The sequence below is a fragment of the Hemiscyllium ocellatum genome, chromosome 21, assembly GCF_020745735.1.
Source record: "Hemiscyllium ocellatum isolate sHemOce1 chromosome 21, sHemOce1.pat.X.cur, whole genome shotgun sequence".
NCBI lineage: Eukaryota > Metazoa > Chordata > Chondrichthyes > Orectolobiformes > Hemiscylliidae > Hemiscyllium > Hemiscyllium ocellatum.
The window spans coordinates 8,740,539-8,812,627 of NC_083421.1; positions in this window are offsets into that span (position 1 = coordinate 8,740,539).

Genomic DNA, 72,089 nt, shown 5'->3' on the forward strand with positions numbered 1-72,089 from the left:
AATTCATCAGGTTCACTTACCTGCTTTAGGGAAGGACAACAAACATTCTCAGCTGGTCTGGCCAACATGTGACTCCTGACCCACAGCAAGAGGGTTGACTCTGAGCTGTCCTCTGGGTAAGTAAGAGTGGGGTCAAAGAATGCTAGTCCAGGCACTGACATCCACATCCCATAAATGAATAAATAAAATACATATGTCCCTCCCTACCTCTGCAAACCCCTCCAGCTGCAACAACCCGTACTTAGTTTGAAACACTCTTCAGGCCCTGACCATCTCTGTAACACTCTCACCACCTCCAGCACCTTCACCTCTCCCTGTTCCTATTGTGACATTATACCCTCACAGAGATTCCTCTTCCAACTGCCCTCCTCCTGCTAACAGACCCTTTGCAACCTCTTTAAAACATACTCCTAAAACACTCTCGCACTTCAGGATTTTAAGTACTTGTTGTGATTCTGTTCGCCGAGCTGCAAGTTTTTGCTGCAAACGTTTCGTTCCCTGGCTAGGGAACATCATCAGTGCTATTGGAGCCTCCTGTGAAGCGCTGCTTTGATGTTTCTTCCGGTATTTATAGTGGTTTGTTCTTGCCGCTTCCGGTTGTCAGTTTCAGCTGTAGTAGCTACTACAGCTGAAACTGACACCCGGAAGCGGCAAGAACAAACCACTATAAATACCGGAAGAAACATCAAAGCAGCGCTTCACAGGAGGCTCCAATAGCACTGATGATGTTCCCTAGCCAGGGAACGAAACGTTTGCAGCAAAAACTTGCAGCTCGGCGAACAGAACCACAACAACGGACACCCGAGCTACAAATCTTCAACCAGACTTTAAATTTTAAGTACTTTTTGATGATCTTCTCAGCCTCATAATCTAATATGATCCATTTTGTACTGAGTGAGGGACGGGTGTGAGTGTCTTATTGAGGTTTTGTCTGTTTCAATGGAATATCCTTTTGTTGAGTGATTTACACTGTTCCTTCAAATGTTTACCACTGTCCATTTACACACACACATGTTTCAATCTGTTTAGCTTGTTTAACTTGGTCAGTTCACCTCTCAGACTCATGTAATTGGCAATTTTTGATTTTAGTTGTAGCTTGTCCTTTCTGTGAATCACTTTAAAATTTTATATTTCTTTAAACTGCACTTTATCACAATTTCCCAGAGGATCTCTCCAGGTGACATGACTCATTCACGAAGTTTTATCACACAACAGTCGCTCTGAGACAGTTACGTCCCTCACCAGTTTCACAATGTAGTATTTAAAGATACACTGAAAAAAAATATCCGAACATCCCTTCCAATATCACTGTTGTCAGTGTGATTGTCAAGATTATAAGAATTTTGAATTTTCACTGAAAAATTCCAAAAAGTTCCTGTTTAATGCAGTGATGAGCAATGAAATGCTGTTCGGTGGCTAAAACTGTTCTGCTGCTTGTGTCCTTGGCAAGCAGTAGCCAGAATTTACATTCAGACTGACTCTACTTCATGATCTGCGGCCAAATGCTTTCTCTGTAATGCCTTTGTTATCAATTATTGTTAGCATTGTCCACTATGCCTGAGTTTGCACAAGGTTGTGAACTATTGAATATTTATGTCCACCATTTTTCACCCTGTACCACGTCACCCTGGTGTCTAATTCTCTTTTATCTCTGTGTCACAAATCCATCTACCTTATGGCAGAGACTTTGTCCATTCCACAAAAAAAATATAATTTACTGTTTCCTACAATTTCCTGTCACAAATTGATTCGCTGACGTACAGTTTTAGTTAGACTTGTTCCCATCCTGTTCCTTTCTTCGTGTCTTCAGCCACATTCCCATGCTGTTCCAAAGCTTCACCTTTTCTATTCGGATTTGGAAAGCTCCTTTCACCTGAACCCTGCCTCTGCATCCTCTCTGTCAGTTTAAAGCCCTGTCCCTAAACCTACCGACGTGATTGGCCAAGACACTGGTCCCAGCACACTTCCAGTGGGACCATCCGAATGGTTTATTTTTAAACTCGGGTATGGGATGTTGGTGTCTCTGGCTGACCAGCCTTTCTTGCCCAGCCCTAGCTGCTCTTAAGCTGAGTAACTTGCTCAGCCATTTCAGAGGCAAACACTTTGCTGTGGGGATGTCGTACAGACCACGTGACGATAGCAGATGTCCCCGAGTGTATTTTTGACGAACAACATTGTTTTGGACATCAGCAATGATTTCATACCTATTCATGGATTGTTAATTGCAATTTTTTAAAAAAATGATGTTTGCAAATTCCACCATTTCTGATGGTGAGATTCAAACCTGCCTCCAATGAACATTGGGTGAGGTTTCGGATACATGCTCTCGCAATAATACCACGAGGCCATCACTTCACCTGCTCAAAGGTTGCTCATACCTGAGCACTGATACCAGGTCATCAGGAACCTAAACCTGTTCTTCCTACATGATTGTTTCATTATGAAATCTTCCTGCCCTCTGGTGATATCACTCAGTCTCACTCCATGTGCTATCCCTCACTGTGTGGGTCGAATTGCTGCCTCTGTCAGCGTCTCTCACTCTTGCAGCTACTCCAGATCCTGAGCCAATTGAAGTCCTCATTCCAGAGAGACGCAGCAGCACAGGCCAGGGTTTTTCAGATCTCTGTTGGACTTAGTGCCATTCTCCATGTGTATCCCTCACGGGATCAGTCTAATTTCCCATGCTGTCTATTCCTCAGACTCCTGTAGCTATTAGGAAGGGCCTGACTCAATAGACAACAAAACTGCTGGGTATATCGTCCATCGCCACATTGAAGATGGTTGATCAGCCAGGGAGACAAAAGGAAGGGAGATTTGGAGTCTTCAATAAATCCTGCTGTGAGGTAAGATCACACACAGTGAGTAGAGCAGTGAGCAAAGAGAGAACTCCAAACATCGGCTAACAAAACACGACATAGATACAGTGATGGAGGGGGAGCACCGTACAGCTCAATCAACACACCTATAGTAAGTTCTGTTGTGATAAGACTCACTACTCTGCAACACACTATCTATGGCATGTCTTGGTGACTAGTAGCTTCAATAAATTGTAACTATTATAACAGTTCCTGTCCCAGTAACCTCCTCCCCTCCCTATACTCCCTCTACATACTTGAATTGTACTGCATTCCAGACTACTTTCCCTATCGCTGTAACTTGCTTCAGTGTCTATAACATGCCTTATCTCAATAGTATCCTCCTCCAATAATAGGAGACAGGGTCATGCAGCACGGAAACGGTTCCGTCGATCCAACTAGTCCATGCTGACCAGACTCCCTGATCGAGTCGCATTTCCCTGCATTTGACCCATATCTCTTTAAACCTTCTCCTCTCCATGTACCTACCCAAGTGTTTTTTAGATGTTGTTATTGTACTTTTCTCTACCACTTCCCCTGGAAATCCATTCCATACCTGCACCATACTCTGTGTGGAAAATCTTCTCCTCTTAACCTTTGTGGGCGGCACGGTGGCACAGTGGTTAGCACTGCTGCCTCACAGCGCCTGAAGACCCGGGTTCAATTCCCGACTCAGGCGACTGACTGTGTGGAGTTTGCACGTTCTCCCCGTGTCTGCGTGGGTTTCCTCCGGGTGCTCCGGTTTCCTCCCACAGTCCAAAGATGTGCGGGTCAGGTGAATTGGCCATGCTAAATTGCCCGTAGTGTTAGGTTAGGGGTATGGGTGGGTTTCGCTTCGGCGGGTCGGTGTGGACTTGTTGGGCCGAAGGGCCTGTTTCCACACTGTAAGTCTAATCTAATCTAAAAAACCCTTTTCAGTTTTTTCCTCTCCCATCTCCTACTTATGCCCTCCAGAACACAGAACATAGAACATGACAGTACAGTTCGGCCCAGAATGTGTGCCAACCTGTGGAGCCAATCTGAAGCCCATCTAAGCTTCCCTATTCCATTCTGACCCATATGCCTGTCCAATGACCGTTTAAATGCCCACAAAGTTGTCGAGTCTGCCACTGTTTCAGGCCATGCATTCCATGCTCTGACTATTCTGAGTAAAGAATCTACCTCTGGCATTTGTCCCTGGTTTATTAATTATTATTCATATTATTACTACCTCAATTTAAAGCTATTTGCCCTCGTGCTAGGCATCGCCATCCGAGGGAAAAGGCTCTCACTGTCCAACCCATGTCACCCTCTGATTATCTTATATGTCTCAATAAATTGGCCTTAAACTCTTCTCTCAAACACAAACAGATTCAAGTCCCTCAGCCTTCCTCATAATACCTTCCCTCCGTACCAGGTAACATCGTATTAAAACTCCTCGGAACCTATTCCAAATATTTTAACATGCTTCTTCCAATGCAGTGACCTGGACTATAGGCAACACTCCAAATGCGGCCACACTAGAGTTTTGTACAGCTGCAGCATTATCTCATGGTTCCGAAATTCAATCCCTGTACCAATAAAAGCTCACATGGTGAATGCCTTCTTAACAACCCCGTCAAACTGGGTGGCAACTTTCAATGATCCATGTATATGGACACAGTGATCTCTCTGCTCATCTGCACTACCAAGTTCTGCTTTACCCACATCCACCTGTTTGGTCACCTCAAAGAATTCAACAAGGTTTGTGAGGCATGACTTACCCTTCACTAAACCGTGCTGACTATCCCTCATCAACGTATTCATCTCCAGATTATAAATGCAAGCTATTACAAGCCTTTCCAACACTTTACCAAGAGTCGAAGTGAGACTCACAGCTCTTTAATTACCCAGGGTTGTCTCTATTCCCCTTCTTGGTCAAGGGGACAACATTTGCTGTCGTCTGGCCTTCTGAAACTATTCCTGAAGGCAATGACGACATAAATATCAAAGCCAAAGGCTCAGCAATCTTCTTACTGGCCTCCCAGAGAAGCCAAGAATACATCCCATCTGGCCCAGGGGCCCACTTTTTAAACTCCTGCTGCAGTTCCATCCCATCTAGTTATGGACTCCACTACCCTTGGGAAAAGACATTGGCTACCTGTACCCCTCATGGGTTTATAAAGCGTTATGAGGTCACCCCTCAGCCACCTACACCCAGTGGATATGTGAAGGACAATGAAAGAAATATTTCTGTTCGCATCCCTGCTGCTACTTTGCCACAATGTTCTGGTATACACTTTTTCAGGAGCTAGGCTTTCTCTACCTTTGTGTTCTAAGATCTCCAGCACCACCTCTTCTGTAATGGGCACTCTTTACAAGCCATCACTGCTTCTTTCCCTTTGTTTCCTAGTCTTTGTCCACAGTACGTTCTGACATGAAACGCTCATTTAGGCTCTCGCCCATCTCCTGTGGTTCGACACTTGGATGGCCTCACTGATCATTGAGGAGCCCTAGTGTCTCTCCAGTTGCTTTTTTGTACTTGTGTGCTGTAGAAAATTCTTCACATTCTACATAAACTTCTCTGCCAAATCTATCTCATTCCCCCATGTATTTTCCAGCTTATCCAGCCTCTCCGATTCTGTCAAACCATCCAGTATCAGGAACATCTTCGTCAATCTTTGCTCAATTTGCAATTTCAGGAAATGCTTCCCAGATCAGGATGATCAGAATTCTATGCAGCGTTCTAAAGCTGTGCTGATTATCCCTAATCAATCCTTGTCGTTGCAAATGCATGTAACTCCTGTCCCGCAGAATCGCTTCCAACAACGTCTGCATCGCTGACATCAAACGAATTGGCGTTGATGTCCCTGACTTTCCCTTGCAGCCTTTCCTAAGTACTGGCACAACCTTAGCCCCCCTCCAGGCTTCCAGCTCATCACCCATGGCTATCAGTGATAGAAATATCTCTTTTATGGGACCCGACAATTTCATCCTGAGCTTCCCGCAATATCCTGGGATATACTTGATTAATTCCCAAGGATTTGTCCATCTTATATGCATTTCAGAAGTTTCAGTACCTCCTGTTCTGTTAAGTGGAGTCTTTTGAAGACGTTACTGATCCTTGTTCCCTGACTTTCCCAGTATTTCTCCAAGTTAAGTTCAAATGTGAAATTCTTGTTCAGGATCTCACCCATCTCCTGTGTTTCCACACTTGGATGGCCCCATTCGTCGTCAAGGAGCTATACTCTGCCACTCGTTAATCTCCTGATGAATATGCTTGAAGAATCTCTTTGGATTTTCCTCAGCCTGATCTGCCAATGCTTTTTGTGGTCCCCTTTGTGCCCTCCTGATATCCCTCTTAAGTGAATTACTCCACCCGCTATGTTCTTCAATGGATTCCCTTAATCCAGCTGCCTATATGTGACATGTTCCCACTTTTGTTGACCAGATCCTCAATACCCCCATTTATCCAGTGTATCTCACTTGTGTTAGCATTGTCCTTCACACTCACAGAACTATGGTGTCCCTGAACTCTCATGTTATTGCTCTTTTGAAAGTTTCCCACTTGCCTGACGTCCCTTTACCTGCAAATAGCCTCCACAATCAATTGCCAAAACCTCTTCACTAAGACCTTCTGGATTGCGGCAAGACGAATTTTGATCTTTAACTTGTGGACCAAGCTTGTGCTTTTCCATCGCTATTTTCAAACTAATACAATTCTGCTCACTTTGCAAAAGTGTTGCCCCACTAATGCCTCAGTCCCTTTCCCTACCTTGTTCCCCAAGGAGAGGGCGGGTTTTACCCCTTCCTGCATTCCAACCATTTACATTTTGACTGAGACATTTTTCTTGTACATGCCTAACAAATCCCATCCATTCAAGCTCTGAGCACTCTGGCAGTCCCAGACTAGGTTTGGAAAGTTAAAATCCCTGACCATTCCAACCCCAAAATCTCGCTGACTGTTGTGGGCCTGTAGTACAGTCATATCAAACTGATGATGATGCATTCCCATTTCTCAATTGCACTATTATAGCTTCAATGGGCTTTCCCCAGGAATATCCTCCCTCGGTGCGACCGTGGTATTCCACTGATCAAAAGCCCCACCCTCTCATCTCTCACTTCCTGTTTTATCCTCCCTATGGAATCTGTATCCTGGAACATTTAGCTCCCAGTCCTGTCCCGCTCTCAGCTGTGTTTCTGCCATATCTATGGTATTCCAGTCCCAAATTCTCATCCATACGTCGATTTCATTTGCCTTCATTGTTCGCCCTTTTAGTTTGAAATAAATGCACTTGAATCAATCAGTTTTCCATCACTCTCTGCTGTGCTCTTTCCTGATGTTTCTACTTAAGTTCCTAACTTGATGTTCTCTCCCAGCTTCTACCTTCAGACTACAACCTGGCACCATCTACCTCACTATGGACAACATCCTCACCTTTCATGTCACTTGCAAACCTACTAATGATATCTTCTGCTTTCACATCAGAGTTATTAATGTATATAATAAACAGCAATGGCTCCCGCACAGATCCCTGTGGTACAACGTTGGTGAAAGAATTTCAATCGTAAAACAGCCCTCCACCAGTTGTGGATCCTGTCTGTTGGACCAACCTTCAATGTGGGACCTCGTCAAACGATGTAATGAGCTCCATCACCTGCACAGCCCTCATCAAAATCCTCAATCGTAATTTCAAATAAAAATCTCAGCTGAATTTGGGAAAGGATCTTACTCTATCAAATCTATTATGTGTATCCCTAATTGATCTCTGCCTTTCCAAATTTTGATTCATTCTGCTCCTCAGAATTGTTCCCAATAATTTCCCTCCCCCTGCTGTCAGACTATCGGCTCTGTAATTATCTGGCCTATCCCTGCTGCCCTTCTTGAACATAGGAACCACATTAGCTATCCTCCAATCAACCAGCAAAGTATGAAATATATCCACCAGGGCCCCAGCAGTCTCCTCCCTTACCTCACATAGCAGCGTGGGATACATTTCTTTGGGTTTTGAGGATTCCTCTACGTTTATGCCTGTGAAAACATTTAATACCTCCTCCTTATTGATCTTAATATGTTTGAGAATCTCACCATGCCTACTGAAATCCCCGGCTACAATGCATTGCTCCTGTGTGAATACAGATGGGAAGTATTCATTGAAGACCTCACCTAATTCCTCTGGCTCCATGTGCCGATTGTCCCTTTGGTTTCTAACAGGCCCCACACTTTCCCTAGTAACTCTCTTGTTCTAACTATACTGTTAAAATACCTTGTGACTTTTACTTAACACCATCTCCCAAGGATGTTTAATGGCCATTGTTTGTACTTCATTTTTAAGGAGCCTCCTTGCACACTCTATACTTTTGAATGCCTTCACCTGAGTTTATTGCACTGTATTTTCTTTACCAAACTCACGATTTCGCTTTACCAGTATTCGCTGGTCTTGCTGCCTTTACTATTCCCTTGCAAGGACCACACTGGCCATGAATTCTCAGTGTATCACTTTAACATACTCTCAATTTCCAAATATAGAACCAACTGCAGATTGCCCTCCCAGTCTCGGTTTGCCAGATCCTCTCTAATGATAGTGATACTGATAGGAGCCTCACTTGTCAGGGGGACAGACAAGAGACCCCAAGATGGTGTGCTGCCTCCCGGGTACCAGGGTCAAGGGTGTCTCTGAGCGGTGACTGAACATTCTGAAGTGACAGGGTAAGTACCCAGAGGTCATTGTGCACACCGGTCCACATGACATCGTTAGTCAAGGGGAAGGGATCCTGTGAAATATGTACAGGGAGTGAGGAAAGAAGTTAAAAAGCAGGACTTCAAGGGTTGTGATCACCGGATTACTCCCAGTGCCACGTGCCAGTGAGGATAGAAATAGAAAGATAGACCATATGGGGTGTGGTTGAGGGGCTGTTGGAGGCGAAGAATTTTCAGTTCTTGGATCATTGGGATCTCTTCTGGGGTAGAGGTAACCTGAACAAGGGGGAACCAGAAGGGCATCAGTATCCCTGGGTGGAGATTTGTATGTCTTACCCTGGACGGTTTAAACTAGTTTGGCAGGGGTTTGGACTCTGAGTAAGAGAGATTACATCAACCAGTCAGGGGAAAATACATCATCCATCGAGAGCAAGTTTCCTATCCAGGATATCCGGGGCACAGAATAGGGAAGGAAAAAACTTCTGGTTTAAAGGACATTTATTTCAACACACGAGGCCTGACTGGCAAGGCTGGTGAGCTCAGAGCATAGATTGGCTCTGGGGACTGCGATATTATAGCCATAACAGAAACATGGCTGAGAGAAGGGCAGGACTGGCAGCTCAGTGTTCCAGGACACACAAGGTACAGGCGTGATAGAAGGACAAGTAAGTGAGGAGAGGCAGCTGCCTTATTGATAATGGAGGACATAACGACCGTGGTTAGAGAGGATACTCTTTCGGGGTGATCAAATGAGGTCACATGTATCGAAATTAGAAACAAAAAGGGGATGGTCGGTCTGCTGGGATGGTGTTCCGGATCGCCAAATAGCCAGTGGGTACGAGAGGAGCAGATGTGAAGAGAGGTTGCAGGTACCTACAGAAATAACAGAATAGTATTGGTTGGAATTTTAACTTCACCTGTATTGATTGGACCACCCAGAGTGTAAAAGTCCTGTATGGGGTGGAATTTGTCAAATGTGTCCAAGAAGGTTTCCTAGATCAATATGGAGAGGGCCCCACTCTACTCAGGCAGCTGAAAACGAGACCTCCCCTCAGAAAACGTGGTCGGGCAAGTGACTGAAGTCTCAGTCGGAGAGCACTTTGTGTCCAATGACCACAACTGTCCTCGTTTTAACATAGTTGTGAAGAAAAGATCAGGCAGGTCCACAGATTAAGGTCTTAATCTGGAGCAGGACCAATTTTCGGGCTATTTGGGAGAATCAAGCAGAGGTCGATTGGATGAATTAAAAATCACACAACAGCAGGTTATAGTCCAAGAGATTTAATTCAAAGCACCAGCTTTTGAAGTCCAGGTGATCGTTCTAAAAGATGAAAACTTAAACTAAGTTTGTTGGATATTGCATTCCATCACACTGCAATAAATTCTGTGCCTGTTTATTGTGCTCGACAACCACCTGATGAAGGAGCAGCGCTATGAAACCCAGAGCATCCAAATAAACCTGCTGGACTGTAAGCTGGTGTTGTGTGAGTTTTAACGTTGTCCATCCCAGTCCAACACCAGCTCCTTCACATCATGCTCCCATCCACTGGGTGGTCTTTTTGAAGGAAAAAGAGTGACTGGCAAATGGGAGGCTTTTAAAAGTGTGGTCTCAAGAATCCAAAATATCCCTGTTAGAGCAAGGGAAAAGCTGCCAGGTTTAGGGATCTCTGGCTGATGGGGGATATGAGGCTCTGTTCAAGAAAAAGAAGGCGGCACACATTGTCTTCAATGTTTCTGTGTCTACGTACCTCTTCGAGTCCTAAAGACACTATCACTCCGTGGAGACACAACAATCCTCTCAGGTGCCAGCAGCACACCCGATCTGTATAACCTACTGAAAGCCTGTGATTCTCCCGATCCAGTTCTGATGAGACTCACTCTCTGTGTGACATCATCCCATCGCTAACACTTACCCTTTCAATGTAAGACCCTCCTGTATCTCCATCCATTTACTCTTCTCCATAACCTTCTCTAGCTCTTACGCCCCTACCTGTGTAAACTCACCCTCCCCTACAACCCTTTCCCGTTTGACCATTCTGGAGGAGGTTACTAATGCTTCCTTATCTGTGAAACTGTCTCCAACCAAAATTACTGCCCTTCTGGATAATCTGTCAGACCCCACACCCTTCGTATCTGAATAATCTGCAGAAGTAAAACTTCCTATATCTCCAAACATCTTCAGTCACGACTACCCTCCGTATCTCTGTTTGGTCCCCCAGTCTATACAACCCACTTTATCTCTGTCATCTGCTCCATTCACCGAAAATCCTCCCTGTCTGTGTAAACCGCACCATCCTACTAACACCCTTCTCCCTGTAAACCGCTCCATCCCTCCCAACCTCTCCATCTTCATGAACACACGTAGACCGTACAGCTCTCCACCTTTCTGTAATACCCAGTGGTTCTATGTGCTCCCTGTGAAACCACCTCCAGTCCCCACAACCCTTCCAGTCTATGTCGTTTTCTCTAGATCAGACCATTGCTGTCTCTGTAACCTCCGAGAATCCTAGTAAAGCTCCCTAATGTACCTATTCATTCAGATCCCATTCTCTTCAGCCTCCCGAAACCTCCTCCTGCAATGTAACCCTCCCTAATTAGAACATAGAACAGTACAGCACAGTACAGGTTCTTTAGCCATAAATGTTGTGTCAATCTTTTATCCTCCTATAAGATCCATCTAAACTGCAGGCCATTGAAAGAACAAAGAAAATCACAGCACAGGAACAGGCTCTTCAGGCGGCTAAGCCTCCGCTGATCCAGATTCTCTGTCTAAACCTGTCGCCTATTACATCGCCTATTTGGTGAGGATCTGCACCACTTTGCTCCTTACCCATTCATACATCTGTATGGATAGATCTTAACTGACGTTATAATTCCCGCCTGTACCAGCTCCGCTGGCAAAGTGTTCCAGGCCCCCATCACTCTCTGCGTAATGATCTTTCCACACATATCTGCCCTAAACCTCTACCTTCTCACTGTGAACTCGTGACCCCTAGTAATTGAGTTCCACACTCTGGGGGAAAAATGCTTCTTGCTATCCACCTTGTCTATACATCCCATGCTTTTGCAGACCGCAATCAGGTCTCCAGTCAACCTTCATCTTTCTAATGAAAATAATCCAAAACTATTCAATCTCTCCTTATTGCTAGTGCCCTCTATACCAGGCAATATCCGGGTGAACTCCTCTGCAACCTCTCCAAAACATGCACGTCATTTTGGTAATGAGCAGACCAGAACTGTACGTAATATTCTAAACCAAAGTCCTATACGACTGTAACATGACCTGCCAACTGTTGGACTCAATACCACGTCCAATGAAGGAAAGCATGACGTATGCTGCCTTGGCCACTTTACTGACCTGCGTTACCACCTTCAAGGGACAATGGATCTGAATACCCAGATCTTAATTTTTCCCAGGACCTTCCCATTTACTATATAGTTCACTCCTGAATTGGATCTTCCGAAATGCATCACCTCGCATTTGCCCGCATTGAACTCCATCTGCCCTTTCTCGGCCCGCCTCTCCAATCTATCTATATTCTGTTGTATTATCTGACATTCCCCTTCACTGTCTGCTACTCCACCAATCTTAGTGTCATCTGCAAACTTGCTAATCAAGGAACCAATAACTTCCTCCAAGTCTACTAACATTCAGCTTCTCACCACCACCCTCCCCCTTTGCAGGGGAATGATCCTGACCCTAACAATCACGAGAGACTGACTGACCGTGTCCAAGCTCCCGGACTGGGACCTGAGACTCCCCCTGACTCCCTGTGCTAGGCACCGTGATTGACTGTGGACAATGATACCAAGCTTCCTGGATTTGTGTTTGCACTAAACGCCAAGACAATGCAGCAGGTGGGTGAGCCTGGTAGCTCTAGCTGAGGGGTAACACTGCTAAAGGCAGGGTGAGGTAAGGCAATGTGAGCATTCAAGTCAGCTCAAAGTGAATGTGTACAAACACGGAATGAGCAGCCCAGAGGGACAGTCCATGAGCTGGGTGGGTGTCCCTGAGCACAGTGTCCTCGCAGCAGCATTGAGTGTGTACAAACACTGAGTGAGCAGTCCAGAGGGACAGACCATGAACTTTGTGTGTGTCCCTGAGCACAGTGTCTTTACAGCAGCATTGCAATAAGAGCTGTCAGTACACCCTGAGCTGCAGCATTGAAGTACAGAAGCGTACTGTCAGTAGGTTGGAGATCTGCAGGGATGGCATGGTGAGGCTGACATATGTCTGATGCCAGCATTGGAGGATATGTAGTACATGCAGCTTTGGTCTCTGCAGTGTCCCCTGAGACGCTTGTGTCCAAGACCGAAAGCCACAGGAGCGAGGATCATGATGGCGACACCAGATACCAGCTCTAACATTCATATCAAATTGTCCATGTTGAGTTTCCCCACAGTGGGAGGGAGGACATGAACCTGAAAATTAATGAGGAGGAATCTGCATGAATGTGGCTGCTGATCATCAGGAGTTATTCAATCAGCAATTGGCCACTATCTTGCTGAAATCTTGTCTTGAACTGTACAGCACAGGAACAGGCCCTTCGGACCACCAAGTTGCACTGATACCTGATGCCTTTAGAAGTTATAAAATGTTGTGTATCATTTTATTCCCTGCTACCTCATGTACATCGCAAGATACCATCATTGCTTTTGTACCTTCTACAGCCACCTCCATCAGTGCATTCTGAGCACTTTCATTCTGGTTGTGGTTCTGTTCGCTGAGCTGGGAGTTTTTCTTGCAAACGTTTCGTCCCCTTTCTAGGTGACATCTTCAGTGCTTGGGAGCCTCCTGTGAAGCGCTTCTGTGCTGATTCCTCCGGCATTTATATTGGTTTCAATCTGCCGCTTCCGGTTGTCAGTAGCTGTCCGCTGCAGTGGCTGGTATATAGGGTCTAGGTCGATGTGTCTGTTGATCGAATTCCTGGATGAGTGCCATGCTTCTAGGAATTCCCTGGCTGTTTTCTGTTTGTCCTGTCCTATAATAGTGGTGTTGTCCCAATCGAATTCATGCTGTTTGTCATCTGAGTGTATGGCTACTAGGGATAGCTGGTCGTGTCGTTTCGTGGCCAGTTGGTGTTCATGGATGCGGGTTGTTAGCTGTCTTCCTGTTTGTCCTATGTAGTGTTTTGTGCTGTCCTTGCATGGGATTTTGTAAACCACGTTGGTTTTGCTCATACTAGGTATCGGGTCCTTTGTCCTGGTGAGTTGTTGTCTGAGAGTGGCTGTTGGTTGGTGTGCTGTTATGAGTCCTAGTGGTCGCAGCAGTCTGGCTGTCAGTTCAGAAATGCTCCTGATGTATGGGAATGCGGCCAGTCCTTTGGGTTGTGGCATGTCATCATTTCGTTGTCTTTCCCTGAGGCATCTGTTGATGAAATTGCACGGGTATCCGTTTTTGTTGAATACCTTGTATAGGTGTTCTTCCTCTTTTTGTAGTTCTGGTGTGCTGCAGTGTGTTGTGGCCCTTTCGAATAATGTCCTGATGCAACTTCGTTTGTGTGGAAGAAAAGGACAACCAGCTCCCATTCCTGGACGTGATGGTGCAAAGAACACCGAACGGAGAATTCACCACGAAGGGATACAGAAAAGCCACACACACAGACCAAGTCCTGAACTATGAAAGCAACCACCCCAACACACACACACCTTAGCAGGACTTATACACTTAATGGCAATGTGCTAGGGAGTGTTGCTGGACAAAGAGACCTTGGAGTGCAGGTTCATAGCTCCTTGAAAGTTGAGTCGCAGGTAGATACAATAGTGAGAAAGGTGTTTGGTATGCTTTCCTTTATAGGTCAGAGTATTGAGTACAGTGGTTGGGAGGCCATGTTGCGGCTGTACAGGACATTGGTTAGGCCACTGTTGGAATATTACGCGTAATTCAGGTCTCCTTCCTATCTGAAAGATGTTGTGAAACCTGAAAGGGTTCAGAAAAAAATTACAAGGATGTTGCCAGGGTTGGAGGATTTCAACTACAGGGAGAGACTGAACAGGCTGGGGCTGTTTTCCCTGCAGCGTCATAGCCTGAGGGTCGACGTTATAGAGGTTTACAAAATTATTAGGGGGATGGATAGGAGAAAGAGATAAAGTATTTTCCCTGGGGTCGGGGAGTCCAGAACTAGAGGATATAGGTTTATGTTGAGAGCGGAAAGATATAAACGAGACCCAAGGATCAACTGTTTCACGCAGAGGGTGGTACGCATATGGAATGATCTGCCAGAGGATGTGGTGGAGGTTGGTACAATTACAACATTTAAGAGGCATTTGGATGGGTATATGAATAGGAAGCGTTTGGAGGGATATGTGCTGGGTGCTGGCAGGTGGGACTAGATTGGGTTGGGATATCTGGTCGGCATTTATAGGTTTGACTGATGGGTCTGTTTCCATGCTGTACATCTCTACAACTCTATGACTAGCTATCCTTCAGGAGGAAGGTATCCATGCACCACTGCTGCGAGCATGTCCCATCGCCACCATCCTAAACCTTCGTATACACTGTCGCATGATCAGAAATGGCTATGTTCCCAATTCTACAGGACAGCACTGAACTCAAAACTGCCAATAGGGCAAAAACATGTCGATCCTAGTTTGGCACTTATGTGGATTCGGTACAAAGGTGAAGTCCCTACCCTAAGGGTGAACAATCTCCACACATCCACCAAGCCCAGCTCCCTGTTTAGATCCACCAGTTGCCTAGATTGCAGGGAAATATCGTCGAGAACCCGTAAGACCCTATCCACCTTGGGATCCATATATTGGTTAAAGTCTCCCCCTAAAATTGCATGATGCCTCCCAAGGGCCATCAACCTAGAGAGTGCATCCTGTAATTTGAAGGGTGTACCGGGGCAAGATGGAGAACGGGAAAACTTTCTGGCTGTAAGAGCTGCTTCTTTTTTTGAGGTATTTTCAATGCTGGAGGTGATTTCCTCATATTCCAGGAGCAGCAATTAGTTTTATTTGCTGTTGAATTGTTTTGGAACTTAGGGGAAAAAGAAACAATGTCAAAACAACAGCAGTTTCAAAAGCGGGAAGAACAGACAAAAGAAGCACAAGGTGAGGACAGTGCGGGGGGGGCGGGGAGAGAGAGAGAGAGAGAGAGAGAGAGAAAGAGAACCTGCACAGTTACTGCCTTTGCTGTTTTTAAATTCATGTATCGCTGGACGTCGGAGTGCGTCTGCAAAACATAACAAACAGTGAATTTCACGACTAATCTTGGAGAAACCTAGTTCACAGCACAGAATCAGATAGGTTAATTGTTGTTTTAATTCTGTCCAATAGAAAGTTTGCAGTAGTGAGTATCGTGGGTTCTTTCTTGATCATATGTTTTTGGAGATAAGTCTCTTGATTAAACTTAAAAAAAAAGCTATAGCTATTAATTTAACCTGGTGCAGTGTTTTGTAGAGGAATAAGACGGTGTTATTTTTTGGGTCTGTAAATTGTGAATGAGCAAAACTGGCCTTTGCAGTGATATGTACTTCTTGTCAGATGTGGGAGTTGAAAGCGAGTTTAAGAGTTACTACAGATTATATCTGCCATAAATGCTGTTGGATGCGAGTCTTACCAGATGAAATATATCGGTTGGAGCGACAGTGAGGAGCGATGAGGAATTTGCAACAGCAACAGTATGTGATGGATGGCAGTTATAGGAAGGGGGAAAGGCTCAGAAAAAGTCACACAGATGCGTTAACTCCAATAACGGTAAGAGAGGTAAGCAGCTCGGGTAGGAGTATTTTGTGGATGTACCCATTTCAAACAGGTATGCTGTTTTGGAAAATGTAGGGGTGATGGATTCTCAGGGAAACGTAGCACGAACAGCCAAGTTTCTGGTATTAAGACTGGCTCTAATGCAACGAGGGGTACGTCGGCTTCCAAGAGATCAATTGTGTTCGGGGATTCATGTAGTCAGAGGTACAGACAGACATTTCTGCATCCAGCACAGAAAAAGCAGAATGATGTGTTGTTTCACTGGTGCTAGGATCAAGGATGTCTCAGAGAGGGTGCAGAATGTTCTCACGGGCGAGAGGGGCCAGCAGGAGGTCGTTGTCCACATTGGAACCAACGATATAGGAAGGGAAAAGGTTGAGATTCTGAAGGGAGATTACATAGGGTTAGGCAGAAATTTAAAAAGAAGCCCTCAAGGGTAGTAATATCTGGATTACTCCCAGCGCTACGAGCTAGTGAGCAGTTGAATGCATGGCTGTGGAGCTGGTGTATGGGAGAAGGATTCACATTTCTGGATCATTGGAATCTCTTTTGGGGTAGAAGTGACCTGTACAAGAAGGACGGATTGCACCTAAATTGGAAGGGGAGTAGTATACTGACAGAGAATTTTGCAAGAACTGCTCAGGAGGATTTAAACTAGAAAGGTTTGGGGGAGTGGGGTGGTAGCCACGGAGACAGTGAGGTCAGAGATCAATCTGAGACTGGTACAGTTAAGAACAGAAGTCAGTCAAGCTTTCAGGCCAGGCAGGGACAGTGTAGCTCTGAAAAAAAAACTGCAGGTATTCAATGCAAGGGGCCTAACAGGGTAGGCAGAAGAGCTCAGGGCATGGTTAGGAACATGGGACTGGGATATCATAGCAATTACAGAAACATGGCTCAGGGATGGGCAGGAATGGCAGCTTAATGTTCCAGGAAGGATAGAAAGAGACGCAAGAAAGGAGCGGAGTGGCATTTTTTGATAAGGGATAGCATTACAGCTGTGCTGAGGGAGGATATTCCAGAAAATACATCCAAGGAAGTTATTTGGGTGGAACTGAGAAATAAGAAAGAGATGATCACCTTATTGGCATTCTATTGTAGACCCCCCGATAGTCAGAGGGAAATTGAGAAACAAACATCTAAGGATAACTCAGCTGTCTGTACGAATAAAACTGTAGGTATGGTAGGGGATTTTTAACTTTTCAATCATAGCCTGCGACTTCCAATGTGTTAAAGCTTTAGATGGAGAGAAATTTCGTAAGTGCTTACAAGCCAATTTTCAGATCCAATATGTGGATGTACCTACTAGAGAAGGTGCAAAAGTTTACCTTCTCTTGGGAAATAAGGCAGGGCAGGTGATTGACGTGTCAGTGGGGGAGAACTTTGGGGCCAGCGATCATAATTCTATTTGTTTTAAACTAGTGATGGAAAAGGATAGACCAGATCTAAAAGTTGAAGTTCTAAATCGGAGAACGGCCAATTTTGATGGTATTGGGCAAGAACTTTCGAAAGCTGATTGCAGGCATATTTTCGCAGGTAAAGGGATGGCTGGAAAATGGGAAGCTTTCAGAAATGAGAAAACAAGAATCCAGAGAAAGTATACTCCTGTCTGGGTGAAAGGAAAGGCTGGTAGGTATAGGGAATGCTGGATGACGAAAGAAATTGACGGTTTGGTTAAGAAAAAGAAGGAAGCATATAGACAGGATAGATTGAGTGAATCCTTAGAAGAGTACAAGGGAAGTAGGAGCCTGCTTAAGAGGGAGATCAGGAGGGCAAAAAGCGGACATTAAATGGCTTTTGCAAATATAATTAAGGAGAATGGAAACGGTATTTACAAATACATTAAGGTCAAAAGGGTAGCTATGGAGAGAATATGGCCCCTCAAAGATCAGCAAGGGGGCTTTTGTGTGGAGCCGCAGATAATGGGAGAGATACTAAATGAGTGTTTTGCATCAGTACTTACTGTGGAAACAGATATGGAAGACATAGACTGTAAGTAAATAGATGGTGACATCTTATAAAATGTTCAGATTACAGAGGAGGAAGTGCTGAATATCTTGAAACAGGTAAGCGTGGATAAATCTCCAGGTCCTGAGCAGGTGTACCCAAGAACTCCATGGGAAGCTGGAGAAGAGATTGCTTGGCCCCTTGCTGAGATATTTGTATCATCGTTTGTCGCACGTGAGGTGCTGGAAGACTGGAGGTTGGCAAACGTGGTGCCACTGTTTAAGAAGGGTGGTAAAGACAAGCCGGGGAACTATAGACTGGTGAGCCTGACCTCGGTGGAAGTTGTTGGATGGAATCCAGAGGGACAGGATGCACATGTACTTGGAAAGGCAAGGACTGATTCGGGATAGTCAACATGGCTTTGTGCATGGGAAATCATGTCTCACAAACTTGATTGTTTTTTTTTTGAAGAAGTAACATAGTGGATTAATGAGGGCAGAGCAGTTTACGTGTTCTATGTGGACTTCAGTAAGGCGTTCAACAAGTTTCCCCATGGGAGACTGATTAGCAAGGTTAGAGATCATGGAATACAGGGAGAACTAGCCATTTCGATACAGAACTGGCTCAAAGGTAGAAGAGAGAGGGTAGTGGTGGAGGGTTGTTATTTCAGAATGGGGGCCTGTGACCGGTAGAGTGCCACAAGGATCGGTTCTGGGTCCTCTACTTTTTGGCATTTACATAAATGATTTGGATGCGAGCATAAGAGGTACAATTAGTAGGTTTACAGATGACACCAAAATTGCAGGTGTAGTGGACAGCGAAGAGGCTTTCCTCAGATTACAACAGGATCTGAACCAGATGGGCCAATGGGCTGAGAAGTGTCAGATGGAGTTTAATTCAGATAAATGCGAGGTGCTGCATTTTGGGAAAGCAAATCTTAGCAGGACTTATACAGTAAATGGAAAGGTCCTAGGGAGTGTTGCTGAACAAAGATAACTTGGAGTGCAGGTTCATGGCTTCTTGAATGTGGAGTCGCAGTAGATAGGATAGTTAATAAGGCTTTTGGTATGCTTTCTTTTATTGGTCAGAATATTGAGTACAGGAGTTGGGAGGTCATGTTGCAGCTGTACAGAGCATTGTTTAGGCCACTGTTTGAATATTGTGTGTAATTCCGGTCTCCTTCCTATCGGAAAAATGTTGGGAAACCTGAAAGGATTCAGAAAAGATTTACAAGGATGTTGCCAGGGTTGGAGGATTTCAGCTATAGGGAGAGGATGAACAGGCTGGGGTTGCTTTTTTCTGGAGTTTCGGAGGTTGAATGGAGACCTTATAGAGTTACACAAAATTATGAGGGACATGGATAGGGTAAAGAGGCAATGTATTTTCCCTGGGGTTGGGGAGTCCAGAACTAGAGGGCATAGGTTTATGGTGAGAGTGGAAAATATAAAAGAGACCTGATAGGCAACCTTTCAAAGGTGGTTCGAGTATGGAATGAGCTACAATAAGAAATGGTGGAGGCTGGTAAAATTGCAACATTTAAGAGACATTTGGATGGGTATATGAATAGGAAGGGTTTACAGGGATACAGGCCGGGTGCTGGCAGGTGGGACTAGATTGGGTTGGAATATCTGGTGGCATGAATGGGTTGGACAGAAGTTGTCTGTTTCCATACTTTACATCTCTATGACTCTATGACTCTCTCCCATGTTCCTCTCCATGTAATAAAGCTTTATGTATCAGAAACAGCTGACATTCGTCCTTAATTTGGACAGACAACTGATATAGAAGGTTCTTCTGAATGAGAAAATCTACTCCTCTACATTTTGACTCAAAGGATGAAAATAACACCCAGCCAAACACTCTCATCTGTAACTTTAAATATTCCTTATTGGTTAGATGCCTTTTTTTCTGGCACCAACGCTACATTGACCCTTTGCTTTGTAAGGTCTGAAAGCATCAATTGGTGAATGACTCCCGTTTAATCTTCCAGGTGCACAATTTATATGAGTGGTTAGCCATAGCCATCCGAAACATTACGTGATCCCCCGTGAGGAAGGATCCCTTTTATTGCACACTGAGGGAAAGGGGGGGGGGGGATAAACAGTTCATATAAACATGAAAATACAACTGCAAAAACCACCAGCTCAAAACTCCTGACAACTCCTTGCACAATGTAACCACATATAACACAAATAAGAGGTGATTCTCCATCCTTCCCAAAGGCAGCGCTCATACTATGCATTCAACCTCCTTGGCTCCAACTGGGTAAAGCTGCTTGCCAAAACCAGACAAAACAAACTTTAAAAAGTTGCATGTGTCTTACGACAAGAAAAGTGGGCACTCAACCCGTCCCATCCATATCCAACTGTTCTGGTGAAAAAAAATGTAACCCTCCACCACCACCTCTCCCCCCCCACCCCACCCCACCCCCCACACCGCCCCGAACACTACTCCCATTCCGTACTAAGAGAGAGAAACGAAAAGGAAATTATACAAAAAGAAAGGTTAATGGGAGGGGAGGAAGAAAGGAGAAAAGAGAGAAAGAGACATGAATGGGACCCCCACATATATTTAAAAAAACATGTAAACGAGGCAAGCCACAGAGGAAACAAAGAGAACATGATTGTCCATACTATTTGAGCCAGCCAATCTATCTTCAAGTGTCCGGGAAGTCCTTTGCGTTTTCTAGTGAGTCAAAATTAAACACGGACCCTCCGTGGTTGAAACGTAATATTGTCGGGTATCTTACAGTATCCTGAATATTCAATTCCCTCAGCTTCCTTCTTACCCTATCAAAGGCCTGCCTCGTGTGGACAATAACCGTAGAAAGGTCTGGGGAAAATATAATTCGTGATCGTTTGGATATCAGAGCCTGTGGATCCTTCCCCAGTGCTGGAGAATGATTTGTTTCTCTCTATAGTGCAGGAGTTGCATAATGACTGGGCGGATGTGCTGGACTCACCCGAGCTTGCGCACTGCTATCTGGTGGGCCTGCTCGACCTGCACCCGGCCCGTCTCGATTTCCAGCTTCAAAAACTACCGAAGCCATTGCTCCAAAAACTGACGGGCTGGCCTTCTTCTTCCCGTCCCGCCAGCAAGACCAGGCAGATATTCTTATGATGGCCTCGATTTTCAAAGTCGACCTGCTCCTCCACGCCTGGTACCCACCATTCCAAGGCCTGGATCCGAACTGCTGAGCATTCCACTGCAGTTTTAGAGGACGCAATCTGCTGATCATCCTCCATGTCATGTGTCTGAGATGCCTGGTCTCCAAGTCATGCTTCTGCAGCCTGGCCGAGATCGGATTCAGCCTGGTATGGGTCTCCTCCATCTCTGAATCAGTCTTCTCTCGGAATTTTACGTACTCCATGACCAAGCTCTGCTCTAATATTAAGTCCCTTGGCGGGTTCGCAGAGGCCGACGTCACAGCCACGGGTGTATACATGGCTGCAGGGCAGTGCCTGCTAGATGCGATCCACGTGGTCCTTTACCCTTAGTCATTTTCCTTACTCACTTCAAGTGACATATAGCAATACAGGGGAGCAGTATTTTTACCACAAGGGGTAAGAAAAAGACGGTGAATGCGCCATTTTGTTTGGGTTCTGGTGTAGAGCTGAGCAGGGCAAAACTACTGGGTCGCCAATATCTTGAATCTCCCCTGAAAAGAAATCAACTTTAATTACTTTTCAAAGAATTGTTTGTTGTAGACAGAGACAATGGAAAACCAGTAGATGTGATATAGTTATATATTCAGGTTTAAGAGTTCAGACAGTAAGTAGTAAATAATATTAAACCAAAGCAATTCAGGAGGGACCAATTGGAAATGGAAAGATAAACGTGAAGTTGGCCTTCATTTAACGGGAACGGGAACATAGAATTAAAAATGTTCTGCACAGGCTGCATTGAGTGCGGATGAGATTATACCTGTGTTCTGTAATGTTTCAAAAAATAGGACGTGACTTCAGGGAAGCTTAGAAAATTCACACTCAGGAGACTTACTAATACAGGTGCTTGAAGAAGTGCAGCAGGCAAGGTGAGAGAGAATATACAAAAAACAGCAAGTAGAACAGAATAACCAGGGAACAATTAGAGCCAATTATAAACCAAGGGGGCAATCAATATGTGAAGCTGGAGAACATTGATGGATTATTACATCAGTGTTTCGTATCTGTTTTCCCTGGGAGACGGAAGATGCAGGTACAGAATTCTAGAAGATGCATTAAGAGCTCTCAACTAAGATGCAAGTTGGGATGATGTAAATCCACATGAGTTGTATCACAGGATAATGTTTCAGACAAGAGAGGAAATGGTCTGACCATTCCATCAATGGCAGATGGAATATAGCCCTGATAAATATGAGGTGATGCACTTTGGAAGAAGTAGCACGCTAGGAATCTCAGAGGGTACTTCTCCACACATCTCTGAATGTGATTGGACGGGTAATAAGTTAATTCAGAAAGAACATGGGACTGTAGGCATTTTGTTTGTTCATCGAGGTGTACATAATATGATCGGGGAACACGCCATTGGTTAGGCCATAGATAGAATGCTGCATGAAGTTCGGGGAGCTAAATTGCAGGAAGAATGTGATTACACTGGAGGGGGTAAAGATGAGATTCACCAGAATGTTTCCTGGGATGGAGCTTATCAGGGATGGAGAGAGATTAGATAAGCTCGGGTTGTTTACTTGGAAAAGATAGGGCTGAAGGGGACGTGATTCAGAAGGATGAGATTACAAGGGACATGGACAAGGTAGATAGACAGCAGCTGTTCCTTTTAGTTAAAAGAACAACAACAAGGGATAAGACATTTAAAGTGAAGGGTTTGAGATTTACAGAGAATTTGAGAATTGTTTTTTTTTCTCCCAGAGAGTGTTGTGGTCTGGAATGCACTCCCTGGGAGGGGTGTTGCCGTGGGTCACCTCAAAACCGTTAAAAAGTACATGGATAAGCATCAGATTCTAATAACATTCCCCCCTACAGGCTGCATGTAGGAACGTGGGAATAAGGTATATCGTGCTGTATTTCTGATGGTGCAGAATATCTCCTTCTCTGATTGTATGATTGTGGAAGAGAACTCATTGAGCAGCCTAAGGCAGAAATTGCTGGATACTGAAAACACGTATTAATAAAGGTTATACGACTCAACTGCAATAGCTTCCAAAAGTATGTTATTGCGAAAGTAAACGAAAATTAGCAGCTTATTACAATCTGAAACCAGAGAATAGAGAATCGAAAAACAGGGAAATGGCGGAACAGTGAAGCAAGTGCTTCAGTTCTGTCTTCACAGAAGAAAACATCAACAAAACAAAAAAAACTTCCCAGCACGACTAGGAAACCCAAGTCAGGTGAAAAAAAGAATAGAATGAAATTGGTTAATACATGGTTTTGTAGAAAATATTGGGATTGAAAGTAATGAACACAGACAGCGTCAGCATAAATTGATGAAATGGGAATCATATTTGAGATACTGACTGGTTAGTCAATTATGATGTGATGTATTTGAATTTTTGGAAAGATTTTCGGTAAAGTCCCAAAACTAGTGTGCACATTACATCTTATGGAACTAGGGCTAACGTATGGACATGGCCTTAGCAGGAAACAATGAACGGAATATTTTGATATTGATTTGGAGTTTCCTCTCAGGTGTATTTTACAGGGTATATACAAGACATTTCTGCATCAAACTGACACGGTTTTAAACAATTTGAAGACTGAATATTGAAAAAAAAAGAAACATATACCTATAAGGATGTCCATGGGTCCTGAGTCAGCTCCTTACACCTGCATCCGCCATCACTGGATACTAGCTTCATCACCATCTACACTAGAGGCCACCAACATCGAGGTTGCTGATCCTCAGGCAAAATCTTTGCCGCTGGGCAATACTCTTCCATCACCACCTCGTCGCCCCCAGTGCCAGACCCTCCAATGTCAGAGACATGTCTCTTACTGTTGCACCCACCTCATCGAAGTTGTAATGATGCCCTTTGATCGTCTACTTCATCAACACCAACGCACCACCCAACCAACAACGAAGTCCCCGATCTTCTTGCAACACCTTTTCCGACTGGCCAAACCTCACACACGTTGCCTCTGCTGATGTAGCATTCGCTAATTCCAGGTCCTGTGCTTGCTCCGGAAAAGTAAGCAGGGACACACTCTCCTCTGCACTGGGCCCAGCTCAAGACTTTTCCACAGGATGGGTGAGTTCAAACATAGAAGGCATAGCGTTAAGGTGAAAGAGGAAATATTTAAAAGGGACGAAGGAGCAACGTTTTTACACAGAGAGTGGTCAGGGTATGGAATGAGCTGCCAGAAGAAGATGCATGGACAGCCGTATCATTGAAAAGACATTTGGACAAACATATGAATGGAAAACATTTAGAGGCTTGTGCGCCAAATGCAAGCAGATGGGACCAATTTAGTTTGGAAAACCTGGCCAGCATGGACGTTTAGAAAAGCTTTACACAGAGTCAGTGTGGTTTTGTGAAACGGGAAATTATATTTTACCTTTAAGTTCATGCAACGTGTTTCTGGAGATCCCTGAGAACGTAACAAGCGGATTTGATAAATGGGATCTGGTAGACGCAAGGATTTCCAAATATTTTCGACAAGCTATCACAAAATAAAGGTTCTTACACGAGACAGAAGCTCATAGTCTGACGGATAATGTATTAGCATCGGATGATGATTGGTTAACACATAGAAATCGGAGAGTCAGGATTAATGGATCATTATGGTAAAAGTGTATCTGCTGGAGTAGCACAATATGTGTCCGATGGCATCAGTTATTTACCATCTATACTGACCGCCTGAAGGAGGACACCACAGAGAGTACAACACTATTTCATTGCGGGACCCGTTATTTTAAACTTTGATAACCCAACATCAAATCACCATCTCTTTTCAGATAAAAAAAATACAGTAATTAGGAATAGACAGAAGCCATTCAGCACTCCAAACCTGTCCCACATTTCTTCTGTCTCTTTCCAATCAAATATCCCAGCCTCTGCTGCTGTCTCAGGAAGAAAACGCCTGATAGCATAACACCACGTGAGATCTAGAAAAAGAGCAGAATTAGGCCATTCAATCCATCGAGCCTGATATCCCATTCCATAATTTCTTACATGTTCCCCAACCTCATTCTTCTGCCTTTTTCCTAGCATCACTGATCCCCTTATAAATCAAAGACTGATCTATTTGTGTATTAATGAGACTAGTGTGTGTCCATCTGCTTGTTATATGGGCATTTGTTTGCCTACATCTGTCTGTGTACCAGCGTGTGTATTTCTATCTGTGTTTGTTTCATTTTTGTGTGACTGTATATGTCTTTGTGTGCTTCTATGTGTGTGTATGTTTGTCTTCTTGTACATAATTTACATATTAGTATATTGGGGTATTTACCAATATTTCAATGTAATTCTATGCCTGCATCTCTGTGCAGTGAGGTATCTGATTTTTGTTTGGAGAGTGAGAGAGCTGACGCTGGAACTGCCAGTGGGTTGAAAGTGAGAATTGTCCTAGGCTGATCATTGCCCCACACAAGTCGTCCCGGTACTCTTTGGCTCGTAACAAGGTCCTCCCTACACAGCGTGGAGAGGGCAGAGGGAACAGAGATCAGGCACCCCACCACCTGGGTTGGCCTTTTTCTGTCCTATTCCAGGCTTTTTCTCCTGGAATGGGAGAAAGGGAGGAAGGGAGTGAGGGTGGGAGTGGGTGGCCCTGCTGTTAGTGCTGGTCCAAATGGGGTGACATGGTGAGGTGTCCTGAGTGAGTCAGTCCACAGTATTGTATTCATTCTTGTTATTAGTGTGGAGGCTATTGCATAAGTGACAGAGAAAGTGAGGGAAGGAAGTTGTTGTATTCCATAGTGAGAGTGTTAGTGCCTGAGCCTTATTTGGAGATAGAGCTTGAGCCTTGTTCGGGGGCAGGTGCTATATCAGATATACAGTGAGTGTGAGGAAGCAGACAGAATACAGTGACACTTATCCTGTCAGAGCGGGGAAGATTATTAATGATTGTCCTGTATTGTTGGATATTTATTCAGATAATCCCAGCGTCGAGGTGAGCCTCCGCGAATGTCTTGTCCATGTCTTGTCATTAATAACGAAACAGACATGTCCCTCAGCTTTCGCAGAAGCAGTTTGGGTAGAGCTTACAAATAGCAAGGAGAAGCAAACATTGTTGTTTTATATATCGAAGCCAAAACGGTAGCAGAAAATCAGCACATCACGTGCTCTGGAAATTACACATGCAAGTATTGTGAATACTGCAGTCTTATTGAATGGTCTCAAGTTGTATCTAAACTGTGTTAACTAAGTGACTGCTCATGCTGTGAAAAATAAATTCCATAAGTGTATATGAGGTGGGTTGAGTGTATGTTGTGAACCAAACTAGAGAGCAGGTTATTCCGGAGTTGGTGTGATGTGGTAAGAAAGACTAATTACTAACCTTACTCTGCAGCAGTTTTTGGGTAATAGTGACGTTAATAAAGTGCATTTTACATGGCGTCCGCATACAATACCAAATTGCGAGCATTCTGGTCAAGCATCATGGAAGCCTGGAGGGTAGAGTGTCAAGTTCGCTCCAGTAATTTGGGAAAGTACAATATAACATTCAGTGGGAGACAAGCAATGGTTGTTCGACTCATAGAGTCCTAGAGCACGGACACAGGTCCTTCAGCTCAAAGTGGTCCATTCTGAACAAAATGTCCATTCACACAAACCCATTTCCCTGCCATTGCCCTGTATCCTTCTAATCCTTTCCTATCCGAGTATGTGTCCAAATGCCTTTTAAATGTTGCTAATGTATCCACCTCAATCACTTCCCTGGCATCTCATTCCATATGCATACCAAGGTGTGTGTAAAGATCATTGCTCGTCAGTTTCCCTTTTATTCTTACCCCCTGACCTTAAACTGATGCCCTCTTGTCAGTCATTGCTGTCCAACCCTGGGAAGAAAAGACTGGGTGCATTCATTCTATCCATGCCTCCTGTGATATTTTAAGCGTCTATAAGATCTCTCTCAGTCTCATATACTCTGAAGTAAAAAGTCCTACCTTGTCCAACCTCTCCCTAAAACTCAGATCATTAAGAACTTGGCAACGTCCTTGTAAATTTCTTCTGCACTCTTTCCAGTTTAATAATATCCTTCCAATTGGAAAGTTAACAAAACCGATCATGACGCTTCAAATACTGCCTCACCAGCGTGTGCAACGTAACTCCTCAACTTCGATACTCAGTGCACTGACTGATGAAGGCCAGTGTGCCAAAAGCCCTCTTCACTGCCCTGTGTACCTGTGTATCACTTTCAGAGCACCGTGCAACTGAATACCAAGATCCCTCTGCTCAACTACAATCCTTAAAGCCCAAGCATTCACCATGAAACTCCAACATTGACTCGACTTTCTAAAATGCAAGAACTTGCACCGATCTGTATTGAACTGAATTTTCCATTTCTCAGTCCACTGCTGACCAAGATGCTGTTGAAATTTCCAAAATTCCTGATAGCCTTCCACACTTTCCATGATGCTGCCTATTTTAGTGTCATCAACAAACTTGCAAATAATGCCAGTGCATTCTCATCTAGATCATAGATGTATGTAATAGGTAAATTATATATATATATATAATATATATAATACGTACATCTATGATGTAGATGAGAGAATATATATAATATAATATGCATATATATATATATATATATATATAGAAACAATGTTCCCAGCACCGACCCCTGAGGTGTTTCACTATTCACAGGTCTCCATTCCGACAAGCATCCTTTCTATATTACTCTTTGCTTCCTACCAACAAGCTGATTGCATATCTATTTAACCGGTTCCCCCTGGATTCCAGGCAATCAAACATTCCAGACTAGCTGATCTTCTGTAACCTTATCAAAGGCCTTACTGAAATCCATATAGACTAATATACCATTCAGCCCTCATCACTGTTCCTGGTCACTTCATCAAACACTGTAACAAGGTTGAAAGCCATGATCTCTCATGCACAAAGCCATGCTGACCTCTGCTAATGAAACCCTGTCTTTCAAATGCATGTATAGAGGAACCACGATTGTCCAAATATAAATTCTCCCAAGTTTGGATTATCCAAAGGGGATCTAAAGTTCCCAATAGAAACATTATGCCTTTCAAGCCTGATTGCATCTTTTGTTTGTAGGTACAATGATTTAAAAAAAACTTGTCTAACTAAAATGCTGCAGATCCAGAAAAGGAGGGCCATGATGCTGATAAGGAAATCACAATGCGAACATGCGTGCCAACAAGCAGGAACACAAAGACTGCATCAATCTCCTATCTATATGTCAAAGGAAACAAAAGAAAAGCAATGTCAAACGTAGAAATTTGTAATCGGGAGAGGAGAGTTCATTGTAGAGAACAAGGAAATGGCCAAGAAAATAACCAGTTACTTTGTATCTGTCTTCATGGAGGAAGATCCAGAAAATCACCTAGAAAACCAAGTGATCAGATGGTGCTTATGGAACTATAGATATAAAGCCAATTTATATCAGTAACATGGCAGTACTTGAAAAATGTAACTAGATGGGACATTGCTAAGTCTGACAAAACAGATTTACTTCGTATCAAAATATCTGAACTAAGGCACCAATGGACGTATTAATTGCACAGTCGATGACTGTTTTATTTTCCTGTACATTCTGCAGAGATTGGAAGCCATTGTAGATAAATGGAAGGTAGTAAATGGGTTCCAAGCATTTTAGACGAATGGAAGGGATCCAAGCAAATATTTGTGATTGGGAGAAGCTGCTGTTGGATTGGATATCGACAATGTTAAAAATCACACAACACTGGGGTTATAGTCCAATTGGTTTAATTTCAAGCTTTCAAAGTGCACACCCACCTGAGGAAGAAGCAGCCCTTCGAAACCCAGTACTAGCGAATCAACCTTTTGGACTCTAAGATGTTTTTGTGTAATTTTTAACCTTATCATTTATGGTTATCATAAATTTTGGAGATGAGAATGTGAAGGGGAGAGTGGGGGATAGTGTGATAAATCAGTTTGAGTTGGACACAAAGATTGGCCGGGTGGTTGGCAACGAGGAGGAAGGCCTTATGCTGCAGGAAGATACAGACGGAATGGTCAGAAGTACAGATCGATGGCAGATGGAATGTAACTCTAGTAAATATGAGTTGATTCACTTTGGGAGAAGGAACCAGGCAGGGGAGGACTCAATGAATGGCAGCACACTACGAATCTCAGAGGGTGCTTTTCCACACATCCCTAAATATGACTGAACAGGTTAATAGTTGAGCTAAAAAGGCTTAGGAGTCGTAGACATAGATTATAAGAGTTATACAGGAGTTTGTCTAGGGCAAGATGGTATGCAGTGTGAAGTCGAGGATAGCACATTATGAAATGATGTCTTTACACAGAGGGGAATGGGGTTTGTGGGGGTGATTCACCAGGATGTTCCCTGGGATGGAGCGAATCAGCTATGGCGAGAGGCAGAATAAGCTCGGTTGTTCACTTTGGAGCAGAAGGAGGCTGAGGGGACGTGGTTCAGAAGGATAAGATTACGAGGGGTATGGACAGAGTGGATAGACAGCAGCTGTTCCTTTTAGTCAAGAACAAGGGAACAAGTGAAGTGTTTGAGGTTTAGAGAGAATTTATAGATATTTTGTCACCCAAAAGATGTTGGTGTCCGGAAGAGAGAGAATGGTTGTTACAGGTAACTCCACAACAATGCAAAGTACTTGGACGAGCTTTTGCAGTGTCATAACATGCCTGGTTCTGGGCCTCATGTCAGAAAGTGGGACTAATGTAGAACATAGAACATAGAAGGATACAGCGCAGTACAGGCCCTTCGGCCCTCGATGTTGCGCCGACCGAATCCTACCTAACCTATACTAGCCCAATAACTTCCAAATGCCTATCCAATGCCCGCTTAAATGACCATAAAGAAGGAGAGTTCACCACTGATACGGGCAGGGCATTCCATGAACTCACAACCCGCTGTGTGAAGAATCTACCCCTAACATCTGTCCTATACCTACCACCCCTTAATTTAAAGCTATGTCCCCTAGTAACACCTGACTCCATTAGCGGTAAAAGGTTCTTAGTATCTACCCTATCTAAACCCCTAATCATCTTATACACTTCTATCAGATCTCCCCTAAACCTACTCTTCTCCAATGAGAACAGCCCCAAGTTCCTCAGCCTTTCCTCATAAGATTTTCCTACCATTCCAGGCAACATCCTGGTAAACCTCCTCTGCACTCGTTCTAAAGCTTCCACATCCTTCCTATAGTATGGCGACCAAAACTGCACACAATACTCCAGATGAGGCCTCACCAGAGTCTTATACAACTGCAACATGACCTCAGGACTCCGGAACTCAATTCCTCTGCCAATAAAGCCCAGTACACCATATGCCTTCCTCACAGCACTATTTACCTGGGTGGCAACTTTCAGAGATCTGTGTACATAGACACCAAGATCCCTCTGCTCATCCACACTACCAAGTAGCCTACCATTAGCCCAGTAATCCATCATCTTGTTATTCCTACCAAAGTGAACGACTTCGCACTTAGCTACATTGAATTCCATTTGCCACATTTCCGCCCAGCTCTGCAACTTATCTATATCCCGCTGTAACCTACCACTTCCTTCCTCACTATCCACAACTCCACCGACTTTTGTGTCATCCGCAAACTTGCTTACCCAGCTTTCAAGTCCTTCCTCTAGATCATTTATAAAGATAACAAAAAGCAATGGTCCCAAAACAGATCCTTGTGGTACACCGCTAGTAACTGTGCTCCAAGATGAACCTATACCCTCAACTACTACCCTCTGTCTCCTTCCAGCCAGCCAATTCCTAATCCAAACCTCTAATGTATCCTCAATGCCATACCTCCGAAGTTTTAGCATTAGCCTACCATGGGGAACCTTATCGAACGCCTTACTAAAATCCATATACACAACATCTACTGCTTTACCCTCATCCACTTCCTTAGTCACCTTCTCAAAGAACTCAATAAGGTTTGTGAGGCACGACCTGCCCTTCACAAAACCATGCTGGCTATCCCTGATCACGTTATTCCTACCCAGATGTTCATAAATCTTATCCCTTACCATTCTCTCTAAGACTTTGCCCACCACTGAAGTCAGACTCACTGGCCTATAGTTACTAGGGCTATCCCTACTCCCTTTCTTGAACAATGGGACCACATTCGCTATCCTCCAGTCCTCTGGTACTATTCCCGTTGACAATGACGACATAAAAATCCAGGCCAATGGCTCTGCTATCTCCTCCCAAATAGATCGTGCTGTATTTCGAACGATATGGAGTCTGTGTTTCTGTGATTATATGATTGTGGAATGCTCATCATTAAACTGTTTAAAACAGAAATTGATGCTTTTCCGAAGAGTATATCAATGAGAATTATAAGAGTGATAGCTTCTAAAGATATGTCAGTGTGAAAGGTAAGATAAAGCAATTGCAGCTCAGTACAGCAATGTGGGGGGGGGGGGGGGAGAGATGTGATGTTGTGCACTTTGTTGGAAACAATAGAATGCCAGCCGATCAATTGAAAATGGATTGATTGAAAAATGTTGATCGATAGAGGAACTAAAGCTTTATTTTTGTTTCCTTATGCGCTGACCTGTGAAGGCCATGCAGGGCTTTGAGTTGTGAAACCAGAAGTCAATGCTGGGAATGGCACTGACACACTGACCAGTGTGCATAGACCCACCAAATGGGTAGCTGTAACATTGAAAGGATTTGGATCACTTTGTACACCAGTCACTGAAAGCAATATTGCAGGAACAGAAAGCAGTTTGGAAGATAAATAGCCCATTGACCTTCATTTCAGGAGTATTGGAGTATTGGAGTAAGGGTGTCTTACTGCAGCTGTACAGGCCCTTGGTGAGACCCCATCTCGAACATTGTGCAGTATTTTGTGCGGTTTTGCTCACCTTACCAATAAAGGACAAATCTGACATTGAGGGAGAGCAGTGAAGGTTGACCAGACTGATCTCTGGGAAGACCGGTTTGTTCTGGGAGCAGAGTTTTAGGCGACTGGGCCTGCATTCCATGGGGTTTAGGAAAATGATTGGTGATTTCAGTGAAATATCTAAAATTCTGACAGGGTGAGACAGATTGGAAGCAGGGATGATAATTCCCCTGACTGGGACATCAAAGAACAAGGGGCCACAACATTAGGTACAGACAGGCCACTCTGCATTGAGATGAGAATAAATATCTTCACTCAGAGACTGCTGAACTTGGTCAATTTTCTGACACATAAGGCTGTGGAAGCCAAGACACTGAATATAAATGAGGATTTCTGGAAATTAAAGGGATAGACAGAGAGCAGGAGCATCGTGTGAAGATAGAGGATCAGATATCATTCCATGTTTTTTCTCCAATAATTCCTGTGGAACACCGTGTTGTAGAAAATTATGCAATATTAATAATGCGGTCTATGGGAAAAAGTGGACAAGGGGCAAACCATTCCCCTCAAAAAAATAAATCAGTAAAAACCAAAAATTTAAGTTAATCAACACACACGAGCATAGTCTAAGAAAATCTTTAAATCATATATTGTAATGAAACAATATTGTAAATGCAACACTTTCACACTAAAGCCACGTATTTCGGCACTGTAAGTTTCACCAAGCACTTCGCCAAAAAGCGCATGAGCCGACTGACCACATGATGCTGACATGGAATTCCATGTTGAAATAAAGGTCTGTCTAAATGTAGACTACAATTCCTAGTTTCAGGCTCAGTTTCAAGGCTTGCAGAGCAGATTACATTCCTGCTTTAGTGAACACACTGAGGGAGCATTTTGCAGACAGAGGATCCTGAAGCTGGGTTTTGCTATTCAGCTGGTGCCGGGGATGGAATTGCGTTACAGTGAATGGGAGCTCGCTTTATAAAGAGGATGCATAATTCACGAATTGTGATGCAGACAAGTTGTGCTTAATAAACATGCGCTATCTGAGCTGCCTATATAACGAAGGGAGGATCAAAATTGATGGACCAAAGCAACTACTGCAGTTCCCATTTTATATATCCCGACGTTTAAACATGTTAAATGATATGAACACTGTATTGGGCACATCGCACTGAGGAGATCTTCTCCACTATCTAGAATGGGGGATGCTCAATGGGTTGAATGACCTCCTCCCTTCCTGATGTTTCTGTGCAGTCTGTGGGATAGCTCTGCAAGTCGTGTCACAAGCTCTCAGACGTTCGAAAGGAGGACTCTGCGGGTATGTCAGGACTGTGTTTCCCATTCCCATTTCCAACAACAAGGCTGAGACCGGGTGTTCTGACCCGGTTTATCCTTTAAGAATGATGAGCAGTTTGATACAATTGAGTGCCTTGCTTGGAAGTTTGAGAGACCATTGAAGAGTTTATCACATGCCGGTGTATCTGGAGTCACTTTAAGGCAGACCAGGAAAGCACGGGAGACTCACTTCGTGAAACTATACTTGGGAAGAAAAATGGTAATCACAATTGACATTGGCTTCAAAGTCACTATTCCTGACACCAGATTTTAGATCTCGATATTTTATTAATTGTTTTTAAGTTCCACCAGCTGCCAGAGCATTAGCCTGGTCTGGATTAATAATCCAGTGACATTTCCACAGCAGCACCATCGCCACATGGGGACCTATCAGAAACCGCACTGAGCTGGTTATTCCTGTGCTGCTTGACAACTCTGTCAAAAAGTACTCCCACTAATGTGACTATCGTGATCGGATTGAAGGGGTGGTAATTAGGCAGATTGTAGTTATTCTTCTTAGCGGACTGGATATAGTTGAGTAATTTTTCACATTGCCAGGGAGATGTCAGAGTTGGAGCTGGAATGAAACAGCTTCCCCAGGGACACGGCTTGTAGTGCAGCCCAAGTCTTCAGTCCTATTACAGGAATGGTGTCAGGGCCCATTGCCATTGGATCATCCACTCAACACTCCTGGCTGAGGATGGTGCAGACACTATACCCTTATCTTTTACACTGATGTATAGAGCAGTCCATTATTTAGGATGGAGATACTTGTGGAGTACTCTCCTCCAATGAGTTGTTTAGTAGTCTATTGACATTTATAATTGGATGTAGCAGGACTGCAAAGCTTAGATCTGATCTGTTGGTCTTTAGATAATTTTGTCCTCTCTATCAGATGTTAATCCTGCTATTTGGAAAGTAACTGGTCAAGTACCATACCTTTAATGGTTTGTCATCAGGGTTAGATACACATGGTTCTGACTCTGGTATGTTCACCCACGCTCCTTACTGGACCATGGATCAGTTTGATGTTAATGGTAGATTGAGAGATTATCCCGGGGAAAAAAAGTTACAGATTGTGATTTAACACAATGCTGCTGCTGCTCTGATCTACATCATCACATGAATGCCCAGGTTGACCTGCAATATCTGTAGTTCAATTCTACTGACTGTCCCCGAATTCACACCGAGACCCATTCACCCATCAGCACTGTACTTAGTGATCTAACCTGGTTTCTGATGTGGTGGCATTTCCATTTTCATATTCTCATTCTGTTAGGATCTCTCCATGGTGTCACCATTCCAATTTGTCACATTACTTAAATTCTTTAACATATTCATGTGAATCTTTTCCATTCCCGCAATGACATCTTCTATATTTAAAGTGAATGTGTTTCCCTCTGTTTCTCTCCCTGACCACGGTTAAGAGCTCTGCAGTGCCCGTGATGCAGCCTTATACGCGTTCAGAGCCAATGAATCTGTGAACCTGGTGTTACTGTTCACTTCCCTGGTACCCAGCGCTCAGTATTGGGCAGAGCTTTTCAGCTTCTTTGACAGACATCTGTGGAACTAGTTCAAAAACAGACATAGCTGAAGAAACTAAGCAGGTCTGGCAGTATCTTGTGGAATGAAAGCAGAGTTCATCTTTCAGGTCCAGTTTCTCCAGAAATATTTGTGTTTTTATTTCCAGTATCCATGATTATTTGATTATTTAAAAATTTGTGCTGTGCCTATTCAACCCCGGAGAAACTCAGCAGGTCTGGCAGAATCTGCAGAGACAGAGAAACCGAGTTAGCGTTTCAAGTCCAGTGTGACACTTCTTCAGAACTGAAAAGTATTGGAAAATGGGATGTTTAATCCCTTGACAGAGGTGGGGGAGTGGGTGATGAGTAAAAGAGAGTGTGGCAAAAGATAAATAGGCTTTTAACGGTGGTGAACGAGAGGATGATGTGAAAGATGCGAATTGGGGGAAAGGGGTTCTCTCGATTGAGTGCAAGATAAAGAAGGCACAACTACCCAACGTCATAGCCAGACTAGGAGAGAGAATGCATGAAAATGGAGAACAGTCATAATGGGGTCAGGCGGTGAAGTTATCGAATTGAATATTAACTCCTACAGGCTGTAACGTACCAAAGTGTAAACTGAGGTGTTATTCGAGCTTGGGTTGTGCTTCACTGGAACATTGCAGCAGCTCAGGACCGAAATGTTAGCATGAGAGCAAGGTAGGTTATTGAAATGGGAAGCAATGAGAGGGTCAGGGTTATTCCTACAGACAAAGTGGGAGTGTTCCTCATAGCAGTTTCTGTTTTGTCTCCCCAGTGTGAAGGATACTGCATTGTGAGCAGCAATGACAGGATTTTTTAGTTTAGATTAGATTCAGCCCAACAAGTCCATACCGATCCTCTGAAGAGTATGCCACCCAGACCCATTTCTCTCAAATGGATCTAACACTATGGGCAATTTAGCGTGGCCAATTCACCTGCCGTGCACATCTTTGAACTGCGGGAGGAAACGGAGCACCCGGAGGAAACCCACGCAGACACAGGGAGAACGTGCAAACTCCACACAGTCACCCTAGGCTCTAAATGAATCCGAGTACCTGGTGCTCTGAGGCAGCAGTGCTAACCACTGAGCCACCGTGCTGGCCTCCAACTTTGTGGAGACTGATTTGAAACAGTACAAGTGAATGAGAGTGCAGTGGGGGCGGCAATGTGGGAGATAGGTCAGTCACAGAATAAGGCCCTGTCCACCGTAGTTAGGGGATTCCTGGTTAGAAGGAAAAGCGCTCATGTCAGAGGCAGCTCACTGGAATGTGGCATAATCAATCAGAATTGTCAGAGTTGGAGAAACTGGGAGAAAGGAGTCACCTTCCGCTGATCATGTGTTCAGCCACATGCAGAAGTTCCCTCTGAATGACTGAAAATAACCGGACATTAAATGGAGGAGTTCTGACTCACATCTGGTCAGAAGCATAATGTGAATAGAAACCCAGAGGAAGGTCAGTGGGTCTACATGGGCAGACATTCAAGCAGATATCCCATTATGCTCAGCAATTATTTGTTTCTGCTCAAAACGAACGACTTGATGAGGAGATGAACCACCCATGTATGACTAAAGCTCTCAAGGATACTATTCAATCACAAATTGATGAGCATTGATATCGGACCAGATTTAGGATGTTTATTTCAGGGACTACTGGCAGATGCTAGGCATGAATTTCAGCGGTGCTTCCTGAATTATCGCAGAAACCCCTGCCATTGCTGTTCCATCCTCTTCCCTGCTCCTCTCCTCTTCCTGATTCCAGGGTCTCCCTCTCCAATTACAAAACATATTCTCTCACATAATGGTCCTTCCCCACATCACCTTAAGCTCTTTGATCCAGTCTACCTTCCCTGCACTAGCATCAAGTTGCATTTTGTGCTGCCACTTTTCCTCTGGTCTCAGTGTGGCTCAGCCTCTCCATTCATGCTGTTTTACACCTTCCACTCACATCTCATTCTGGAAAGTTTCCTTCTTGGAGTAAACCTTATTGAAAACATCTCTCCCTCTTTGCCCTGAATTCACTCAGTGATCCAAATTTCAAAAAGTATACTCAGTCTACATTTCACTCTGCTAAAGGTAACTGCATTCTTACCGTGTGGTATAAGAATTCCCTTCATTACATAGATCTGGCCAGAGATACGTTTTCACTGTAGAGATCATCACCCCCGTTAGACAAAGGAACTCAGGTGTTTGATGCCTTTTTGGCACAAGTAAGAGTTTCCTGCTGCCTTGGTATTGTAACATGGAGAAAAACAAATCGTAGTATGAGGTTTGGGCTGAGTGTTGTTTACCTGTCATTTTTAATCTGTATAGGTTAGTTGGTTTTTTGAAGTTGGCTCTGTGGGTCGGCACACCATCGAAGGCCGAAGGGCCTCTACTGTACTGTCATGTTCTAGGTAATATTGATGAAAAGGAGGTCATCTGGAAAGTAATTGTAGAGGAATATGCACAGAAACTAGAAGCTGATTTGGGCTATTTGGCCTCTCGTGTTCTGACATTCAACATGACTGACTCCTTTCCGATTTGTATCCAACAAACCCTCAAAAATGCTTGATCCCCTTCTTAACGGGAATATGAATACATGCACCCCCACCCTTAAATTTATGCAAATAATCCATCTCCATTATATTTTTATGGTTTGACAAACGTAATGAGGAGGTCAGATGAACAAGATGCTGCAAATGTCTGAGATGAGGAATTGCGAAATCGTCCAATAGAAGAAAGAAAATAAGATGAGCGATGACAGAGTTATATAAAGCAATGCAATCTGCTGCGTGCACTTCTGCTTTATTTGCAAAACGTTTTATGCAGGTACAATAGGTAATGAGGCAACGTCACAGAATTGTATCAGTTATTGTGAGCAAAATTAAATATAAATGTAGATGTTAATGTTTCAGTTGTATCAGGCACTGGGTGTTGGCAAGTTCAGTTACTGAGATAGCTAGTCTGTCAAACAGAACGATAATAATAGCGTGGGTTTAATTCCTGCGCTCACTTGATAGTTTAATTGAATATAACATATCTGCAGAGTGGATCCGCTGAAAGAGAAGCATCTAGGAACTATTTTTGGGATAATGAGCTTTAACCAGTGCAGTGCCACAGGGATCAGTGCTGGGGCCGGAATTATTAACTGCACAATGAGTTGGGTGATAGAAATGAAAGTCCTACCTCCATATTTGTGAGTAACACAAACAGAAGTGGGAAAGCAAATGGTGAGGATGCATGGAGTTTATCATGAGATAGAAAAAAATAAGGTGAGTGCACAAAAAGTTGGCATCTGACATATAGCGTTGGAAAGCTTGTACTGATTCACTTTGTCAGGTAAAACAGAAGAGTGATTCTAATTTACGAGAGAAAAGACTCAGGAATTTCAGGCCCTCGGCTTGACAGTTAAAAGTTGGCATGCAATTCAGCAATTATAGGAAATTGAAATGCACTATTAGCAATTATTTCAAATGTGGTGGTGCATAAATATCATTCTAAACATGTCCACGTTTCTATGCAGACTGAACGTGCAAAACTGTGAACGGTTCTGGTCTAATTTTCTAAGGAAATATGTAGAGGAGATAACAGACGTATTGGTAGCAGATGGGAGAAGCTCCACAGAATTAATCCTGAGAATTGAGGTATTTTCTTATGGAGTGAGCTTGAGTAGCTTAGTGAAAAACTCATTGGAGTTTGGAAGAATGAGAGGAGATCTCAATGAAAACAAAACCAGATTGTCAGTCGGCTTGACAGGCTCATTGCCAACAAGGTTGTCTCAATTTGTGGGAGAGTCCAGGATTAGAGGGTATAGCCTCAGTCAAAGAGAGCATATCTTTATGAGGGAGGTGAGGAGTGCCTTCTCTCTCAGAGGGTTACTGAATGATAGGCCTATTGAAACCCTGTCGCTAAGTCTAATCAAAGCAAGTGGTGGACAGATTTCTAAGCAGCAAGAGCTATGGGGATAAGGCAAGAAGGCGGATTTGAGGATAATCAATCAGCCATGATGGTAATGAATCGTGGAGCAGACTTGATTTGTTGAACAGACGATGTTAGCTTACGGTCTGATAAACATTCTATTGGATCCTGACAGATTAGCTGTGGATAGAATGCTTCGACTAATGTATAGCATGCAAACGTATAGTTCATTTGTTAAACATGAAGGATCACCCATTCAAAACAGAAATTAACTTTCCTTTCTGCAGGTGGATTTATTTTGGATTTCTCTAGCTGAAAATTTTGTGGAAGCAGAGACACTAAACACCTTTTAAGGCAGAAGTAGATAGGTTCTAGGTCAGGAAAGGGTTGAACAGATTTGCAGATTAGTTGGGAATGCAGGTTCAATGCTATAAGCATCTCAGCGTGACCTTATTCAGTCAGGGTAAGCATAAGGAGCTGAACGGCATGCTCCCAGTTCGGCTGCCTCCGTTTGTACATTCTTTGACATCATTTTTTAAAAATCGTACACAACTCATCTATGATATCAAAAGATAAATAGCAATGTTAAATCTGTAGGTGGAGCCACCAATAATTTACATCCTCATTTTTATATGCACGTTGTGAATATTATACAGTTCTTTATCAATTCATTCCTCTCTCCTGAGCACACTCATGTAAACAAGGCCAGCTTATCACCTTTTCACAAAAGAGAGCCTGAATATCTGAAGTTTCAATTGAGTAAACTTCCTCTGGCAGTATACAAGGTATTTGCATACTTAGAAAAACGACTGACCAAATCTGCAGATAGGATTCAAGATGTAAACTCACGAATTCCTGCTTAGCTGTAGCCCAGCATCCTTACTGAAATGTTCGATACCACTCCCCCCACCCCCATCTCTGCACACAGACAATGAGGAAGCTGTGCTCTGTATCTTACACAGGCTATGCTTTTGTTTTGGTGATCAATCTTTTGGAGGCTGTAACATTGTTTAATTTGTGAAGTACTTATTCTAAGTATCATATCAATGATAGAAGTAGTGACATGCTCTATGTTTTACAAATTCATTTCTATTTCTGCCTTCTGCTCCATAGATCATTCCTGCATTAATCAATACTGACTGTTCTGTTATAACACAGGAGCCCATATCATCAAACTCTGCTGTGATTTCCCACATGTACTGATTTTATTCCTCTCCCAGCTTTTACCTGAGCCTGAACAAGTTTGTACGCAATCTCAGCATTCTATTTTAAATTGAATTGGGTTTCTTCCTTATTTTCCTATCTGTCCCCAAACCTTTCCCCATTTCACAGCTCTATTGCAGCCTTGATATGCATCCCTTCCTTTGCTTCTGAAAACTTCATCCATTTCTCGGTCTGCTCCAGTCTCAACTATTCTAATATTCGTCTCATTGGCGTTTCACTTCATACCCTCCATGAACCTCAGTTTATCCTCAACTCTGCTGCTTGTCCATCAACTCACACGGAGTCTAATTCACTTATCACCCCTATAATCGTTGACCTACAGTGGCTTCTGGTGTGGCAATATCTCATTTTAAAGTTCTCATTCTTGTCTCTCTGGCATCACGTCTTCAATTAGTACCATTCCTCAAATCATTTCTCATAGATCCCTCAAATTTGTTTTCCCTTCCAGATTTGTGCTTAAAATGAATGTGTTTCTCTCTGTTTCCCTCCTTGACCATTATTTGAGCCCCTGTACAGTTGATGGTACTGTGTCATTGCTTGTATTTTCATTCACTTCCTAATGCGTCACACGTGAAGCTCCCTGTCGGACAGGGGATATCTGCAACTTTGACTCATTACTTTCACAATTATTCTCTGTCAATCCATTGAAACTCAATGTTAATCATCGTCAGCTGATCATACTTGAATCCAAATGGAAAATCCCTTGGAAGTTTGAGAAGAATCAGGCATGAATTACAGGCTTTGGTCTGCAGGTACAAGAAGTGGTTAGGAAGGCAAATGTAATTTTCTCCTTCATTGCTAAAGAGGTTGAGTTTAAAAGCAGAGAGGTAATGTTGCAGCTGTACAAGGTGCTGGTGAGATCACATCTGCAGTATTGTGTGCAGATTTTGTCTCTCTACTTGAGAAAGAATGTACAGGCACTGGAGGAGGTGCAGAGGAGGTTGTTTCCAGCGTTGAGGAGGTTTGATTTATGAGTCGAGACTGAGTAGATCGGGATTATGTTAGTTCGAATTCAGAACAATGAGGGGGGATCTAATGGAAACATATAAAATAATGAAGGGAATGGATCAGATAGAAATAGACTGTATGTTTTCATAGACATGTGAAGCTAGGATAAGACTAGAGGAAGCAGATTTAGGCCTGAATTGAGAAAGAATATCTTCATCCAGAGGGTTGTTAATCTGTGGAATTCTTTGCCCAGTGAAGTAATTGTGCTATTCAGGAAACTGTTTTAAAGTAAGGTGTATTTTTTTCTAAAAATTGAATACAATAACGGATACAGTGAGAGGTTGAGTAAGTGGAGCTGAGCCCACAAAAAGATCAGCCATAATTTTATTGAATGACGGAGCAGGGTCGAAGGGCTGGACGGCCTACTCCTGCTCCTAGTTCTTATGTTATAATCAACAGCTTAAGCACTTGTTGCTAACAATGAGTTGGAAAATAGACCGAAAGGAATTTCAGTTGATAACGTTGGCAGAAATTTAAATTAACATTTCACAATGATCAGACATGATGGGGAGACGATGGCCTTGTAGTGTTATCGCTAGATTGTTAATCCATAGACTCCGATAACGTTCTGGGACCCAAGTTCAAATTCTGCCACGACAGATGGTGAAAGTTTATTTCAATAAAAACAATCTCGAATTAAGAATCTCATGATGACCATTAACCCATTGTCAATTATTAGGCAAACCTCTCTGGATCTCTAAAGTCCTTTAGGGAAGGAATCTGCCATCCTTACCTGGTCTGGCCTACATGTGACTCCAGTCCCATAGCAATGTGGTTGACTCATAACTGCCCACTGTGCAATTAGGGATCGGCAACTAATGCTGACCTAGCCAGTGATTCCCTAATTCGGTGAACAAATTTAAAAAACATCAAAAAGGAATTGATGAGATGGTAAACTTTGTATGATTAGCAAATATAGACAGGGTGAGTACCCAATGGAAACAAAGGCGCACAAATGATGAAAACTGCTGGTAGACCAGAGGTTTGGGAGTATATTTTTAGAGCACAAAAGCTGAAAGACGTAAAGCAAATAAAGTTGGGGACAATTGATTTAACAAGGTCAATTGTTGCAAAGTATACACAAAAACAGCACGAGGCTGCGTGTGGAAATAAAAATAATAATAAAAAAGTTAAAACATTTCTTGGAACAATTGGAAGATGACATCAGGAAATTCCACACAGGAAAAACGGAAACTCTCAAATAACTCAAACAACTATTTTATATTAGTTGTGACACTGTTTCGACAGAGAATATCCCAAAGGATCGCCTTCCGTCAGGACAACCCATTTGATAAAGGAAATGATTACGGATAAACTATCCACCAAACGCCAGTGGTCTGTTTCCTGGATTTCGAAACAATGTGCTCCAGACATATTCCTGGCATTTGTTGAAATATCACTACAGTCCAAGGGGATTTCAGTGGATTCAAAGGTCTTATTGTGATGCCTGTCTTCAAGGAGGGAGGAATGCAGAAAACAGGAAAATAAAGGCCAGGTAGCTCTATGTCTATTAATAGGAAACTGCTCGTGTCCATTATAGTGTGATTTACAATAATTTAATGGAATCAAAGAGACTCAATAGAGTTATCTGAAAAGGAGAAGCAGTGATAATAAAAGTGAACCCTTAGATTGTGTAATTAGATTTGGTAAGCATTTTGTAAAGTACCATATTAAGCGTATATTGCACAAGGTAGGAACGTGTGGGTTATTGTTCAGAGATTGAACATTTGTAAAGACACAAAGGGGGTGAGTCCTGATGAACATGTCTGTGTGAGTTCAGAGAGACATAATAAGTGGAGTGCCACAAATGTCAGCCCTTGGACTCCCAGTTGCTTACTCTCTGTATTAAAGTTGTTTTTGTTGCGGGGGAGGGGGGGGGGGTTGGTGGGGGTGGTGGGATGTAGAATGCAATCAATGCATATTTGATTATGGTAACGATAGGTTGGAGTACATGGTGTGATAAGGATGTAAGAAATCTGCACTGTGTAATTGGAAAGTGGAGTTCATTTTAATCAAGTGTGTGGTCAAGCACTTCAGAGGGAATAATAAAAAAACAAATGGTTATTTATATGGAGGGAGACTGTGAAAGCAAAAAGACCAGTGCAGAGAGATTTGGGTGTTGTTGTGCTTGCAAGGTTTGAGAAACCATAAGGAGTGATCAGTTTCCACGACTGGATCATGTGTATGCCAGGGCGTTGTGGAAGGAAAGATATGTAGGTTCGAGAGTTGGGCTGAGAAGTTGCAAATGGAGTTCAATCCTGTCAAATGCGAGGTCATGCTTTTTGGAAGATCCAATTCAAGAGCGAATTATGCAGTAAGTTGAAATGTCCAGAGGAAAATCAATGTACAGAGAGATCTCGGGGTGTTCAAGTCCTTTGATCCCTGAAGGTGGCAATGCAGGTTAATAGATTTGTCAAGAAATCATATGAAATGTTTTCCTTCATCGAACTAGGTATTGCGTTCAGGATTTGGCAGGTCATGTTACAGTTCAATAAGACTATGGTCACCCACATTGCCAAAACGATGTGTATGATTTGGAGAGAGTACAGAAGAGATTCACTAGGATATTACCTGATATGGAGGGTGCAGGCTATGAAGAGAAGTTCAGTAGATTAGGATTATTTTCATTAGAAAGACAGCAGTCAGGAAGGGGGAATATGAAAGAGGTCTACAAAATCATGAGAGGTAGAGATAGGGTGGAGAGCAAGAAGACTTTTTTCCCCAGAGTGGCGTACTGAATTTCTGGGGACCACGAGTTCAACGTGAGATTTGATATGTTGATGGGAGGGATATGTGGTAAATTCATTATGCAGAGGGTGGGGGTGCCCGGAATGCGTTGCCAGTAGTGCTGTTAGTGATGGAGACAATAGCATCATTTAAGATATATCTAAACAAATATATGAATGGGCAGGGAGCAAAGGGATACAGATCTTTAGAAAACATGCTTTGATAGAAGAACTGGATCGGCACAGGATTGGAGGGATGAAGGGCCTGTTCCTGTGCTGAAATATTTTTCGTTTTTCTTTGCTCTTTGTTCTTTTAAACCAAGGGAAACCAGCAGATATAGTTCAATCATTTATACACACAAGTGAAGTACTGGAGGGTGGCTAATGCTGCGCCTTTAGAAAGGCCGGAAGGAAAAGCATGGAAACGATAGACTGTGTGTCTGACATTGGTGATGAGTAAGTTGTTGGAAGGGATTCTGAAAGATAAGATTTACATGCATGGAGAGAGAAGGGCTGATTTGTGTTGGTCAGAAAGATTTTGTATGAGAAGAATCATGTCTTATAAACATGCTTTTAACTTGTTTTAAATGAAGTAAACATAAAGATTGTCGCAGAATGGTAGATGTGTTTTAAATGAACATTAGCAAAGCCTTTGATAAGGTTCTGCATGATAGACCAATTAATAAAGTTAGAGCACATGGGATTGAGGGTAAGCTTGGTAACTAGATGTAAATTCGGTTTTACAGAAGGAGACAGAATAGACGATTTTTGTTTCGCCTGGAAGCTTATAAAAAGCAGTGTTCCACCAGGGTCAGTACTGGATGGACTTTTGTTTGTCATTGATGTAAAAGGTTAGGATGATCATATCAAAGGCATGGTTGGTACATTTACAGATGACTCTAAATTTGCTGTTATATTGGACAGTGAGACAGTTGTCTGTGATTGCAAAGAGATATTGTACAATTAGGTCAATGTATTGAGGAGTGACAGATGGAGATTAGATAAACTAAATGTGAGGTACTGCATTTCGGTAAAATAAACAAGTGCACGACGTAAAACAAATAATTATACGGTCCAAGGTAGTACTTCAGGCCATAAAGATCGAGGGATTTTGGTACATAATTCTTTGAACTTTGTACCACACGTGGAAAAAAATACTTTAGAAGGCATTTAGCACATTCGCCTTCGTTAATCAGACGTTTCACTTTAGGTGTCGGTATTTCATACTGAGGTTGTACAAGACATTGATAAGGCCTCTTTTGGTGTAATGGGTCCAGTTCTGATCACTCAGTCAGGGGAAGGGCATTATTAAGCTTGTTAGAGTTAAAATATATTTACAGGAACGTTATTAAGAACGGAGCGATTGGGGTATAAGGAGAGATTGGATTGGATCTTATTTCCTTGGAGGGCAGAAAATCCAAGGGTTACATTATAAAATCATGAGGGATATTGATAAGGTGAATGGCATGTTTCTGTTCCTTCGGGCGGAGGAAGTCAAAACCAGAGAGAATATTTTAAAGTGAGAAGAGAAAGATTTCAAAAGTACATGCGGGGCAAGTTGTTCTTACGTAGAGATATTAGTGTGTGTAATGCACTTTCAAAGGAAGTGGCAGATACAGGTACAGTTACAACATTTAAAAGATGTTTGGGTAGGTTCAAAAATAGGAAAGGTTTGGAGGGATATGGGCCAAACTCAGGCTGGTAGTATTAGTTGAACAAAAGGTGTGGTTCCATGATGTTCGATTCTGTGACTATGATTCTTTTACCTTTTATTTAAAAAAAGGTTAATGACTTTCCAATATCTGTGCCAAAGTGAATACTTATTCTTAAAATGAATTCCCTAGTTTTAGTCTCCCAAACAAGAGGAAATGTCCATCAGGTATTCACCTGATACACCGTTTTCAAGATCTTGTTTAGTACAATAGCAAGAACACTTACACTGGGACCTAAAATGCATATCTTTCATAATACAAAGCCTTCAACTCACATACAATAAAGTGAAGTATCTTTGGAAGTTTATAAATGTAATGAATCTTTTTTTCCAGAAACCAAAAGCACGTTGGATAACAGATATAAACCGATCCCTGGAGTATTCCACTGCTTTCAGTTTTTCAACCTGAAAATCAATATAAAATTCTACACACAACTTCCTGTTGTAAATCAGGAACAAAAGCAGAATTTCCTGGAAAATCTCAGCAGATATGGCAACTTCTGTGAAGTGAAATCAAAGTTAACATTTTGGGTCTGAATGGTGCCCTTCCTCAGTTTGAATCTTTATTTTTGTCAGTTTAGGATTCAAAACATTTTACATTGCATCAGGCGTGATCTCAGCGATGCCCTGTACTAATGCAATATAACATTCCTACGATTAAACCCGATACCCTTAGCAGCATCATTCCATTTACTTTCCTAATCATTTGCTACACATGGTGACTAACTTTACATGATTCATACAACAGTACACACAAATCCTTGTGTGTCACTGAGTTCTGAAATCTCTCACCATTTAAACAGTTACTGATTTTATATCCTTCTTCCAAAACACCCACTCTAATAATCCACATTAAACAGTTTCTGCTGAAGATTTTCGCACTAAACCACCCCTGTCTCTATCCCATTGCTGACTCCCTGAGTGCAGTTGACAAAACATTGAATGACTATCTTGATAAATTAGTTCGTATAGCTTCAATCCATCGGGTCATCCAAATAACTGTAACTAGTGGATTACCTCGGAGATTAATATATAGCGTTTTACAACCTGCAAACCAATATTAATCTCGAAGCACTACTTCCAGTTATATTCAGGAGGCTGCTGTGATTGCTCAGCACCGAAGGCAGTTCGGATGGCGTCGTCCTGTGCTGTGGAGTGTGTACTGGAGGGCTGAATACCATCACCTCGTTTTTCTCTAACTCCTTAGAGGGGCAGAATGGCCTCCCGCTGTCTTATTGCCTTACTGGCTGAATGTGGTCTTTCTCTCCCTCTGTAACAGCATTGAGGGGTGCATTGAGAGATCAACACAGGAGGTAGGATCATCAGTTGGCCAATCGCCCCCTCAGGCCTGCTGCAACATTCAGAATGCTCTTGGCTGATATGATTGTGGCTGAGCATCCTTTTCCTGCCTGTTCCCAATAAACACTGACTCTGTTGTCTATCAATGGTCAGTTCAGCTCAGCCTTGAATACTTTCAATAACCCAGTCTTCACTGTTCCCTGGGAATGTGAAAATCGACAAGGAGAAAAAAATATCCTTAACTCAGTCTTAATTAGAAGGCGCTTATTTTATAATACATTTGATCAGATTAGATTAAATTAGAGTGAATTAGATTCCGTACAGTGTGGAAACAGGCCCTTTGGCCCAACCAGTCCATACTGACCTTCTAAAGAGTAACCCACCCAGACCCATTTCCCTCTGACTGATGCACCTAACGCTATGGGCAATTTAACATGGCCAACTCACCTGACCTGCACATCTTTGGACTTTGGGAGAAACCGGAGCACCGCGAGGAAACCCAGACACGGGGAGATTGCGCAAAATGTGCCAACCTCACAAAAAAATCACCACTGCTTTTGAGGAACAGGAAATAACAATAATTAGGAATAGACAAAAACCATTCAGCCTTCCAAACATGCCCCACATTACCACTGAATATATTTTGGTTAAATATCTATCAAAGTCAGCCTGCACAGCACCCTCACAAAGCCATTTCCAGATATCAAAGAATCATAAGAAACGAGAACAGAATTAGTTCCATCAAATCTGCTCTGCTGCATGATCATGGCCGGTTTGTTTCTCAACCACATACTCCTCACTCCTCCCAATTACCCTTGATTCACTTATTAATCAAAAGTTTACCAAACCTTATCTCGAAGACGCTACTGTGTTACTATGTTTGCATGTTTGTTCATATATGAGTGTCTGTATGTATGTTTGTGCATGTGTCTGTTGTAGATTTAAGGTATTATTTTATCCTGGACTCTTTTAAATTTAAGTTTTCATGAAGAGTTATCGAGCAATCTTCCAGAGCAACTCGAGTAAATAGTTTGTGAGACCTTAGTGTTTTTTAAAAGTTGGAACAATAGAAGCAGCCTCAGTGAGTACAGTCAAGGTCTCAAAGAAGCAGGGCGTATAGTCGGCAGTTTGCAGCAGTTGTAGCCGGGACCTCACCAGGGTTGAACGCTGTACTACATGTCGCTGGCTGCTACTTTCTCTGAATTTTCCTTTCTGGGTTGCAGGAGTTGCAGCTCCTGCAGTTTGCTGTTTCTGAATTTTGTGCCCAGGGTGTGGTTCTCTGTGGTGGATTGAGAATGTGATAGAACTAATGACTTCAACTGATATGGCAATGCTTTTACCTTTGTTCTCATTCTTGTGCTTGGACCCTCCAATTTCTGACTCTACCAGCCAGTCCCATTCTTCAATCTATCTCCATCGTTCAGTAACGTGTTGTCCCATGTGTTATTGTCCATTTCAAATGTGAATAAAACTGTTCTATTTCCCTGGCCTTTGACATTGTTCACCCTGGAGAATTGGGATTCACTGCGATAAACCTCAGTAAGATCACTCCTCAGACTCCAGGGAATATAGCCCCAGCCTATTCGTACTCTCTGTGTAGCTCAGCATCACCCACTCCTAACACCAGCAACATACTTGTAAAAGTTTTCTGCACTCTTTCAAATTAAACAACATCTTTTCTAAAGCAGGGAGAACTGAATTCAAGGCAGTATTATGGAGTCGCTGAACCTAGTGTGTTGGCGAAAGTGAGTATTGCAGGTACTGAAGATTAGGGTCGATAATGTGCTGCTGGAAAAGCACAGCAGGTCAGGCAGTATCCGAGGAGCAGGAAAATCGATGTTTCAGGCAAATGCGATCTCGGATGCTTCCAGCCTTGCTGGGATTTTCCAGTACCACACTCTGAACCCAGTGTATATCCCAAATGGTCTCCTTGTTCAAATACCGCAATTTTCCCTCCCACGTGTTCGACGCTGCCCTCCAGCGCATCTTATCCACTTCCTGCACCTCCGCCCTTGAATCCCACCCTTCCAAACGCAACAGGGAAAGTACACCCTGGTCCTCATCTTCCTCCCTACCAAACCTCTAGATGCAAAGCATCATCGCCCCCCATATTGGCCACCTACAAACAGACCCCACCACTAGGGTTATATTTCCCTCCCCACCCTACCTGTGCTCCATAAAGTACATTCCCGCGCAACTCCCTTGTCAGGTCCACGCCACCCACCAACCCACCCTCCCATCTTGGCACCTTACCCTGCCACCACAGGAGTTGTAAAACCTGCACCTTCACCTCCGCCTCACCTCCGTCCGATACCCCAAAGGAACCTTCCACGTCAATTGGATTTTTACCTGCACTTCCACACATGGCACCGACTGTATCCGTTGCTCCCGATGTTAACTCGTCTACATTGGGGACACAGGACACCAACTTACGGAACACTTCAGAGAACATCTGTGGGACACCTGCACCAACCAATCACACCGCACCATAGCTGAACACTTTAACTCCCCCTCCCACTCTGCCATGGACATGCACGTCCTGTGCTTCCTCCACATCCATTCCTTAACCACCCGACGTGTGGAGGAAGAAAGCTTCATCTTCCGCCCTGTGACCCTAAAACCACATGGGATCAATGATGATTTCACCAGTTTTCTCATTTCCTGACCCCCACCTTATCCCAAATCTAACCTTCCAACTCAGCACGGCCCTGTTGATGTGCCCTACCCGTCCATTATCCTTCCCACCTATCTCTTCCACCCTCCTCTCCGACATACCACCTTCATCTATCTATCACATTCTCAGCTACCTTCACACCAACCCCACCCCATCCCATTTATCTCTTAACACCCTCTTTCCTAATGAAGGGTTTACACACAAAATGTTGATTCTCCTGCTCCTCGGATGCTGCCTGACTGGCTGTGCTTTTCCAGCACCACATTCCTGACTCTGATCTTCAGCATCTGCAATCCTCAATTTCTCCCTTGAGTTCGTGTATCCAGAAATGTCCTCACCAGACATCTTATGCAGATGGTCTGACATTTAAACCCTGTCTCCTTTTATAGACAGAGTGGGACATGAACAATCCTGCTGTGCTCTTACAGTACCCGTACATTCAAGAAAAAATATTTTAATAATGTACGATTCATAGTCCATCCAGTAACCCTCATCCATTCCACCCAGACTGAGTAAATATTCCCTTTTATTGTGATATGAGATGTGATGTAAGGAAGGGGTTAACTGAGCCTGTTTGTTCAGTGATTGTGATTACTGTCAGTCTCCATGGGTTCTAAATACCCCAGTGGAGAGTTCCCATCTTTTAATCATAAATGGGTGCCGTTCAATGTGTTATGCCAGCGTATGAGCAGGAGAATAACCAACAGCACTAACAGGGATCAGCAGCTCCAGACAGAAGCGAGGAGAGATGAGAATCTGAGAACAAAAGACTGGAATATTCCAACAATGGATCAGAATCTGAGAACATTAGACTGGAATGTTCCAACAATGGATAGGAGTTTATCCTTTTTAATTCTGTATCTTTCTATGCATTATGGTCGGTTGTCATTATCATGGCGGATCTATTATGCACTTCGCATTATTCAATATTTTTATTATCCTCTCCTGTCTATCATTGGTGTACCTGGTAAGTCTCACTGTCCAGATTTTTTTCTATATACCAGTTACGACTGCATTTGTGTTCTTTTGTGTAGTCTACGCTTCTTGCCTCCAATAGTGTTCCTGTTGAGACTTTGAATCCAGTTCAATTCCTGTCTCTCTCTTTGCATCTGGCAGTATTACTCATGGGTCTCTATGCTGACCTACTCAGTTGCAGATATGAACCATTGTCTCTCTGCCCTTGTTATTTGAATATTGGGAGTGTGGAGGTCATTGTCGTCTATTATGTTTACAAACTACATTTTCTTCCTGGGGCTCCATCCCACCCCTGGCCAATATCTTTTTTCATTCATTTCTTAGTCTTGGGCATCGCTGGTTGTCCACCATTAATAGCCCATTCCTATTTGCCCTTGAAAAGGTGGTGAACTGCCTTCTTGAATTGCTGCAGTCCACTTGCTGTGGGTTTACCCACAATGCCAGTAGGGACGGAATTCCAGAAATTTGACGAAACGATTCTGAAGCAACAGCAGTATATTTCCAAATCATGGTGGTGGTGGTGGTGGTGGTGGTGGTGGGGTGGGTCGGGGGGGGGTGGGTGGGTGGGGGTAGGGGAGGTAGTTGGTGCGTGTAGGCGAAACTTGCAGGTTGTGTTTGAAACAAATCAATCACAACTTTGGTGATCCCTTTGGCCATGAGCTGATTCCTCACACCATGCCCTGACCATTATTAACTTTAACTACACACTGTTCCAGAAAGTACTTCACTGTCTTAACTCATCTGCTGTTTGAACCTTGAGCTGTGAAATACAGACTTAATGATGACAACAATCTGCTGCTGACACTCTCAGGTTGAAATCTGCAGAAACAAATCTGATTCGAGCTCAGACCAAAATTCCACCCATCTGGCATTGCTGTGCACGCTGCTCTATATCGCTATAGTGTCTGGCAATGTCTTTATTTTACAATCCTGAAGCACTTTAACTCATCTGTTCATGAAGCTTCCCTCAGTCTCTCTGTGTCGTTTATCCAAATCCCTGCCAGTGGTTCATATTTAATCTGTTTTCCTTCAGGTGAATTTTCTCTCATGCAATAATTCTTGCATTCAACACACAAATGCATCGCACGCACGCGCGCGCGCACACACACACACACACACGTGTGCATGACACACACACACACACACACACAGACACAAACACATGCATGCTCGCGCACATGCACATGCACATGCACACACACACCTTCACTTATACTGGTCCAATGGAGATGGAAATCTTCCCCTTTTAGACAGTAATCTGTTGTGTGTATCATTCCCATATGATAATAAAATTTTGCAATACTCCCCGTGCTGGGTAGATAGTGAAGTTTACTGAGCAATACACTAGCAGAGTGTGCACATCTCTCCATGCTGGGCTGTCATCTTGTCCCAGCGTACGTTGTTTGAAATGTTCTGTGAAGCAGTTTCAGAATTAGATTGAACAAACCATTTCAATTCTCCTGAAAATATCTTTATTCAATGTTCTCATTCTTTTAATTTTGCGATCGAAGGATTCACTCCTCCAGTTGGTCCCACTGCTCTGTCTTTTTCCCCATATTTCCACAGCAGGTTCTCAGGTAATTAACTATCTGTTTCTCTCTTTAATGTGAATGTCTCTTCCCTCTGTACCTTTCCGTGACCTTAGTTTCTGGCTCCCTAGTGTATCGACTGCTGGCATGGTGAAGCTCAGAGACAATGAAATGGTGTGTGCCAGGCTGTTGTTCACTTCCCGGCGTGTCCCATGTGGTGCTCCATGGACAATGGGGTGTATGTCAGGCTGTTTGTATCCCTATCGGAGGAGGTATCTGGGGAGTATAAGGTGAAGAAAGCATATGAGCTTGTGCCAGAAGCCGACAGACAGTGTTTCAGGAATCTAAAAAAGGGTCCCTGATTTAAATGCAAATTGAGTTGAAAAGAATCAAAGTAATTTTGAAAGGTGGGTAAGGGTATAAAAAGCTGAGAAAACCTATGACACTCTTAGAAAGGTTCTTTTTTTGAAGGAGTTCAAAAGTTCACTTCCTGCAATAGTGAGAACTCGCGCAGAAGAGCAGAGAGTTACAATGGCAAGATTAGAAGCAGAAATGGCTGATGATTATGAGTTCGTCCATAAATCAAAGTTTGGATACCATGATGGATTGAGAAGAATGCATGAAAACTTCTTAAAATATACACCTGTGAGAGTAAGATTGACTAGCATAGGCCAGGAGTAGCAGGAAAAGACGTTACAACATTAAGAGGTACAGAGGCATGTAATTTCTTGATGCTGAGAAATGAGGAGACAAGTCATTCAGAAGAACTATTGGAGAGATGCAAATTGCCCCATTGTGTAACGTGTGGTTGGTGTGTCCGGTGAAACCATCAACATAAGTGTTTCACAACTGGGAAGGAGACTTTGAGCTTGGTGTTGGTGTCACAACATTTCAGCATTTAACTTGCAAATAACATACCCAAGACAAATCTATATACGATCATAACGCCTAAACGTCTTTGGAGAAATTTAGGGAGAAAACATCTGGTCTGTTCAGATATAGTTTTTTATTGCTGCATTCAGTTTGGAAGTTATACAGGTGACAGGACAAGAAACTACTTGCTGACAAGTTGTCGAGACTTGAATGAAGAAAGACAGAGGCCTTCTGCGGCAGGAGCATACAGACTGAAATAGAATGGCGTTGTGAATGTTTGCATACTTACTGTCAATGTCGTATATATGTAATGTAGTCCACTAATAGAGTAAGAACAATGTGTTTGAAAAGAAGCTGCTGTTGTGTATTAATGTTTCATTTTGTCAAAGGAGGAGATGTGACAATGCTATCATTTTGAAAATGTTATTTTCTCTTTTTTTTGAAGAGAAGTCTTAAAGGCAGAGATGCCGAACTGCCTACTGAAAACGGCTGAAGTAACTAACTTACGAGGCCTTTAGGTTTTATTAAAACAGTGGCAACAATTGTAGGGCAGTGGCCAGCTCTCCCAGACCAGATCTTCTCATTTGATTTTAGCTGCAGCATTCAGAAGCTGCTCGGTGTCCCAGGCGGGTTGGAAGCTTCAATACATGATCCCGGATTGCTCCTCTCTCTGAAAACTCTCTTGAAGTTGCTTCTTCCTGGATTGGAGAACTGCACCTAAGATTCTGTGTTTGAATGTACTTTTCTGTCAAGGAACATATTTGTGGGATGTTCCTGTATTAGCACAGTTAATTAGTAGAAGGCACTGTATCTATTGTTTGCATAAGTGTTCCAATTGAGAAGCTATCTCATATTGTTCATCTGTTTGATTGTGTTTTAATTGGAGTGTTTGAATGGATTACATATTACTTAATGTTGAGTAGGTTGACCAGTTGCAACATTTGTGGAACGCACAGATCACATCTACAGTTAAAATAAGGAAAAGTTAGGGTCTCGGCTGCCTTTTTAAAATAGTTTGAGTGGTCTGGTCTGTCCATAAGGCTTGTAGCTGAGGGGCTTCTGACTGACTATTGTTATTGAAAAGTTAGTGAAGGTGCTGGGGATGGTTTGCTGGCAGTTGTGCTGTGAGATGCCTCAGACATTCTGGGAGACTTGAGGATTTGGTGACCCAACTCGGGATGGAGCATGGGGACTGTAGTTACAGCATATGGGTCTGTAACATGCACAACAAATGGAGCAGAGGCTGCAGAGAGGGGAAGCTCTGAAACCGTGGAGTGAGTGCCTGTGGGGAAAGGGATCTGCGGTATCTGTTTGTGTTTTCGCCTGGACAAACACACACACTCACTCTCCCCGTTACATAAACTCATGCACACACACACACACGCACACACACACACACTCACACTCCCCCGTCTCACATGCGCACATGCACACTCTGCTCTGTCACCCGCATGCACAGGCATACCCACTATATACTCATCCCGCACTCACACACACACTCCCCCTCAGTCTCTCTCACTTACACACCTTCTCTCTCTCCCCCACACAGGCACACCCACTCACACACACGTACACGCACACACAAGTATGCACGTACAAATCTGCGGCGTGAATTTGCATTTGTATTTGCAGAGACGCTTCATTTTGTTCCAAAAACATACAATTTGGAGACAGTCAGTCAATGTAACATTTTATAAACTCCTGAAATCGGAACAAACCCAGTCTGACTCCAGATGAAGACACAGACAAACTCCAAACAAGACCTCACCACTGAAATGCATTGCCTGATCGGAGGTGTCACCTCCTTTACATCGATAATGTCTGTGATTTGCATATCAATCAATCAAAACCTACACCTCGATTCTAAGTGATTAAGGATTTAAAAGCCATCTTAGGTGTGTACCATTCATGTGCATGAGTTGTACAATCCTTTGATCTTTTCCTTATAACGTCTGGGTCTAAGGACTTTCTCTCTCTCTAACACTTAACGAAGAAGCAGCGCTATGGAAGCTTGTGTTTTCAAATAAACCCGTTGGACTCTAACCGACTGTCGTGTGAATTTTGACATTGTCCGACCCAGTCCAAAACCAGTGGCTCCATATCGTACTTATTTATTGATTATCCCATTATCTCTCTTAGTAAATAAATCTTTCCTTTCCCCATGTGGTCTTGTCTTGCAAATTAATCTATTGTGAGGCACATTACGCAATGCTGTCTGGAAATCGAGATATAATACATCCAGATGAGCCCCATTACCCATCTCGTAAACGAGGAATCAAGCGGGCTAAAAGTTGTCATGACATAGCTTTACCGAGCAGAATTAAGGAGAATCCCAAAGCATCTTACTCTTATATAAGAAGCAAGAGGGTAACTAGCGAAAGAATTGGTCCACTAAAAGATAATGAAGGAAGGCTGTGTGTCGAACCTGAAAGAATTGGTGAGATTCTGAATGATTACTTTGCATCAGTGCTCACTGAGGAGAGGAATATGACGAATGTTGAGATTAGAGATAGAAATTTGATTAGTCTGCATCATATTGACATAAGTAAGGCAGCTGTGTTGGGTACGCTAGAGGTTATTAAGGTGGACAAATCCCCAGGACCGGATGGGATCTATCCCAGGTTGCTGAGGGAGGTGAGAGAGGAAATAGCTGAGGCCCTGACAGATATCTTTGTGGCATCCTTAAATATATGTGTGGTGCCGGAGTACTGGAGGGTTGCTCATGTTGTCCCCCTGTACAAGAAGGGTACAAAGGATATTCCGGGTAACTACAGACCATTGAACTTGATGTCTGTGGTGGAAAAGTTGCTAGAGAAGGTACTGTGGAATAGGATCCATTCATATTTAGAATGGACATATCAGTGATAGGCAACATGATTTTGTGCAGGAGAGATCGTGCCTTATCAACTTAATAGAGTTCTTCGAGGAAGTGACCAAGTTGATAGAGGAAGGAAGGGTTGTTGATGTCATACATATAGACTTTAGTAAGGCGTTTGATAAGGTTCCCCGTGGTCGATTAATGGAGAGATTGTAGTCATTTGATGTGCAAGGTGTTCTAGCCAGGTGGATAAAGAACTAGTTGCGAAACAGGAGACAGAGCAGTAGTTGAAGTGAGTTTCTCGACATGGAGAAAGGTGACCAGTGGTGTGCCACAGGGGTCAGTATTGGGGCCACTGCTGTTTGTAATATATATAAATGATCTGGAAGAGGGCACTGTTGGTATGATCAGCAAGTTTGCAGATGATACGAAGATTGGTGGAGTAGCAGAAAGCATAAGGAACTGTCAGACAATATAGGAGGATATAGATAGACTGGAGAGTTGGGCAGAAAATTGGCAGATGGCGTTCAACACAAATATGAGGTGATGCATGTAGGCAAGACTAATTCGAGAGCGAATTATACAATGAACAGAAGACCCTTGAGAAAAGTTGATGGGCAGAGAGATCTGGGAGTGCAGGTCATTGTACCCTGAAGGTTGCTGCACAGGTGGATAGAGTGGTCAAGAAGGCATATAGTACACTGGCCTTCATTGGACAGGGTATTGAGTATAAGAGCTGACAAGTCATGTTAACATTGTACATGACATTGGTTCGGCTGCATTTAGAATACTGTGTACAGTTCTGGTCGACACATTAGCAAAAGGATGTGGACGATTAGGAGAGGGTGTAGAGAAGGTTATCGAGGACGTTGCCTGGTATGGAAGGTGCTAGCTATGAAGAAAGGTTGAGTAGGTTAGGTTTATTTTCATTAGAAAAAAGGAGATTGAGGGGTGACCTGATTGAGGTTTACAAAATCATGAAGGGTTTAGACTGGGTGGATAGAGACAAGTTCTTTTTCCCAGGGCGAAGGATTCAATAACGACAGGTCAAGCTTTCATGGTGAGAGTTGGAAAGTTGGAGGGGGATACACGCAGCAAGTACTTCATACAGCGGGTGGTGGGCGTTACCAGCAGAGGTGGTAGAGGCAGACACGGTAGATTCATTTAAGATGCATCTGGACAGATGCATGAGTAGGTGGGGAGCAGAGGGATACAGAAGCTTAGGAATTGACCGATAGGTTTAGACAGTACATTGGGATTGGTTCAGGCTTGGAAGGCCGAAGGGCCTGTTCCTGGGTTGTAAATTTTCTTTGTTCTTTGTTTGTCACATTTTTAAGAAAGCTAGTCAAATTATTCACACATGATTTATTCTCCATAAAACTATGTTGACTGTGCTGGATTCTGGCTTGACTTTGAAAATTTCTTGTTATTAATTCCTTCATAATGGACTCTAACAATTTGTCTTCAATACCAATAGATTTCTCACAACTTTTCATTCCCTAATGAATTTGGTTATTATAATTTCTTTGCTTTCTATAAACTCATGTTCCCTTTCACAATTCCTGTGTAACAGACACAAAGCTGTAAAAGATCTGTGCTAATTGATGTGTAAGAAACATGAGTAGCTGATTGGGCACATTCTGTTCCTGCTTTATACACTCGCGGGGCTGAATGTCCTCTTGGTGTTTCTACATTATAATCTAAATGGCGTGCATGGCCTGCTCCTGTTCCTGACCAAGCCGTTCAAGATCTCAATGCCCTCCTCTTGTCGCTCAATGACAGGTCTGGGTCTTATGGAATCTCCCTGCTCAAATGTCACTTTTCAAGCGCTGAAATATGCAGGCAAGTTGTGTTGCCCACACTGGATAGCTCAGTGATTAGCACTGCTGCCTCACAGTACCAGAGATTCGTGTTCAATTACAGTCTCCAATTTCCTCCCACAGTCCCAAGATGCGCAGGTTCGGTGGATTGGCCACGCTAAATTATCCATAATGTCCAGGGATGGGCAGGCTAGGCGCATCAGTCATGGAAATGCCAGATTATAAAGATTGGGTGGGGTGAGATAAGTTGGGGGGAGAGGAAATGAGGAAGCTGGACATCATCCCAGTGATCATTGAACTCGTTCCCTCCAGTCATCATACTGGATCCCATTGCTAGATCCCCTTGAGCACTGCACCGGTCCAACTGGATTCCTTCCCTCGCTGAACTTGATCCCAGTGATCGTTGAACTTGATACCTCCTGTCATCCTACTGAATCCCTGCGCTAAATCCACTGGATCACTGCGCTGGTCCTACTGGATCCCTTCACTCGCTCTACTTGATCTCAGTGATAATTGAGCTCGATCTCACCAGTCATTGTACCGATCCCTGCACTAAATCCACTTGATCACTGCACTGGTCCAACAGGATCCCTTCCCTCACTGGACTTGATCACAGCGATCATTGGTATGCATATGCTTAATTTTTAAAAATCGTTTGATGTCTTTATAATATATGTGCTAAAATAATACATTTTATTCCGAAAATGTATTCCATAGTTTTTGTCTCCCTGAGAAGAGAAAATATGTATCCAGCTGATTTTTCTCGAAATTGTGTATGCTTCAAAAGGGTTTCTCATCTAAGTCCAAAACTGAGAATGTTGCAGAACAAAAGACCTTCATTCCAGGAAAGTGTGAACAAAACATTCTTGATAAGCTTCTATAACTTTTTTTTAGGTTACGGGATCAAAACTGCACATAATGTGCCAAATGTGGTCTTAGCAATGCCCTCTACAGATGTAGACTCGTAAAATGTGAAACTAAAAAACCACAACAGGTCAGCCACACCCAATGAACAGGAGACTTGATGTTTCGGGCATATTCCTGATGAAGTACTTATACCCGTGACGCCAATTCTCCCGCTCCTCGGATGCTGCCTGATAGATTGCGCTTTTCAAGCCTCACACTGTTCGACTCTGATCTCCAGCATCTGCACTCCTCACTTATACTGGTACAGATGCAGTAAAACTTTCCTGATTAAACCTGGTACATTTTGCCAGAAACACAATCATTCCACTTAGCCTTCAAATCACTTACAGCAAGTGTAGACTAACGACATATGATTCATGTACCAGGATCATGAATACCATCTGTATCACAGAGTTCTGCAATCTCTCTCCACTTAAATTGTTTACCATTGTTTTATACTTCCATCCAAAATAGACAACTCACATTATGCTATATCTGGATACGGTTTGCTCACGAACCTCCCTTTGCCTATATCACATTGATCACACACGACCTCTATTTGATGACATACTGGATGACCAGCTTGGTGTTTGAGCTAATTGGGCTTTGATATATTCAGCCCCTTCCTCCAAATCTTTGATAGAGATATTGATCGTTGATTATCCCACAGTGATCTCTGAGGCACTCCACCAGTGACAGCTTTGTAATGTGAAAATAAGCATTTACCTCTACTCTCTATTTCCTGTTAGGAACAGCTTCCTGTGTAGTATCTCACGCAGTTTAAATGGCCTCCTGTGCAGTAAAATGTACTCAATGAGCTAAAATTTTAGTTGTGTTTTCCTCTGTAACTCGTTAAATAGGCAGAATGGTCTCCTCCAGTCTCATGGTAACGATAATGACTGTCTGAATGAGAAGGCCCCCTATCTCTGTCACAGCTTCGAGGGGTGGATGGATGGCACAATACATGGGGTAATGGCAGCGGTATATCCCTGTAACAGCATTGCGGATGGATTGAGGGAACGACACATGGGCTAGGGGCATCACTATATCACTGTGACAGCCTCGAGGGCAGATTGGGGGAAGAACACATGAGGTAGGGGCAGCAGTTGGTCATTCGGCACCACCAGTCAGAATGCTCATGGCTGATCCGTTTGTGTTAGACCATCCGTCTCCTGCCTGTTCTCAATAAGTATTGACTCTCCTGTCCGGCAAAGCTCAGTCGCATTCACCTTGAATATCTTCAAAACCGAGTCTTCACTGTTCCCTGAGGATGAGGACCCGACAGATAGTACAACACTAAAGTGAAAGGGGCGACCTTATTTCAGCGTGGACCCTTTATTTTAAACTGTGTTAACCTAACATTAAAGCACCACCTCTTTTGAAACACAAGGCCAGAATAATTAGGCATAGACATAAACCATTCAGCCCTCTAAACCTGTCCAATAGGACCACTGATTCTTTTCAATCAAATATGTATTAAACTCATTCTCTGCTCCTGTCCCAGGAAGAGAATAACTGATAGCATGACACCACACGAGCATTAAAAACGCAGAATTAGGCCATTCGGGCAATCGACTCTGAATGCCATTTAATACTGACTTAGAGATTTCTCAACATCATTCTTCTGACTACTCGCTGTTACTCTTGACATGCTTATTCAACAAAAACCTATCTATCTCTGTCTTATAAGCACTAGTGTCTGTGTCTCTGTGGGTCTGTATGTGCACTTGTGTGTGTTTGTTCATGTGTCTGTATGTTTGTGTATTTATGTGCTGACATCATTTTATCTATGTATTAGCCTCTGCGCTTTACTTGTGCTTGTGTCTATTTGTGTGCGACTGTCTATGTCTCCGTATGCCACTACTTGTGTGCAGTTCTATCTCCGTGTATGTACTGTGACTGTCAGAGACATTTACATATGTCTCTGAATATTTTTGTGTCTGCATCTCTCTGCAATGAGATATTTGTTGTTTTGGGAGGGAGAAAATTGTGAGAACAGACAGAGTGGTTAAAGTGCGAATTGCCCTTCACTGAACATTTTTTTTTACTCAGTTGGAGGGACATGGATGCCGCGGATTCTCCAGACGACACGTCCCGGTCCTCTCCAGCTCATCCCAGTGTCCTTCCCACATGGCTGGGGAGGGGGGATAGAGGAGGGATCAGATATCGGGCTCTCCACCATCTGGCTTGGCCCTTTCTCTCCTATTACAATCCGTTTCTCCTGGAATGGGAGAAAGGAGGGGGGAGGGAGTGATGGTGGGAGTGAGTAGCCCTGCTGTTAGTGCTGGTGTAGGTGGAGGGGGAGTGGGAATGGTGAGGTATCTAGAGGGAGTCAGTCGCAGTGTTGTATCTATGCAGGGTTATTAGTGTTGGGAGAATAGTGAAGGGAGAGAGAGCGCACGGGGTGCGGGGGTGGGGTGCGGAAGGTGCTGAATTCAATAGTGAGAGTGTGAGTGCGTGAGCCTTATTTGGAGATAGAGTGTGAGCCGTGTTAGAGGGTAGGTGCTATAACAGGTAGTGAGAGTGAGGGAGCAGAGAGAGTACGGTAACAAATAACCTGACAGAGTGGGGAGGATATTGATACTTGTCCTGTGATGCTGGTCATTTCTTCAGATCATGTCAGTGTCGAGGTGACCCTCCCCGAATGTCTTGTCCAAGTCTATCACTAATAACGCCACTGACCCTGTCCCTCAGATTTCACAGAATCCGTTTGGGTCGATCTTACAAATAGGAAGGAGAAGCAAGCATTGATGTACTATGTACCTAAACCATTGGTCTCGTGCAAATTCTGTGCATTATATGCTCTGAAAATCAGAGATGCAAATATTGTGGGTGCTGCAGTATTACTGCATGATCTCAAATTGCATCTAACCTGCGTTAACTAAGTGAGTGCTAATGTTGTGAAAAATAAATTCCATAAGCGTATAAAAGGTTGGTTGAAGAATATGTCGGGACTCAAACAAGAGAGTAGGTTATTTTGGATTTGGTGTTGTGTGGTCAGAAGGACTCATTATTAAAATTGCTCTGAGGACGAGAGACGTTAAAATGTTGTATTCTACACGGCACCAGCATGCAAAGTAGAATGTTTGAGCATGAAGTGGTAGACACGCAATGGTTGTTAGAGTCATAGAACCATGGAGCCCTGCAGCTTGGATACAGGCCCTTGGGACCAAAGTGGTCCGTGCCAACCAAAATGTCCATCCTGCTCATTCCATTTCCCTGCCCTTGCCCCTTATTCTTCTAAATCTTTCATATCCGCGTATTTGTCTGAAAGCCTTTTGAACGTTGTTAATGTACGTGCCTCAACCAAACCGCTGTCTTCTAATTCCATATGTGCACCAACCTCTGCATAAAAAACGTTGGTGCTCAGGATCCTTTTTGTTCTTTCACCTCTAACCTGATGTCCTCTCGTCCTTGATTCCCAAAACTGGGAAAAAAGAATGAGTGGATTCACCTTATCCACGCATCTCATGATCTTATACAATTCTATACGATTCCCCCTCAGTTTCTTACACTCAAAGGAAAATGTTCTGGCCGGTTCAAACTCTCCCTACAACTCAGACCGTCGAGTACTGGCAACATCCGTGTACATTTCTTCAGTCCTCTTTCCAGTTTAATCACATCCTTCCTATGGCAAAGTGAACAAAACCGAACACAATACTCCATGTGCATGCCTCACCAGCGTCCTGTCCAACTGCAACATAACTCGCCAACTCAATGTCCTGACTGATGAAGGCCAGTGTGCCAAAAGCCTTTTTCACTGCCGTGTCTGCATGGAACTACTTTCAGAGAACCACAGACCTGAGATGCAAGGTCCTTCTGTAAAACTACACTCCTTCAGGGTCTAACATTCACCACGAAACTCCGACCTGGATTTGACTTTCCAAAATGCAACAACCCACACATATCTATATTAATCTCCATTTGTCATTTCTTGGCCCACTTCCCCAGCTGAAAAAAATGTCCTGCTGCAATTTCTGATAATCTTTCTCACTGTTCACAGTACTGCCTATTTTATTGACATCAGCCTAATTACTAATCATGCCTTCTACATTCTCATCCAAATCATTGATATAGATAACAAACAGTAATAGGCCCAGCACCGCCCCCTGAGACACTTCACTAGTCACAGGCCTCCAGTCCAATAAGCATCCTTCCAGTATTAGCCTCTGCTTTCTCCCATCAAGGAAATTGAGTATCCAATTTGCCAGAGTCCCCTGGATTCCATGCTATCGAACCTTTCAGAGCAGCCTATCATGTGGAACATTATCAAATGCCTTTCTGAAACCTAGATAGACTACGTCTACCACCGTACTCTCATCAACATTCCAGGTCACTTCCTTAAAAGAACGCTAAAGAATTGTGTGCCATGATATCCTATGCACAAAGCAGTGCTGACCGCTCCTTATGAAACCGTGTCTTTTCAAATGCATGCATATGTTGTCTCTCAGAACCTTCTCAAGGAACTTACATGTCACAGTTGTTAAGCTAACTGGTCTATAGTTCACAGGTTCTTCTTCAAAAACACTACTTGAACAAGGGCACAATATTCACTACCCTCCAGTCTTCTGGGACCTCCCCCGTGGACAGAGATGATGCAAAAAGATCAGCCAGTACCCGTGCAATATCTTCTCTGCCTCTTGCTGTGTTCTTGGATACACCTGATCAGGACCAGGAGATCTGCAGAAATACTGCAATGCCTGAAAAATATGTCTTTTTTTTAAGGTAGAATCACCGAAGAAAGGGCAAGTGACCTAATGAAGGTTAACATAATAAATTAAAGATTATATTAATCATAGGAAGTGAGTTCAGAGGAATTCTAGACATTGTGGAAACCGGAGAATTCTCAGAAATTTGTTTGTGTGGAGTTTGCATATTCTCCCCGTGTCTGCGTGAGTTTCCTCCGGGTGCTCCGGTTTCCTCTCACAGTGCAAAGATTTACAGGTTAGCAGAATTGGAAATGCTTATTTTCCAAAAGTGTTCAGGGATGTGTAGATTAGGTGCATACGTCGCAAAGTGTAGAATCAGAGGCGAATGGGTCTGAGTGGTTACTCTTCGGAGAGGCGGGGTGGACCTGTTGGGTCCAAGTCCTTTTCCACACTGTGGGCTTTTAATGATTCTGTGAAAGAAGAACACAAAGACTGCATAAATCTACCATCTGTATTGCAAAGAAAACAAAATAAAAGCAGGGTCAAATGTGGAATTTTATAATTGGGAGAGGAGAGGTTATTGTGGAGAACAGGGAAATGGCCAAGAAAGTAACCAGTTACTTTGCATCTGTCATCACGGTGGAAGATCCAGAAAATCTCTGAGAAATACCAAGTGATCACATGGAACCTGTGGAACTAAAGACAGAAAGTCAATTCATATCAGTAACAAGGTAGTAGTTGAAGGTTAGCATAGTAATATTGTAGCTGGATTGAGCATTGCTAAGTCTGATGAGTCAGTTGTACTTCGTATCAAAATATTAGATATAACTCATCAATAGACGCATTAATTGTGGTATCAATGACTATTTTATTTTCCTGTACATTCTGCAAAGACTGGAAGTTAGTAAATGTGTTCCAAGCGTTGTAGGTGAATGGAAGGGATCAAGCATCTGCAAAGGGAAGTTGAGATAGTGTGGAGAACTGCAGACCAATTAACTTGACATCTGTAGGTAAACTGATAGAATTTATGATATAGGATCTGATATTGGATATTTCGAAATTAAAGGCAACATTGAAGAGAATCAGGATGCACTGACAGAGTCTGACAGAATCTGCATATTTGAAAAACTTCAGAATGATTTGAACTTGTTTATTGCAACATAGAAATGGCATATTTCGATTTTCAGAAGACTTTTTATACGAACTCAGGCAATGAATTCATAAATAAAGTAATGTGAATGGTAATTGGAGGAATATTTAGAAGTGGAAAGTTAAAGTCAGGTTCGCCTTCATTTAAGAGAATCAGAACATTGTCGGAAGGTCATGCTGAAGCAGTTTCACAGCTTGCTAATTAAACTGTACATAGAGTATTGAGTCCAGTGTTGGTGACCCAATCTGAGAAAGGATATACTGACCACGGAGGATGTGCAATGGACATTCTCCAGATTAATCCCTCAGATGGTGAGATTGCCTGATGTGGAAACTCGGCCTGTGTTCTTTAGAGTTTCAAAGAATGAGTGGTGATCATAGTGAAATTTAGAAAAAGGCACTAAACATATGACAAGGTGGAAAAAAAGGATTTTTCTCTGGCTGTCTGCTCTACACTTAACCCAAATAATGGCAGGTAAAGGATAGACCATTTCAGACAATAAGAAAGGCAATTCTTCATTTGAAGGGGACTGACTAACACAGCGACATGGAAACCTGCTGGCAGGGCAAGATTAGGGAGAATCCCCAGATATTCTACTGGTACGTTAAGTGGAACAGAATAACCAGGGAATAGGTTGGACTCAATGGTGACTTGCCAAGTTGCATCCAAATCAACTTAGTGGTAGGAGACAGAAGGTCTGCTGGTAGAAGTCTGTTTGTTTGACTGGAGACCAGTATCCAATCGTGTACCACAGGGATCCGTGCTGTATCCCATATTATTTGTGATTCGGAGATGCCACTGTTGGACTGGCTTCGGCAAAGTTTAAAAATTACAGAACACTAGGTGATAGTCCACCAGTTTATTTGGAGGTACGACCTTTCGATGAGCATCATCACGTGATGAAGAAGCAGCGCTGCGAAAGCTAGTGCGTCCGAATAAAACTGTTGGATTATAACGTGGTATTGTGCGATTTTAGCGTTATTATTTGTAGTATTCACAAACGATGCAGCTGTGAATATGGAGGGGATTGGGGTGAGTGTGATAAATCAGTTTGCGTTTGACACAAAGTTTAGCTGGTTGATTGGCAGTGAGGAGGAAGGCCTTATATTACAGGAAGATACAGATGGAATGATCAAATGGGTGGATCAGTGGCCAATGGAATGTAACCCTGATAAATATGCGGTGATGTACTTTGGAAGAAGGAACCAGACAGGGGAGGACTCAATGAATAGCAGCACACGAGGAAGCTCAGAGGGTGTTTCTCCACATATCCCTGAATGTGATTACGCAGATTAATGCACAAGTTGAAAAAGCATAGCGACCACAAACATAGCCTTTATTCATGGAGGCACAGATTATAAGAGCTTTGTGGAACTTTGGTTAAGGCAAATGGAATACTATGTACAGTTCTGGGGGCCACATTACAGGAAGTATGTGATTGCACTGGAGAGGGTGCAGTGGAGCTTCACCAGGATGTTCCCTTGGATGGAGTAAATCAGCTCGGGATGTTTACTTTGAAGCAGAGAAGGCTGAGAGGGACGTGCTTCAGAAGAATAAGATTACCAGGGGCATGGACAGCATGGATAGACAGCAGTTGTTCCTTTCAGTCAAAGGGCTAAGAACAAGGGAGTGCCATTTTAAAGTGAAGGGTTTGATGTTTAGTGAGGATTTGAGGATTGTGTTTCATCCAGAGGCTGTTGGGGTCAGGAATTCACTTCCTGAGAGGGCAGTTGGCACATGTAACCTCACAACCGTTAATAAATACATGGTCGTGCCCTTGAATTGCCATAACATAAATGCCAATGGCCTCATATAGGAAAGTGGGACTAATGTAGATCGTGCTGTATTTATGACAGTACAGAGCCAGTGCTTCTGTGATTGTATGGGTTGGACGATTGTATGAATTGATGAGCTTCTGAAGAATATATTGACTAGGGTTATAAAAGTGAACTTGTCTCCATGAGCTAGAACAGGGAAAGCTAAAAGTATCTCATGCCCTGCTCCCTTCCTGATGTTTCTGTGCAAGCTGTGGGAAAGCTCTGTAATTGTTGTCGCAAGCTCTTAAACATTAGGAAGGCAGCATCTGTCTGGCTGAAAGGACTGTGTTTCCGGTTCCCTTTTCCAAAGCTCATTGCCGGTGTTCTTTTTGTTTTTATCCTTTAAGAAAGCAGAACAATTTGGTACAATTGTACCAAATTGTCTGGCCGTTTCAGAGACCATTATAGAGTTTATCACATGTCTGTGTGTCTGGACACACTCGTAGGCCAGACCAGGAAGCACGGGAGATTCACTTCCTGAAAGTACACTAGGAAAGGGACAGATGTTCACAATGGACATTCGATTGCAGGCCAATATTACTGGCACCAGATTTTATGTCTCGATATTTTGTTAATTGTTTTCAACTTCCATCAGCTGCCAGAGCATTATCCCGGTCTGGATCAGTAATCCAGTGACATTTCCACAACAGCACCATCTCCACATGTAGACCTGTCGGAAACCACACTGAGCACATTATTTCTGTGCTGCTTGACAGCTCTGTCAAAAATAACTCCCACCAATGCCACTATCGCGACGGGATTGAGGGGGTGGTAAATGGTCAGACTGCAGTCATTCCCTTGACATGGGACTGGATATTGTTGCGGAACTTTCCACTTGGCCAGGCAGATGTCAGAGTTGGTGCTGGATTGAAACAGTTTCCACAGTGACACAGCTTGGTGTGCAGCACAATCTTCATTCCTATTGCAGTAATGGTGTCCGGGTCCATTGCCATTGTCATATCTACTGTGATCAGCTGTTTCTTCATTTAACGTGCAGCGAATCGAATTGGTTGAAGACTGCCATCTGTGATTCTGTGAGCATCATGAGGAGGGTGAGGTGGATTATCGAGTCAACATTTCTGGCTGAGGATGGTGCAGATACTTCATCATTGTCTTTTACACTGATGTACAGGGCTGGGGATATTTGTGGAGTCCTCTCCTCCTGTAAGTTGTTTATTAGTCTATCAACGATGACTGGACGTGGCTTGACTGCAGAGTTTCGATCTTATCTGTTTGCCTTGGAATTATTTCCCACTCTCCACCAGACGGTAGTTCTGCTGTTTGGAATGTAACCAGTCAAGTGCGGTAGCATTAGTGGGTTATCATCAGGTTTCGATACACATGGTTCTGACTCTGGCATGTTCACACAAACTCGGCACTGAACCATCACTCGGCGTGATGATAATGGTAGAGTGATGGATTATCCTGGGAGAAAAGTTATGGATTGTGATTGAATGCAATTCTGCTGTGGCTGATGCTGTGATCTACAGCATCACATGATATCAAGTGTGAGCTGCAATATCTGCAAATCTGTTTTCCTGACTTTCCCACCCAAACAATTCACACTTAGACCCGTTCATCTATCAGCCCTGTACTCAGTGACCCTACCTGGTTTCTGATGTGCAAACACATCCAGTTTCATAATCTCATTGTGCTGAGGGTCTCTCCCTGATGTCATGCCTCTAATTTGTGACATTACTCAGATACTTTAACATATTAATAGAATCATTGTCTGTCCAGTCATAATAACTTCTGTGTTTGAAATGAATATTTTTTCCGCTGTTTTTCTCCCTGACCATGACTAAGACCTCTGCCGTGTCAGTGATGCCAGCCTTATGTCGTTTCACAGCCAATGAACTTGTGCACTTTGCGTTTTTGTTCACTTCCCAATGTACAGCGCTCTGTGTTGCACAGGGCTTTTGAGCAGATTTAACACACATCTTTGGAAAATGTTCAGAAACAGAAATTGCTGAAGAAACTAAGCCGTTCTGGATGCATCTTGTGAAATGAAAGCTGAGTTCATCTTTCGAGTCCAGTGACTCTTCGACAAAGCTCTCAGTTTCTACAGCAATTTGTGCATTTTTATTTCTAGTATTTATAGTTGTTTGCTTAATTGAAAATTTGTGCTGTGCATATTCATTTCTGGAGAAACTTAGCAGGTCTGGCAGCATCTGCAGAGACAGAGAAACAGAGTTAGCGTTTCAAGTCCAGTGTGACACTTCTTCAGAACTGAAAAGGATTGGAAAGTGGGCATTTTAGTTCCTTGACAGAGGTGGGGGTATGTGACAGGGAAAAGAGGGTGTGCCAACAGATAAACAGACTTTTAACGTGGTGAACGAGAAGATGGTGTCAAATGAGTTTAAATTAAGATGTGAATGGGAGAAAGGGGTTCTCTCTTTTGAATGCAAGATAAAGGAGACACACCCAAATAAGGTCATACGGATGCCAGGAGGGAGAATGTTGAACATGTGGTATTATATAGATCTGGCCAGAGATACATTTTCACTGTAGAGATCACCACTGTCAGAAAAAGGAATTCGGCTCATTGGCACGAGTAAGATTTTCATGCTGCCTTAGTATTGTAACGTAAAGAAGAAAACCAATAACAGTGTGAAGTTTGGGCTGAGTGTTGTTTACCCGTCACTTTTAACATTGTTTCAAACTTGCAGTGCTTATCTTTAAATGTTTGTTCTTGATGTTAGTCTCAAATGAAGTGTAGGAACTTGAGGGGTAACATTATAGTAATTTACAGAATCAGGGGAGGATTGGGCAGGGTGAAAAGCCGAGGTCTTTTCCACAGGGTAGGAAAATTAAATCGTAGAGCCATTGGTTTATGATGGAAGAGGGAAGATTTAAAAGGGAGGAAGAGGGAACTGTTTTTCACACAGAGGGTGATGTGTTTATGGAATGAGCTGCCAGAGGAAGACTGGCAGATGCAGGTACAGCTCCAACATTTAAAAGACATTTGGACAAACATGTGAATGAAGACCGTTTAGAGGTATATGGGCCAAATGCAAAAAGATGGGAAGAGTTTAATTTGGAAAACCTGGCCGGCATGGACAAGTTGGACCAAAGACTGTGTTTGTATGTGAATATAGAAAGCGAAGGAAAGGGAAAAAAAGATGTGATGTAGGTAATTTGGCAAGAAATATAAAAACAAGCAGCACGAAGTTTTCCATGTATGTAAAAAGAGTTAAAGAGGTGTGTGTGTGATCTTTGGTAAAAAGGAAGTCAGGAAAGTATATTGAGGATATTTGGAGGGTGTGACTGGGGAACTGGATACAGGGAACAGACAGATAATTTACACCAGTATTTTACATCGTTCCTCACAGGGGAAGGTGCTGTAAATATTTCAATGGTATAAACAAAATGGTAATCGGAGGGAAGATCTAGAACTGTTTCTAACAGAAGGAACAAGGCAATACTCAAACAGATTAGACCAAGGGTAAATAGTTCATCAAAATTCATAGCTGGTTTTAAAAGAAGTGGTCACCGAGTGGCTGGTGGCTCTGTGAGAAATACTCCGTAACTCTCTGGATTAAAGGAGTGTTCCAGTGAAACTGGAGAACCGCCAATGTAGCGCCTGTTTTCAAGAAACGAGTGAGTCTGAAAGCAGGAACCACTTAGCCTAACCATGATTCTGTGAGAGTCTGTTATTAATAAAGGGACTGCAGAGCATTTAGAAAAGCATCACACAGAGTCAGCATGGTCTTGTTAAAGGCGAACTACACTTTACCTGTAAAATCATGCAAAGTTTTTCTGGAGATCCCTGAGAATGTAACAAGTGGCCTTGATAAAGGGAGACTGGTAGACACGAGGCTTTCCAGAGATTTTCCAAAAGGTATCACAAAATATAGGTTCTTACACAAGACAGAATCTCATAGTATGATAGATAATGCATTAACATGGGATGACACTTGGTAAACATTTAGAAATCAGAGAGTCAGGATTCATCGATCTTTATGAAAAAATGAATCTACTGGAGTACCACAAATATCAGTCCAATGGCAAGAGCTGCTTACAAGAGCTGCACTCAGCTCCTGACGGTGGGAGCCGAGGGCAATATACATCCGAGTTTGAGGATGACACTGACAACCAAAAGGCCGGCTGTTATTAAATGAAGAGGACTCCCAAAAAAGGAGCAGTACAATGGAGTGGCTTGTTTCTGTGTCTGAAACGTAACGTCAGCATATTGATGCAGAAATATTGGTTCATTAGACTGGTTTCTGGGATGAAAGGATTGAATTATTCATTGTGGTTTTAATGAATGAGGGTGCCATTACTGAAACGGACAAGATACAGAGGGGGCTTGACAAGGTCGGTGTTGAGAATGTGATTCCACACCAGGGCAGATTCTAGAAGTCAGGGATGTAGATACAGAATAAGGAATATCGACTTCAAACTGAGATGTAAAGAAATATCATCTTTCAGAAGGTAGTGAATGGCTGGAATTTCCTAACCCGAGAGTTGTGGAGGTTGGCTCACTGATTGTATTTACAGATGGGTGTATTTATTTGTGACATTTCAGCGAGTCGAGGGATGCAATGGGTTAGCAGGAAAGTGGAGTGGAGCCGCGGAGTAGATCAGGCACGTTCGTATTGAATGACAGAGCAGCTTCCAATTACTTAAGTTCTTATTTATGTTTTTGGAAAATAATTGATTATTTTCCTGGAAGTCATGATGTAAAATTTTGCATTCAGACACAGCAGAGGATTTGTCTGAAATGACCTTGTGTGGGTAATGGGGGCAGTACTCAAAGCGAATCTGGGCCTGTAACATGACCTACATCAGGAGCAGAAGTGACTGAGAGGAGAAGCCTGAAAAGAGGGATTGGGGGAGGGGGTCACTGCCTGACCCAGCCTGGATTTTCCAATACATTTGCCAAACTACACCAAAACCATCGGAGTGGCCTCAATCTGCTCCTGCACAGCAGGACCGAAGGGCTGAATGGAACATCAGAACATAGGGCTAATGGACACGTCTGGGCCATTCAGCACTTTGACATTATTCCACCAGTCAATAAGGTCATGGTTCATCTCATTGTGTTCCCAGCTGCACTTTTCTCTGATTTCACAATGATCCCTGCTTCACCTGTCTATGGGAAATCAGACAAAGTCAGCCTCGATATAATATAAAGATTCAGCCCTCCAAATCATCTGGGTGAGAGAATTCCCACTTGAACAAATTCCCACTTTGTGAATTTCTCCTCAATCCGGTTCTGACTGAGGTTGGAGGGTGTCACTGTTTCCTTTTGTAGTCCCGCTCCTCCACTGCTCACAACAAATTTTAAATGTAACCAGGTTGGCGATATGGCCAATGGTAAAGGTCTAAAACTGGGTCAGGTTCAGTTATCAGAACAAGTCAGTTGGACTTCTTCAGTCAGCTACAACTAATTAACAGAATCAACTGAGGAGTATGATGGATATGTAGTTCTCACTACGGCCGCTCATCACCATGGAGCTGGGTTCAATTCCAACCTCAGGTGAGTTTGAACATTCTGCACGTATCTGTGTGGGTTCATTCCCAATGTTCCAGTTTCCTCCCAGAGTACAGAGATGTGCAGCTTAGAGTGGATTGACCATGCTCGATGTCCCTTTGTTGAGAGAGCGTCCCCTTCATGGTAACCCCTGTCAGTGTGAGGAATTGAACCTGCGCTGTTGGCCTCCCTCTGTATCACAAAACAGCCGCCCAGCCAACTGAGTGGGAGACAGTGTAACTGTTACAACAGAAACAGGCAGAGGCAAAGGGCAAGCGAAACTTTCATAACAAGGAAAATGGTACAATTCAGATAACAGTCAAGATAACAGCGGAGGATAAAAAGGTTCTCTGCTCAAAATTGTATTTCATAACAGGACAAGTGTTTAGAAGCAGTGTTTGGCTGAATACAATAAAGTGAGACAAAGTGAAATAGCCAGAATTACTAATTGTGATTGGATATAAAATAAGTGCATATTTTTGCAGGAATCCAGGGGGTTGAATGACAGGAACTTCCTGTACCTGAAAATGGGAATTCTTTGGAACACT